The following is a 72,089-nucleotide window of genomic DNA, read 5'->3' as shown; positions in this document are numbered from 1 at the left end:
AGACTGGTGATGGAGATGGACGGGAGATGAAGCCCATGGTGAGTCTTTTTCTTCTCAACTACTAATGTATGGAAGCTTGAAAGCGAATACAAATAATCTTAAAAATGTGAAATGTTAAACTTCAGACTAAGTAAATAAAAAATGGTTGTTTGTGATTATAATGCTATGCCTGGTGTGGTTTCAAAAGTGAGTAAATGTATATATATATTTTTTTAATTTCTTGCAGACACGTGGAGGGACTTCTGCTTGACTGAGCGCCAGAAAGACGCCAAAACCACTAAAAATAAACTCTCAAAACTTTGTAGCATTTCACTCCAGGGACATGATAAAGTTAACTGCTCTTTCTACTGATGCGACAGAAAGCTTCAACAAGAGATGCATTGGGTTGTATTGTATTTTTTATTTTTGAGTAACAGTGATTGTAAATTTAAAGTTTGAGACTAATAACTAATATGGCAAATGCTTATTTGGGTGTGTGTTTTTTATAATAAGATTTTGCTATATTTTCTCTTTTATTCCAGTTTTAAGTAATATGAACAATTTGACATGGTTTAACATGTTTGGTTATCTTTGTTACATAATTAGTGTTGGCTGCAGTTTGAATGCTTTTGTGTACATTTTGAAATGAATGGCTAACTGTGTTTTGTCAAAGTTCTTTTAATATTTTTTTTTATATGCTCAAATAACTTAAAACCCAAAGTTGTGTGTTTGATCTTTTCTCCAAAGCTATAAAACCCTCCATAGGTCACATCATATCTCTTTCAGCCACCAGTCTGTTGTAAATTGTAACAGTTTTTTTTTCTTCAATTGTTAAACTAAAACTATGAAAATGAGGGCGCCCGTCAAAAACCTACACATAAAAAAACTAAATAAACATAAAAACTGTACAAAACCTTGAAACTATTTACATCACACCTTTACACAAACACCAAATACATAGTTCTCCCAATATGCCAACTGTACACTGATAAATATAAAATATGTATCTAGAATAATTTGTCGCATGCTGTAAATGCAGAATATGAACACAAGCAGTTACAATTTTATCGTTTTGCTTGGTGTATTTCTTATACTCTATGACCGAAGGAGTACACTTGGTGGATTTACTGGCAACGCCTTTCTCACGGAGGATGTTTCAGGAAAGGCTAGAAACTTCTAGCTTCAACCTGGTTTGCTTGTGTACTGATGACGCCGTAAAATTGTCATTGACACTATTTCTCCTATGCTCAAAGGTACCAAACATTACTTGAAAGACTGTTACACAATGGCGCTGTGGGGTCTGACATTGACCACCTGAGGGCAGCAAATCCTGTTAAATAACTCGCATCTCAATTGCAAATCCGTTTAAATGCCATGCCCTTCAAAAATAATGAGAACAAAATGACATTTCAGCCGTATATAAGAAATAACAAGTTTAGAATTTTCTGAATCCAGTTAAGGAGAATGAATTATGTTGCCATTTTGTTTTCATGTCCCTTTATGACGTTATTTGACAGATCATGACCTAATTTAGATTTGATCCAGAAAAGATGGAACCTAAATAAAGTAGTTGGTAACCTTTGGGACGCTGGATGAACATTTGTGAAACTGAGTTTATAAATGTAGATGAAATATAAGTATTATCTTTACAACCAAATTGCCTCCAAATATACTCTATATGTAACAGCTGTATTTTTGTAGGTATCTCAAACATATATTTTCCAACATATTTTTAATGTTAGCTCAATATGATTTTAGAGAATTAGAATTATTCTAATTATTAAATTGTAATTCTAGAATTAAAAAACAGTCATGTTTTTTTTTCCCACCTACTAAAAATATGATCTATTATCAAATGTGAGAATGTTTTTGTGCTCCTTCATATGTCAATCATTAAAGTTGAATAGCATGTGTATGATCACCATGGAGGGAGACAGACCAGGCACAACGTTGATTCCCCATGAGTGTATCTACAAGACGTAGAGATTACTGCCTCATCCCCTCCCGGTTCTTTCCAATCGAGCATTGACCAAGCAAGAATCAAGCCACTAAGCAGTTAGAGGTTATTGATGTGAAAGCTCGCCCTGCACACCGCTTTCGGCCTTCATAAAATGCAAGAATCTAGAGGAAAACAGCTCGATGGCTGGTAGTGAGTCACACCAAAGTGATTTCTGCAGTACTTACCGAACTAACCATTCCTGGAAGCCATTTGTCATTGGATAAAAAGACAGGAAAACACATAGTGCTGGAGGCCGCCTCAGATGGAAGCCTGCATGGGATTATTTTACTGTAATTGTGATTGCACCATGAACAAAGCAGGCAGCCTTGGACATGAGTGTGGGTTAAATGGCTGAAGTTTATCGACCCAACTCAACCCCTGTTCGCTTCTTCAAGCCACGTCCTCAAAAGCTTCTTTTTCATATATTTTGAAATATAACTACGTCAGTATCTTACAAGTATACTGAATTTTAGACTTCAAGGTTTTCAAAGTATATATTTTTATATGCGCTTCATTTTAAAATTGTTGCTTCTTAGAATACATATTAAATGAATCTCAAATACATGCTTTTTCTTAGCCCTTTTTAATATTTTAAACTCTATATTTCGGCACATTCTAGAGTATATGTGCATTTTATTTATTTACCTTGCATGACAGATACTGTATGTCATCTTATATGTTGTTAGCAAAGGCAGTGTATGAAATAATCATGTGATTCTTGAAAGCAGTATTGATGCTCAGATTCTGCTGTTAAATAGTTTACAACCATTAAACCCATTCTGCCTCATCCTGTATGGATGGATGTCTATTGTATGCTGACTCAGGCGTTGTAACACGAGCCTGCTAAGTGTCTGTGTGTGTCTGTGTCAGAGAGTGTATTGACCAAACAGTGACTTCACCATTAAGGTGAGCCACACTGCCTCTTCAGCTGCTCGGCTCAGGCCTTTTCAGTGGCGCTTTCATTTAGTACACAAACCAGACGTCCACCATGAAAAGAGCTCACAATGCTGCTGTAGACAGACAAACAGAGAGTAAACCTCTTGGATGACTCATCATAATAAGAGTAAAAAGAACAGGGATATAAACACACCATGTTTAATTCAGTTTTTCATTTATCAAGTTGGGACGTGTGATATGGTCGAAATAGGGAAACACTTGTATTTTGTATATTGAATACCATGATATGACAAATGCAAGCAAAAGCAATTATTTAAACTCAAACTAAGTTTCTGACATTATTCTTGAGCAAGAAACTCTGGGAGTGCTCAGACAATTTAAAAGCAGATTGTACTAATAAAGTTCATGTGTTCGATTAAAAAAAAGCTCAAAACTAGCCACTTTGTTGTTAGATTGTTTCACATGGAACTGACATGTTTCTACTGCCCATCAATATTATCATATCACTATATGACGACTAATAACACAAACATGGTGGGGGATCACACCTACAGCAACAATCCCTCATCAGCCAGCAGAGTGTGGAAGTGATAAAAGAACCTGCGTCACAGGTTATTGCTTATCCAAGAAACCTGACTTCCAAACATCATAAGTGCTTCCTGCAATTTGCTTTTCCCATCAGCGCTCAGTCATATGGTCTCCTCATACACTGGCAAATTACTTTTTATCATTGGACGGCCTCCAACAACAGGCTCCGCTGTGTGGAAATTAGCCACAGAGATGGTATCTCTCCACTTTTCTATGGTCAGCACATAAAGACAGAGGAAAAGTGTGTGAAATGAACACTGGATATTTACCCAGTGACTTCCTGTGTCCTGCTTGCACTGGGCTGTGTAAAAACAATGCCAATTCTTACAGCTAAAAAAGAAAAAAGGTAACAAACTTTACTAAGCCAATAAATGTGCCTTTTTCCTGTATTGATTCCCTGAGTGTTTGTGTTTTGCTCTACATGTGCCATATGTGTGTATATGTGCTCTGTGCATGCATACATGTATGCTGTGGGTGTGACAGGCGCTTATAAAATATTCACCTGTTCTTCACATACATAATGCAGTAATGTTCCTGCACACAGAACTCAAACAGAGTTAGTCACTCCTGACTGTCAGCTTTCTCTCTTTTAAATTTAGTAATGTAAAAATATATTTTCATCTTCCATTTATTGCAGGTGCTGTGTCATTTTATTACGCCTCTAGACAACAGCGCTGCACCATAAGTGGTGGGTTATCTTGTGATGTTTGTGTGTTTTCTCAGTTCCTCCATTTTCATATATATAAGCATACTCAACCTTTATACCACAAACCTCTGCATGTCTTTTCCTGAATATATGCAGATAAATGCAGAAATGAAACAATTCACATGAAACGGAAACTTCAGCAACTTCGGAAACAAGACTTTTTCTGTATGTATTCGTGTCTATCCTCCAAGTAGCAATCTGTCAAGCGAACATTGGTCAATATAGCTTTTATTTCAGCAAATTATACATACACTGTAAAAAAAAATGCATCTGTATCATAACCTTGAAACATATCAGAGCTGTGATGACTATGTGTGATTGGTTGAGAGTGGCTACAGTGTCTGAGGTCATTAAAATGATTTGCATGTCATCACACTCATGAAACAGCACACTTTAACGCTGAAACATTATCCAGTTCCTAAAGTGGATTGAAATTCCAAGTTAAAAGGAATGGAGGGAGCAAAAAACAAAACTATTGAACAATTAGATGGCACTTTTCAAATCTTAACATGGAATTTCAACAGATCATGCCCTAAGGCAGATTAATAATTGAAAATTAAAATGAGAGCTAATCCAATCCCAGGTCTGCATAAATAGAATACACACAGAATACACACATCTGGGATCAGTTTCAGTTCTCAACCCTGACAGATATTTACTATAAGAAGTTAGAACATATCAGGTACAAATCAAGCTTTTAAAACAAAGTGAAAGCAAAACACTGTTAGATAATCATCTGTCTTTCATATAAAGCTCTCTAAACCAAAGCTTTCTATGGCCAGTGTACTAATATATAAAACATTTTTAAATCCAGCAGAATCTAAGTGTTCCTTATGCCTTAACTGCTAAGTTCCTCTGTGCTTTTCTACATTCTAGCGATCCTATGGAACAAATCAAAAGATCTGAAATATGGCCTATGTTACAGCATTGTGAGAGAGACCCAACACACAAGCCATATCAAAACCCAAATAGTATCAGGCCTGAACAGTGAAGCCTAGCGAGCTGCTGTCAGTCCATTAAGCGTGCTTCTTACACTATCCCCACCATCTGTCCTTATCGGTGAAAGGCACACCTCACCCTTTATCCCCTGCCAGACATTTCCAACAGGTCTTCGTGGCTCTGTGGTTTTATTACCTTGCAAGAGAGTTATTCTGTTAAACAGTGGGCTCAAATAATATAAAATCAACTCTACTTCTGAGCTGTGGTGAGGTTTTGTTTCAGCTCACCGATGTATTAAAGGACAGTAAACATTTTTATTTATTTTTTTATCCCACAGACTTGTGTCTCAAGCAGTTTATAACTAAGTGCAGTTTCATCTGTACACGCGTGAGGGACCATTTTTCCCTCGAGCTCCATTATGTTTTGAGTTCCACAAAGGTTTAGCCTCCGGTTCTACAGTCTGAAACAACATCACGCAGTATTAGACATGCTACAAGAAATCTGTTTCATCATCTGTATTCATCCAACAATGGATTAGAAAAATTGATAACAATAACATTTCCCCTCTTACCACCACCGGCCAAGCAGTAATTTGTCTTTTCTTGTAGCTGGGTCTTTGAGATGATTTGACTTGATTTGTGTCTCCGTGAAAACAGATAGCATGACGGTTCTGATTGTTATCCAACTCACGCTGTGTTTTTTTTTGTTTTTTTTTTGCCTTAATTCTCCTAATGAAGCATGTCTAACTCTTATCTTGTTTTTCCACACAGTTACAGTCACGATTACAAATCAAGATCAAAAGAAACCTAAAGAGTGCGATATTCTCTTATCTACATCATCAACATCCCACCTATACACAGGAACATTTGATAAGGAGTAAAAGGGGAGGTAGGGTTGGGAGGAAGAGGATGGTGGAACAAAGAAGGGGAAATCTCTGTAACGTTGCGCCTCAGGCATCAACAGACTTAGGCATCAGAGTGCTGCACAAGGACAGGACACACTTTAAGACATGGACTGTCCAAAGAAGGGAGAGGTCTTTGCACATGTGACCAAATCCAGAACACTGGATTTTTTTGTGGATTAGTCCTGGTCAAGTTCTCATGTTGGCTGACACACAAGGGTCATTAACCAATCATATTTTATACTTAGAGGGGACGAGAAATCATAAACGTTTGCCAGGAATTGATTTTTTTTTTTTTTACTTATGAACAAACAATACACAGAGTAGTCCATAGGCTGTTAGTACGATTAAGTATCTGCCTGGGGAGTCACCTAGAAACGTGCAGTTTGACCAAACAAACAGTTTTCACTTTGTTCTTTTTTTCTTTTCTTTTTAGGAATTTACGACAGATACTCGTCGTCGTCGTCATCATCCTCATCTTCGTCGTCCTCGTCGTCCATCCCGGCCTGGTCGTTGAGAACAAAGGAATCTTCATCATCATCGGTGAACAGCGAGTCTCCGCTGCCGAGGTCTCCGGAAGACTCCAGAATCACGCCTGAAAATGTACCAAATCGTACAATTAAAGGAGCTTGTTCTTGGAGAAACAAGCAGTAGATAGTTATCGCAGAAGATCGACACCTCTTTCATGTCTGCACAGTCAATACTAGCTTAACATAAAGCAACCTATCCTGGCAATGTCATGGACAAGGACAACGCTGCAGGAAGTCACTCAGCCAAGAAGTGCATGAACCCAGTTAAACCACAACTTGTGAACATTTATTGTCAGACAAGACATTTGTCAGTTAGGTGTTAGTCAGTGGTTTTTGTTCCCTTCGCAAAGAGCCTTGCTTCCTGTTTCCAGTCATTTTGCTAAGTTAAACTAATTTGCTGCTGGCGGCAGCTTAAAATTGAATGGACAGATATGAAATTGGTAATCTGGTCATCTAACTTTTGAAAAAGCAAGCAAATATATATCTTACACCTGTCAATCAGTTTTATGTTACAAATACATTGTGGTTACTGACAAGTGTCATGCAATAAAAAAAAAAGGGAAATCAAGTGTCGACACACATCTCTATATTATTTCCTCCATGATGCCTCAACTGCATATAACACTGGATGTCTTTGTTTTCTTTCACTGAAACATGACACACTATTTGCCTACCGCAGTTTGCAGGGCCGTGGGTTCGAGAGCTGGCCACCTCGTTGCCATAGCGATCTGCACACCAGCACTGGCCGCTGCTGCTGTGACACTGGTGGGACCGGTAGTAACCTTCCTCATCACAGGACGGCAGGTATTGACCTACAAGCCAAAACACACAGACACACACAATGAATTAGGGTAACACACTGCCTGTGTGAGTGTGAGAGTGTGTGTGTGTGTGTGTATGTATGCGTGCGTGCGTGCGTGCGTGCGTGCGTGCGTGCGTGCGTGCGTGTGTGTGTGTGTGTGTGTGCGTGAGAGTGTGTGTGTGTGCGTGTTTGTGTGTGTGTGTGTGTTTGTCTCACCAAGCAGTTTCTTCCCCGCTTGCTTTTTGTTGATACTGGACAGCTCTGCTTTACAAGGGGAATCTGAAAGAGAGACACAGAAGGCTTGTAACAAACTGCAGAAGTCTGCTTTTCTCGGGTTGCATCTGTTTGAGTGAACTTTGCTTCCTTTGTGTACATTGTGTACCTTTGTCATGATGTTTTTTATCCTTGTCTTTGCTTTTACAACTGCAGCTTCGTTGACTCAACCATTCAGTTTCTTTATTGCCAAAACAGAAAATATATTCGTCCTTGGTCGAATCCAATAGCATTGTAATGCCGTGTTTTGTCCTTCTGTATATTGGGTTCAATGCATTATTGGTTAATGTATTTTGTAGATATTTTGAAGACTTTGCCAATCTGATTGAATGGAAGCTGTCTTTCTATTTTACCATAGTTAAGCTACTTAAGAAATGTGAGAAAACTTCCAGTTTATAACAACTTGGATCTTGATTTTTAAAGTTTTGAGCATAATTTCTATTAGTTAGCAGAACAATGTGCAATGAATCAAAGTCACTGTTGAGCTTGGGAAGGAACAATGAAGTATGAAGGGGCAATAGAACAGGCTGAAAACAAGACAAATTCTGAAACCACTATACTCAGAGATAAAAGTGAAAGTGCGTCTTGATATCAATCCCTTATTGCTGTGTATGAACAGCACTACACGAAGAGTAGTCAACGTGAAACCTGAAAGTAATTATTTTGTGATGGGTTTTTACAACAAACATTTAAATTGTAAATAGCAATGTAGTTGTTTGTAGGATGGTTGCATGTTTTTTATTACATAAGAAAACTATGAAAATAAAACCTAATTGCTGTATGGAATCAGTGCTTCACTTGTAATCTCTACCATCACAAGATGCAGAGATTGAAGAGGAATAACACATACACACATGAATACATTTTAGATGTCTTCGGTGTTGCATGTCAATGCATGGAGGACCGTACCTGTGTACCTCTGGAAGCATGTGCACCACTCAGAGCTGGTTAAAACTTTGTCGGCATGTGTATCGCAGGATTTGAAGAACGCGTCAGAGCACGGCTCGTTCCTGTCCAGATAGAGGCTCTTGATCTCCGATTGGTCCAGCTTGACATCAAAGTTTGTGTCCAGTCGGGAGAACATCCAGCCCAGAGGGTCCTTACAAATAGGTGATGCCCCAAACTCGAACTCTGCGAGGTAAAAGGTAAAAATTTTGAGAGAGATGCAGCCAGGTATCCAGTTTACCAAAGAAGCATTGTTTTGTATGTTTCTCTGCTTTGTTTATGCCACATCACTCACTGTTTTTCTCTGACTTCTGGATCTTGACTCTCTTGTTGTTGCCATTCTCATGCAGCACCCTGAACCAGTCTCTCAGACGATTCACCACCTCCTTCAGGTCCGACTCACTGCACACTGAGGAACGACAACACTAGTGATTAATGGTGATAAAGTGACACTTTATTGTCCACCTCGTGCCTTCTGGAAGTGAGAAGCTAGGATCAGCTACAGCACAGCTGCCCTGAAACTCGTTGGGATTCAGTATCACTTCATCAGGAATGAAGGGTTTAGCTTCTCAAGAAGGGGTTATAAAAGGGCTTGGTAGACTTTTTAATTCAGGATAATTTACTGTTTCTTTTGCAAAGTATCCCAGCTTACAGTGTGCAGTCATGTGTGCAGAACTGTGTACCTTTCTTCTCTGCAGAGCTCTGCTCAGGCTGGGAGGGGCAAGGACACATGCCAGAACACTTCACAGCAATCTTCTTTCCTGTGATGCATGCCTGGTAGTCTAACTTGCACTGAATGGGAGCGACGGAGACAGATTGGACGAGACAGAAGAGGAAGTGAGATCAGGATGTGTGTCTCATCGAGAGGAAATGAAAACAAAAAGTCCTCATATGTCTCTTATGGGAGAGAGGTTGTGTGTGCGTTTACCTTGGTGGAGTAGGAGTGGCCGTCAGTTCCACAAACAGGAGAGGGGTGGACCACAGGGCAGGGTTTGCACTTTGACCCTGGACTCTGGTACAAACTGGCATCTTTAAAACTAGAGAGGAGATACAAAATACTTACACATATAAGCACACGGAATCTGACCGTATGCATATGAACATAGAATTCAAGCAATGTATCATTGTGCAGTTTATATTTCCTGCTTCATCCAAAACTAATATTTTCTAAGCATTTCACATCCATGGTGTATGTTCTTGTTCTTACATCAATTTCAGAAATCAGACATGGATTTGGATTTAGATGTGATTATTTTCTCATTTGCTGACACTGTGTTGTGGTAATTGTGTTTCTGCTAAGAATGGGAAAATGAGGTCAGTGTGGCGTTACTGTCTCTGTCCAGTCTGCAGTGTCCCAGACACACACACACACACACACACACACACACACACACACACACACACGTTCAAAGCCCATTCATATCACTTGGCAGAACTTTGTGTTCGTTGTAAGGCAGTGCCATTGCTGGGGTAATTGGACTAAACAGTAATGTCGCACAATAGTCACAAGAGAGCCGGACAACTAGTGGACAAGCTAGAAAAATAGAAAGCCAGCACAGTCTTTGGTGTTGTTGTTTATCATGCTGTGTAAATAAGTGAGCATAAAAAAATAGATAAGAAGTAATAAGAAGATTTGAATTGCTCTTAATCCACAGTCATTCATGTTTCATCTCTGGCACATCTGAATGCAAATTTAAAGGACAGCTCTGAGACTTAGGCCTGTTTAAAAGAGCAAATGTGTGTGTGTGGGTGTGTGTGTGTGTGTGTGTGTGTGTGTGTGTGTGTGTGTGTGTGTGTGTGTGTGTGTGTGTGTGTGTGTGTGTTCTTACCTAACTCTCCTCTGGCTGACACAAGTGGCAGTCTTGTAATCCTCAGCCACACACACCTTGTGGCGACTGCACTTGATCTTAAGACAGGGGTCTTTGGCTGGATCAAGGCCTAGAAAGCACAAAACCAAGATATGGAATGAGAACTATTTTCATTGTGGGATGTGTCTGCAAACCAATGTAAAGCCTCTCTCTTGAAAGTAAGACTGAAGACTGAGCTCTTGAGCAGAGTTACATTTTCCTTTTGTTTTCTGAAATCCTAAATGAATGATTCCTAGTTGTCCCCTGCACTTCATTTTCACTTACAGATTCAAGGTGTGTGTGTGTGTGTGTGTGTGTGTGTGTGTGTGTGTGTGTGTGTGTGTGTGTGTGCGTGTGCGTGTGTGTGTGAGATAATTCTAGCTTCTTTACTTACTGGCAATGTCTCTCACGCTGAACTGAAAGCCATAATACCATTAAGTATCCTTACGACTAAAAACAGATGGAACTGGTAATAGGCTACTTCTGACCTCACAACAGCCTGCACCGAGCGTCATTCTTGTGTGCTCTTGCTGAGATCCTAAAACTGATCTGGTATCAGATCTCACAGCTGAGTGCCATATCTGGCTTTGAAAACTGATTTAAGATCTGAGTCTGTGGCTGAGAGTGCAATCTTACCTGGTAAAGAGTAAGACAAGCTTGCTGTTTCTGACCGCTTGTCAGCTTTCAGCGTGACAACTATGGCGCAGGATCTAAGGCCCACTGCTGATCTCAGAACAGTTTGAGAATGACCTCTGCTCTAAAGAACCTTACTGTAATCCCTGTGCAGCTTAACAGATTATCCTGCCTCCATCCTCCAATGCAGCTTTTAATGCTTTTGTTTCCTTGACATATCTGTGTGTTTGTATGTTTAGGGATACGGTGATAAGTGAAAGTGTTCATGTCATGCCTGGATGTATGAGCTTATGGCCCACATTAATTCAATGGGAAATTAGTTAATTATTATAACATAAATTCATCCTTTTTTTGCTGTAGCTACATAAATGTACAGGATAGCTTAGAAATAACACACACACACAGACACACACACACACACACACACACACATATATATATATATATACTAATTTACCTATTGTATATATATATATATATATATATATATATATATATATATATATATATATATATATATATACAATAGGTAAATTAGTATGAATGTAAAGCTTCACCGTCCGTTTTTACACACACAGAAAGAGTAATTGGTCGCAACATATTTCCAGCAAGAAAATGTATTTTATGGTCTAAATAAACAGAAACAGAAGCAATTTAAACTCAGAAACATGAAGGTTTAGGATCCCTCTAATGCATCTGAAATGCTGCATGCTGCGGTGAGGATAGTTACTTTCACCAAGGTTATGTTGTTGCTCTCAATTTGTTTGTCGGTCTGTTAGTTAGGAATATATTTCAAAGAACTGCCGAACACATACAAAATAAATTGGTTTTAAATTAGGCCATGTTCCAAGCAACAAGTGATTCGTGATTTGTTTTTGGAGGCAAGAACGTGACCATGTGGCCAATGACATTTTTGATAACTCAATAATAACTTTCACCATATCATTCTTTTTTTTAATTTAGTCTTCATGTTGCATAATTGGGTGACCTTGAATGAATGTCATTCATTAGAGTTTTGAGATGCCGTATTGTTTTCCTATAATTGGCTGCCAAATCATGGCAGCATGGCCTATGACCTTGATATAAACTGCCATGCCTCTTAAGTAGTTGTGCAATTGCAACCAAATGATGCCTTGCACATACTGACTTTGAGCAATCCTGTAGCATTTCATGGCAGTTTAGCAATTGGTGTCGTTACAGTAACATTAATCAAACCCAATTTAAAGATTGTTTTTGCTGTGGAAGAGGTATCAGTTGTTTGTGTCCTTTTTAATATTTTTTTGTTTGAGCACAAGCCAACAGCACAACCACTCGCTGCTTTCACACCCACCTTGGTCGAAGGGCTTGGATGGAGTCCATGTTCCAGGCTCCTGAAAAACAGTAAAAATATTGTTCAAGTGACATCCAAAATGAATTATTCATAATAAATACAATACTATTAAGCAGCCATACAAACCTCCACTTCCTTTAGGAGAAAGCATTGCAGAGAGAGAGAGAGAATAAGCAATTAATTTGGATTAAGTTTGTCCTATTGAGTAAAACACTTTGCATAATGAAATAAACGGATGAAAATCTATGAAAAAATACACCAACACACCACGATGTACACACATGGAGCATGCATTTATTTAGTTGATGTTATAAAATATTGATGTTCTGACGGTAGCTCGAAAAAGCAGCTTGAGAGTGTTTGTGCTTATAATGACCTTAACGTCGCCTCATGTTGTGTATATACCATATGTGGCATAACTATAGAGAGAGGATGTCACACCAAACAGGCTGCACAGTTTAAAGAGGTGAAAGGAACATAAACGTCTTTTTGTTTAGGTTGATTTTGGTTAAGGTCATGAAATTTGAAGTGGATTGCAATTGACTGACTATGACAGGCTTTTAATTTAAAATGAAGGTTAGGCATGAGGTTGTTAGTGAAGGGGGCCGTCGGAAATCATAAGCCAACAAAAATGGTTGCAGAGCAGAATATTTATTTTTATAATATGAATGTGATCAACATATAAAATTCCTGTTAAAATGTAAAGTTTTGTAATGTTCAATGAATCCATTGACTCTAAACTTTAACAAATTGCCATTACAAAATAGAGCTTAAATAGGAAGGACATTTAATTGAAAGCTGAATTGTGACCACTTGAACAATGCAGACTCTTAAACATAAAGTGCTTCACTCTTGGTTTGAAAATGAACTGTTTTTCAAAACCTTCCACGATATAATCAAATGGCTCCAACTGTTTCCTGTGGATGTGTTTCAGGAGTCTAAAGAAGGATTGCGTGGCGGTGACTGATTTGCCTGCTTTTTATAGAAGGACAAGTAGGAGACACACCCAGGGGTGCTGGCTCGTGATGCAAATGTAAAGGAGCTTAAGAAACAGTGAACTGTGTGCCGTTTTACTCAGTCCAAGTTCAGAGATCTCATTACTCTCAGCTCCTTCTCTGGGGCATTCTTTCAAACCCAACACTGCACTTCTCTCTCATCTGTCACAATGATCACCTGTTCTGCACACGTGTGTGTATGTGTGTGTGTGTGTGTGTGTGTGTGTGTGTGTGTGTGTGTGTGTGTGTGCGTGTGTGTGTGTGTTTGTGTGCGTGTATGTGTGTGATTCATGCCAAAACAAATAGCAACAGAGGGAAATAGGGGAAAAAAATCCCTCAGGGTGGCCGAGTGCAATAACGGCTTTGAACATTTGCACATTTCAATGTTGTGCAAATCTCCACCAATAGATTGTGTCAAATACAATTAGAGAGTGAAATTCAAATCTGTGACCTAAACAACAGTGAGTGAGATTTCTTTTTCCAAGCTCTTACTTATTCTGCCTTCCATTTTCCTTTTGTGCACAATTCTATGGACACAATTAGCTCTCATGTGGAGCACATTCATTGCACCATTGTTATTTTCTAGCTTGTAGCATTTACCAGGGAGACAAGTGATAAAGACACAAACCTACCTTTATAAGAGTGGGCCATTACCGAGGGAGGCCATAGAAACATTTATAAAGTGGTTATGACTTTTGATGCATTAAGGAACTAAAGAATAATTACACCAAATGCTGTAAAAAAGGGCCATTGTTTTCCATTTTGTAAATGTAAATCGAAATGAATTATATAGACACTATTGCAAGGTACATTCTCAGTGATAGCTGCAGTTGTGGTCCAGAAACAAGTTTGAGGTTTCAGTATTTTTAGGGCAATAAGCGATTTGAGGGAGTTTGTGCAGGTTAAAGGAGGAGTGTCTAGGAGAAGTTCTTGAGTTGTTCGGTATGTGTTATGAATGTGACGTACGACAGCTGGCTATGTGGTTCTGTGCTACTTCAGATTGTCTTTGGTATATTGTAGTTATATGTTAGTCTTTAAAGTGTTCCCTGGGGTTCCGCCTTGACAAGTTAGCAGTAATGTAAGAAAGGTTTTTTTTTTTTTTAACAGACTGAACATTTTGTTTCAGGAAGCTTAAGTAAGTTTACACCTTAGACTTTGTGAGATGCTGTTTCCGTGATGTTTCCTGTATTGTCCCCCAAGGTGGAAACTACAAAATGTTTTTCTTTCACAACTATTAACTGTTGTTCAACCCAAAGTGATGACTGAGATGTTCTCCCAAGGATTTCAGTGCAGTTGAATTGTTTGTGTCTGCGCATGCATGACGCTAACTCTTACACTCCGCCACCGTTTGCCACATGACCGTAGTTATTTTTCAAAAGGCAGGACATAACCCGTCGGAAAGTGTTGTTCAGTATCACTTCCCTGTGCTGCAGGTGAACAGGGTCAACTCTTGCTTTTTCTCAGGTCTTTTTAATTACTCCCGCTTGTCCTTCATTGCCGACCCTCTATCATCTCTGCATCTTCATCACAGACTCTTCATTACTCAATCACTTCTCCCTTTTACACTTCTAAAAAAGTTCATTAATGGCCACTTGCTCTGTCTGTTTCTTATATTTAGAATTACGCACAGTAGCCTACTTAGACATCAAAATATAAAGAAAACCCACACACTAAAAGGTTAACAGACATAAAGGCAAATAGAGAGGTACTTTTGATTCTGTTCTCCTCTAGCACTGCAGGCCATTGAGACTGAATAATGAGAACATTGCATTATGGGGGCCAAGCCCTCTAGACCAGTCAAGACAACAAAAGTGCTTGTGGTCTGATTCCTTAATGGAATCAACAGAAGCATGCAAAGACACACATGGAAATACACAAAACCCGCGCACAAATGCATGTCCACATGCACGCATAAAGCAATAAACTTATCACCACAACACTGACTGTAGTGCCAGAATCTGTCAGCACTGCAAAACATCAAATAACTGGAAGAATGCCCTTCACTGTGCAAGCAACCAACTACGCACTTTCCAAAAAACACAGAAAACCCAAAATTCAACAATAGAACTAATGGCCTCCTGAGTGTACGCTAAAAATAGCAACTTTTCAATTTATCGCTCCATCTCTTTCCACCTCTTTTCCTCTCTCTCCTTTGCAGTTCTAATAGTCTCTCTTTCCTCCAGTGCACACACACACACACACACACACACACACACACACACACACACACACACACACATAGACAATAATAGTGTTTACTGTGTAGGCTAACATCCTAATTAGTGTGTGTGTGCATTCTGATACTATTATAGAAACAAGTCTATAGATAACAATATGTTGCCTCTGATAACCCCTTTTCCACCCTTACTTTAGGTTTTCACACATCATTGCTACTAATTGTGTCCTAATGAGTTCCTTACTTTCCTTGTCTCGTTGCTGCCTACCACTAACATGTGCATGTTTTCACTGTACTGGCTCTGCTAGTCTTGCTCAAGCTTGTCGCATGCACGCACTAACACACACAGATACACACTGAGGTGCTTTGAAGTGGAAATGGCCTGAAGCTCTGTACCTTCCCGACATCATTCACCCAAACAACACAGGACATACACTCACAGTAAAAACCCACAGAGAGAGAAAGTAGGAGAAGCAAGGGGAGGGGGGAAAAGGTGTATTCTGCTCTAATGAGTCTGATCAAAACTATTTACTCCGACACTGCACAATGAGGCGTCATACTCTTCATCACACACCCTTCATTTTGTTTGTCCTTACATTGTTCAACCAATCTTTTCACTCTGTGACAGTGCTGTGAGTAAGGCAAGGCCCAGAAAGGGGAACAGAGTGTCTAAAGAGCTTGTGATGGCACCAGTGAAGCAAAGAGAGCCCCGGGCCTCTCCAGACATCTTAACAGGATGTACAGTGAATCAGTGGCCGAGATTCTATCTAGTGCAGGAGACCCACTTATGGCTCTTGCTGAAAGATGAAAGCAAAAGTATGAAGTGCATGCCTCACATGTAAAATGTAAATCATAGTCAAGCAAAGTTTGGCAGAGATTACCAGTACGTTAGATTTGCATTTCTGAGAGAAAGACAAAGTGTGTGACAATTGTGTGCATTTTATCGTAGGAATAAGATGGCACCAACAGCTTTGAGTGCAAGTGAAGAGTTTCAACCCAAACTACCGCCATGATAATTAATCACATTATAGATTAGTCTTGAGGTCAGTCAGCAATCGGATTTGATTAACCAGCTGTTTTTTAAAGTTATTTTTAAGTTCAATTTTGCTATCCTGCTAGTGATAAATTATGTTGCACACAATTGGAAGGAATACCTTAGCTAGAGGGACAACACAAATAACAAAAATATGCCGCTAAAACATCTGTAGCTCTGTCCAATCCAAAGCAATGTAAACAGGAAGTTTCTATAACTTCACAAGTTGTGACATAACTTCCAAAAAGAGTGTGCCAGGTTGGAATATTTTTTTGGAGGGACAATACCAGAAGTTAGTGTGGCACAGGTTCCCGCTACAAACATACCCAATGGGAATTTTCCATTGGATTTTGATTTAAAGCAGAAAATAAGCTAAGAGACACTTGTACTTTCTGTTCAGCAAGATAATCTTCATAGATGAATACCACTTTTAAGATTTTGATTGAAGTGTAAATGCATTGTAAGAAGTAAAAAGCCGTTGTTCAGCTATAAAGCACTCCACCACAGTCGCAGGCTATAAAGGCTGAGTAGTAGGCGTGATATCGTTTTGAAGTTTCATTCGCCACTTGTTAGCAGCCGCCTTATTTAAGACATTTATACATTTTACTATATCCAAGAGGGGTATCTACTGACGTATTTTGTTTCAGAACTGTGAAATCTCTTAAGCTAGTGTTAACCACAAACCCTATTTCAGACATATTACCAGAAACCTTCAAGAAGAGGGAATCAAAAGTGCAAATATGCCGACTCATTTACGTGTTCCGGGGCTCATTCCTGCATCACTCCATGTCCGAATGACTTTTTCATGCAAACATCAATAAATGTGTTTCAGGGTTAGTTATATTTATACAATTCACAGTGAGAATGAAATATTTGATAAAGCTAACCTAACTGTGCCGTTAAAACTTGGCTACATTTTGACGTATAAAGAGATGCTGCAACCCGCTCCTGTTATTAAAAAGTTTAAAAGAGTCTAATCAAGCAGGTTACTACATAAAAATACATTTATACATGGGCTATTTATCTCTGAAGTACAGTTAACATGATCTATATGTTCACTATATGTACCATCTCTAGAGCAAAAGAAAGTATAATCACAAAAGATACCTTTCCAGGGTTTATGACCGCTGTATACCACTGGAAACATATATATATATATATATATATATATATATATATATATATATATATATATATATATATATATAAATAAGATGAAGGTAAATAAGTATAGCTTAGGCAAGACTAACTGTCACTGCTTCTCAGTTATTTAGTTGAACACTAAACTACTTTTGTACCAGTATTGATAAAGTCCTGTGCAAAAGAATACAAAATCACAGAATTGCGCACATACAATCTGGGACATATCGCTAAACAGGAAATAACAGGCTTGCACATATATACAGAGCACATACAGCTTTGTGCACCACCCCTGTCTCTGCCTGAAGCCTCAAGGTTAGAACACAGTTGTGAATGCTCAGAGAGCCTTCAGTCCACCGCCATACACTTCACTCTTCCATCTTTCATCTTTCCTTTCCGCTCTTATTATCCCGTCCCTCCCTCTCAGGTATCTATCTTTTGGTCTTTTTCTTTCTGTTTGGAATAGGTAAGGTTAATTATCCTTCCAGTGGCATTGGGGGTATTTATAGACCTTTGTCTGAATTAACACAATCACCAAGCTCTCTCTCGCTCTCTCAACTCTGTCTCTCAGAGTTCCAATCATCTTACATAGCCAGCACATGGCCAATCACATTTTTTCTCTAGCATTCGGTCCCAACACTGTATTTGCATAATCCAAATCCTGCTCAATAGTTGGACCTGCGGTGGGTCACATGTGTCTACCTGAGCCGCTGGGTTCGCACACTTACAGTAAGTGTGGTAGGGAGGTCAAATGAAAGATAGAAAAAGCCTGTAACAAAGTGCACATAGAATAAGTCTAAAAGAGACAGCACCTGCCCTCAATCTTCAGAAATTAAAGAGAACGTTGCTCCTGCTCGGTTCTATCCACATGACAAGGATATCATGGGCTCTAATTCAAAAAAATGTAATGCATGCATGTGTGCAGCATGGTGAAGCTAATGTGCATGAAAAGTGTATTTTCTCTGGTGCATTATGTAAACCTTCTTGTTTTTGTACAGCTCCTGAGCAAAATAATGTTTTCTTATAACGCATGTGTGCATAGTATGTGCACAAATGTTTCATTGTGTGCGTGTTTGTGTGTGTGCTTGAGTGAGTGAGCGAGTGACTAAGTGCAAGAGCAAGCATGTAGAAATCACTGCTGTCCCATTTACTGTAATCTGTGGTTAGAGGCAAGACGTCCTTCTAATATAGACAATCCACTTGAAACCTGTGATACGTTGTAATACGGAAAGACTTAAACATTCTTTTTTACATTGAAGTCATTCATTTTAGTTCTGTAATTTGTTACATTAATTTCCATATAAAAGGTAGAGATTCCCACAGTCTTGTTTCTGTTTCTGTAATCTACAGCTAATTACAACGTTTATGAAGAGTACATGTTTCATCACTCTAAAAAAAAGCATTTGTCTTCACATACACTGTTATGGTGATGTCTGATAAATATAAGTATTATATGTGACAGTAAAGATAAAATATAGTAATTATTTGCAGCAAACTGGCCAAAATTATTTATCAGAGCATCTGGGGCTTCACTTTGAAATATTAGAATAAGTCAAAGGACCTGTCCTTCCTTATTAATCTTTTTATAAGATTAACCGCTCTTGTTTGACTACTTTCTGTAACACATGGGGCATGGACAAACTGGTGACAAACCACTGTGCATTTTAAACAATGTACAATAAACTAATTCTAACCTGTAATAAATGTTATTTCACTTTCGTCAAATAAATACAATCACACAATGATATTTAAAAAACCCCAAAAGGTCCACATTAGAATAAGTGAAATTAGCATCTGCCAGATTTCCTGGTAAAGAAGATGCTCCATCCAGGTATGAACAACAGCCACTGTGTATTTGAAATAAGCTCTCATAAATAATGAAATAAATAGCTGTATTAACAAACATGGTAATGTTATGGAGTAAGGCAAGGTGTCATTCGCAGCACACGTTGTTGTTTGGGATCCTTGTAAAGGGTCGAGTCTGGTGAGTTGCCACTACCTTGAGGCAGGTGTCTATTACTGAAAACAAAATGCACATCCAGGCCTTGCTGCTGCGGACTCCCCCCCTCCTTAAACCTGCCCGTAATTAGGCCCCTTTCTGGGACTCAGTAGCTCCCATTGGACAGCTCGGCTGTGCACATTTGTGTTTCGCAGAGGCCTTTGCTATTTCTGCTAAACGGGGACACACGCTCACAGGAGAGGACCATCCCAGAACAGCCAGTGTATTCCCTGTCTCAGTGGCGGACGTGGGCTCAGACACAACGAGAAAACGAGGAGCGCATGATCACAAACCAATGAGCTGAAGGGAGCTACGGGGGTGGGGGTGATGTAAACGAGACGATGAGAAGAAACGGCGTGAACAACATAAGCCCAGAAATATGACTTACATCTCTGAATCTATCCCATCTCCCAGCAAGCCACTTATCATCCAAAAAATTGCCGCTGTCGGAGCGAGCGGAGACGTGTCCGAGGGCGACGGCACACAGACACAGCACGGCGACGCTCAGCATCTGCGGACACACAACAACAGCACGAAGAGAGGACATGAGATCAATGTGGAGGACACCGCAATCGCGTTGAAAACCGAGGCAGCTCACTATGTATCACATCCACGGTGAATGATGATCGTGGCGCTTTTTCTCCTACCTTGTCGCATCAGCTGCTATCCAGACTGTATGTGCTTGCTGCCGTTTTCTGTCACTAGTAATAACAGCTCTCTCTCTCTCTCTCTCTCTCTCTCTCTCTCTCTCTCTCTCTCTCTCTCTCTCTCTCTCTCTCTCTCTCTCTCTCTCTCTCTCTCTCTCTCTCTCTCTCTCTCTCTCTCTCTCTCTCTCTCTCTCTCTCTCTCTCTCTCTCTCTCTCTCTCTCTCTCTCTCTCTCTCTCTCTCTCTCTCTCTCTCTCTCTCCGCACCGGCTGTCTGTGCGCAGCAGAAAACGGGAACGCGCAGGGCACCGTGCGCGCGGGCCCGGCGCTCTGTCCCTCTTTTCTATTTTCTCTGCCTCTCCTCAGTGCGGAGGAAACAGTCACGATGGCTCACGGTGGGCCGCTAGCAAAGTGTCTTCCACTGATTACCTCTTATGGAAAACACCTGGGGCAATGCTGTGATTAAGCAATTGGTTCATATCAGGGCAACACGTCTGCTTTACTGATAGCATTTAAAACAAAAACAACCATGATGTTAGACCCGTAACAATGCTGTTATTATTACGAATAAAATATATATTCCAAAATAAATACTTAATGTCTATCATATCTGTTTGTGTCTTTACTTGTCTCATGTTTCTGCTTTGTTACAGCCATCACATGCGAGGCGCTCAGGCTTGTTCATACACTAGTGACTCGTGAGTTCCACTCACATTCCTGGTAGAGGTTTTGCTCAGGACTGTAAATTGATGCTAGATAACACTGTCTCCATAATGAATACATGTAAATGGTCCACTCCGGTGATTCATGGAGGTGAGTGGAACCGCCCTCTGTCAATGCACTAGTCCTTTCTGGGACATTGCAAAGCCCCAAAACATTCTCCCCCAGTGTGTTATTGAAGGTGTTTCATGGGGAGGGACTCTTGTAGTAACTCACACCAAACACATTCTACAACAGGATACCACAGGGACAGCCGCAGCTTTGTAACAACGGCAAACAGATGGGTGATGAATTGAAGGGAAAAAAACAACTTAGTGAGGTGTTGAGCCACCAGAACACCTTCAATACGGCTTCTACAAGTGTCTGAACTCTACTGGAGGAATATTCTTCAGAAAGATAATTCCTTATCTGTTCAACTACACTGGTGACTGTAAAGGCCACAGCATGATTCACATTGACCAAGATAAAGAGGAGAACAGAGAAGAGACTGATGTGGGAATAAAAGAGTAAAAACCTTGCAAACATGGAGAGGGCGAGAAAGTTAGAGTATATTAACACTATTTCCATAGGCTCTTCACGGAGAAGCCTGATGGTCAGGTGGGTCAAGCCATTATTATGCATAGTTGCTGTAGAAACCAACCTTGACCTCGGCTTCACATCTTCATCTTCATGAGAGGCTGTGAAAAATGTGTGTGTGGGCATGTGGAAAAGATGACAGGGTGCAGCTATTTGAAAGTCAAATTAGAACTATGAAGCATGCATGACTGCATCAGAGAGACACACGTGAGTGTATCGCAGGGCGTGCGCCACTGAGATGCTAAATGGTCAACTGCACGAGAACACACATGAACAGACGGGTAGGAAAATGTTTTGATGTTTTTCTGTGTTCACTCCAACAGGAAGTGAGCAACATATAAACAGGAAACTGGTGGTGGAGAAGCTATTGTAGTTTGAGGCGCCTCGTCTTTCAAGTACACTTTGTTCTCTCTGATCAACACAAACAGGCGATCTAATCTTGGTTTTGACAAGTTAGTTGTGAAGATGGCGGTCTGCAGGATATGGTTGACACGGCCATTCTTTAGGACGTGCTGTTAGCTTGTGCTTTATGAAATTTGTGCGGATGTGGAAGCTGTAAAAGAGGTGTTTTGTGGATGTGTCTGTGTGCATCTGTGTGTGTCTGTGTGCGTGTGTGTCTTCCAGCCCAGGGGTTCATACATTATTCAGTCTCAGACATTAAAGATGTAGATGTGGTCAGAGACATATGCAGAAGAGACGCAAAGGACACTCACATTGACACACAGATACACACTGACACACACATGCACACACACACACACACACACACACACACACACACACACACACACACAACATCTACCTACACACATACACACACACACAGACACAGACACAGACACACACACACACACACACACACACACACACACACACACACACACACACCGACTTCTGTTTCTGCCTATTGAAACTCTTTATAGATTTTTCATTCCACTGTCATTTGATTTTTTTCTCTCTCCTGTGAGTAAATTTGCGATCACACATTGTTGACTCAATCTCTACACGAGTGGAGAGAACAGGTGAGAAAATAGAGGTAAAAAAAACAAAGAGTTAAAGAAAAATAGGGCAAAACGTGTGAGTGCCTATGTGTGTGTATTTGGACAGAATATAGGCATGGTACATGTCTCAAGGAGCAGAGATTTCACAGCCCAGTGATTCGGTTGCTGTGCACCTGATCACAGAGACGGTGGGAGGGGGACATGAGAGGAGAGAGGGAGGTGAGCTGAGGGTGTCGGGTAGAAGGACGTGGAAAATTATCGAGCGAGAATTAGGGTTTGCATTTTTTTTTTACAGGAAATCCCATCATCGCAATTTATGAAAGTGCCACTACTTTACAATAGAATATGATAATTGTTGTATGTGTGTGTGTATATATATATATATATATATATATATATATATATATATATATATGTATATATATATATATATATATATATATATATATATACATATATATATGTATATATATATATACATATATATATATATATATATATATATATATATAGATATATATATACATATATATATGTATATATATATATATATACATATATATATATATATATATATATATATATATATATATATATATATATATATATATATATATATATATATATATAGTTATGTGATAATAGCCCCCAACTCTTCTGGTGTTTTCCATGAGTTTTTAGATCCTGGCTGCTCCCAGTCATCCACAAGAGCATTAGTGAGGCTAGACATTGATGTTGGGCCATGAGGCCCATAGGGTCGATATTCCAGTTCATCCCAATAAGGTGGTTGTTGGGGTTGTGTTCAGGGCTCTGTAAAGCCCAGTCAAATGCTTTAATATAAGATTTTTTAATGATCATCACTTTGTGCAAAGGGGCATTGTTATGCTGGAACCGTAAAAGGCCCAAAATGTTATTACAATTGAAAAGTTGTCCAAAATATTGGCATTTTAACTTCCACATATAAGCCCAGGTTGAAAGACGAATACTGGCAGAAGGTTATGCACCTCCCGCCAGGACAAATTCTGTGTATGTAGAAACATACATGGCAATAAATGATTCTGATTATATTCCATTAAGTGTGAGCCCACATGATCAAAACCAAACACTTGAACTGGGCACCATCAATGTTATAATCAATTTTATAATTAATACGCATTTCTGTCACAGTATCTGCCTTGGAAAAAGGTCTACTGACGAATTCAATTAATTAATTGTATTAGTTAAGTGTGGCTTCAGCCGCATGGGGTCAGAGACCCCATGCTGGAAGCACACTTCATGTTCTCCTGCGGGCTTATTATTATTATTATTCTTCTTATAGTCAAACCACTACTCCTCCCAGAGCGTTGCCAGCACATGCGCAAAAATTACATCGAAACGTGCGGTTTGCGCGGGAATCGTGAGGTATGACTTTTCTAAGAGATTCGCCCGTACGTTTTCCCGAAAAATGCAAAAAACATAAAAAAAATTTCACGAAACGTTCGTAGAGGGTGGAGCACCAATTAACAGAGTGAGAAGAAGCGACAGAAACTGTTAAAAAAATAAAACGTATTTTGTCTTTACTCGCACAATGTTCACTCTTCATACACCATTGTTGGATAGAAACGTTGGAAATCTTGTCTTCTGTCATAAACTGCGGTCGATAGGAATCCAACAGACTCAGACGTCTTGAAATCGGACTGAATGTGAGAGCAAGTCCACCTCGCTCTGCCACCCGCCACCATGTTAAATCTCCCTCCAAAACCACGTCTCCCCTGAAGCTCGTACCTGATTTGTAAATCGCCCGTACAGACACATGTTTTATCGTACAGACTCGCCAGTCACAGTATCTGTTCATCAGGTCTTCCTAACGCTCAATATGCGATATCGAAGCAATAGTGGCTTTTAAAGTACCATTTTTTTAAAATAGTTTGAAAGGAGTTCCACAGTATTTAGGTCTATTAAGCTCAGCGTAAGGAAGTCCCTTTGAAGTCATCACCATGGCAACCTTTGATCTAACGACCCACAGGTGTTCTCGTTAGGGCAGTTTAACAGACACGCAGACACTTACACACGCACACACAACACAGATGACTTCTGTCTCTCTGTCTGTTTGTCTCACACACACAGACACAGAGACACACATACACACACACAAACAAACATATACACAAACACACACACACACAAACAGACACACAAACACACACACACAAACAGACACATACACACACACACACACACAGACACACACAAAGACGTTTACGTGTGTTTTATATTGTGTAGTTGTCAACACTGTGATCATTAATAAGGTCATATGATATTTCATATACGTTTGTGTGTGTTCAGGACGTTCAGTAGTTTATTTCCTTAAGTCCACAGTCCAGTCTGCCTCTAATCAGTCTGCTGGCGCTCACTTGGTCACCATGACGACGGCAGCACACAGGTGCTTCATATCAGCCAATCAGTTTAACACACAAACCAACTCAAGTGCTTTGGAGGAGAGACGGGCGTCATAAACAAAAGCTATATATTGCGAGGTCTTACGGCAGTAGTAGCCACACTTTCAAAATTTCTTGCGAAATTTTCTAGTTGTACATGTTCCTTCTCTTTGGTGACGCGTGAAAATCATCTGTGAACAATAGGCTCTATGTTGTTAGTAAAATTTTACTTCATTGGAGGGCTTGTTCACTCAGATTATGACTTCTCTCTTTCTCTATTTCTCTCTCTCTCTCTCTTCCTCTCTCTCTGTCTCTCTCTTAATGCAGCTACATTTTATATTTTTTAATGGCATGGGTGTCAATCAAACAGTATTGCAAGCGTTAAATTACAATGTTAGCAATAATGGAGTTTTATAATAATAATCTCCCTCTCTCCCGCCTCCTCAGTCTGCTTCCATCATGTTGTGGGAAGAAAGGTACCGAGAGAAACACTCAGGTGTGTCTAAATCTTTAATTGGATTTATTGTAATCTTCTGTTCCTCAGTGAAATGAAACATTTGGCTTGTGTGAAGAGCTTCTGTCTGACTTTTTTTTGACAACTTTGTATGTGTGGGTGTGCACACATGGATGTGTAAGTGTGTGTGAATGAATTTGTTTTTAACATAGCAGTTTATGTGTGTGTGTGTGTGTGTGTGTGTGTGTGTGTGTGTGTGTGTGTGTGTGTGTCTTTGAAAGAGAGAGAGAGAGAGCATGAGAAGACTGTGGAGGGTGAGTGTGTTATCTTGCAAAGCAGACGTTTTGGAGCATAGCTTTGACTATAAGGTCAGTGTGAGAGTCCTGTGTTTTAGCCCCAGGATGAAGAGCTAATAGCAGAATAATGACAGAGAGGGAAACTGCAAACAGGAGATAAGGCAGGCAGAAACAAAATGGCCATCGCTGAGAGGGCTGATTACAGAGAGCGAGCAGAGGAGAGGAAAAGAAGCTAAATAAAGAGAGAGAGAGAGAGAGAGAGAGAGAGAGAGAGAGAGAGAGAGAGAGAGAGAGAGAGAGAGAGAGAGAGAGAGAGATGGAGAGGGGGGTGGGAGACAAGGCAGGATGAGCAATATGTGGATGGATGGATGTTCTGACCCATGGACTTAAATAAATTGCAGTTGAATTACTCCTACTGAATTTTGAAAAGGTGACCCTGCCTTTTCTGTCACACCGAAAGCTAGTAAAAAGTATGACAGAAACATCCCAAAAGAAAGACAAAGCTGCCCTATTAAAGACTAAAGATTATTGTCATATGCACTGATAATAGAGTTGCTGTGTACAATGAAAAGCTTGTTTTGCTGGGTCCTCCTAACACACACAATTACAATAAACTTAAAGTGAACCCAATAAGGAACCACATATATTAAGAGTATTGTACAAAATAAGGCACAACAATATAACAGTAGTATTGCACAGTGTATAAAGTGCATTGCAGTATGGTCGTGACATGAAGTCACAGCAGCAGTCTTTCACAATAAGACATAATACCATGTATTACTATGTAATACCTATACGGTTGCTCTTTTGTGCTATCTAAATGCATCCAGCTGTACCTTTCCATTTCAGTGTGCATTCACATTGCACGCCCTGTTTTCCCACAACCAGAAATGTATCCACAGTTCCAAGTTTCAAGTCAGGGGACCGAACAGGATGTTTTTGATCTGTAGAGCCAGAGTCACATGCACCATGTTAAAGGCAGCACACATACTCTTTGTATTCATGTTCAGGGAATAAACATGCGTGCAATTAGGAAAAGACTGAATATTATGAATCAACTGATGGCTACATACTGTAGATCTTTTTGGTTCTGGTGTTTGTTCTCCCTCTGGTGGGGATTATCACACATTACACCAAACAGAAAAGGATTGTGACTGTTAAGTACAATTCTATTACATATCTATTTTTTTGCAATTACCAAGACAAAAATCAGTATGTGTGGCCCAATTACTAACATCTAACTCATGGAGCCTGTTTCTGTTGTGTCTATTGACTAGGTAGATGCACACTGCCTACACACCTTTGGCAAATAACATAATATAGTTGCCTATATTAGACATCCGAAACTAAAAGCCTGTGTGTGTGTGTGTGTGTGTGTGTGTGTGTGTGTGTGTGTGTGTGTGTGTGTGTGTGTGTGTGTGTGTGTGTGTGTGTGTGTGTGTTGTTTGCTCACAAATTGACAGTGAAATAACACCCTCAATTATCAATCACCTGCACCCAGTATGCACCTGTAAACACACCTGTAACCAATTAGATCACCCATAAATCAGAGCTTGAACACTAAAAAGGATTCAGGTTGGTTCCTGAGTGTGCACAACAATAGAGGCCGATGGAGAAAAGGGGAGAGGATTTTAACTACAATATCATGTATTTTGTTTACAGTACAATACAGTTACTCTGCATCTAATCACTATTAGTATATACTTTTATGAGTGGGTTAATAATGATAATAAACAAAGTGTATCCATTGCATTTATGTTCAGTCTATATTTACAGTACGCTGTGACGAGATTATTAAGTATTTTATTTGGTGTTTGTAAAGTTTTGATGCAACAATCTAATATAGTTATGCTTGAAGTGTTGTAAAATAGGTAGTATCTGTAGTTAGTGTGATGTAGATGTTTTTGGTTTTTGAATGTAAATATAAACTGTGGCTCTAAATCAAATGAATTAATATCACATTAAAACGCTAGATTTATTCAGATTTAGATTTGAATGTATTTCTCTTGCTTTCCCTCTCCAGGCAGGTCAGAGTGAAGGTTAAGCTGGAGTTCAGTTTCTGCAGAAGACTAGTGTCTCTGGCCATAATTATTTTCACTCTTAAAATATACATTCTGCATGAGTAATGTCACAAATTTGAAGAAAGATGTGTCATGAGGTGCTGCTGCTCCTGCTGCTAATACAACTGCAATACATAGATTATGAGATGTATAATGTTCAGTTTTTCTTTACACTGCATTATGTCGAGGTGTTTTTGTCAGCCAATACTTACACACACATGATAACATCACTAATTACAGCCTCAAACGTTTCCGGACACAGTGTCAGCAAAACTGACCATTTAATTGACAAAGGCTGGATTTATCACATGGCTGTTGTAATAGATTGCATTACGCCTCATTAACTGCTAACTCAGGGTACATTGATTGCTTCTGGATGGTTCTCACAACACTGACAGTGTTTAACACACAGTAGACATTCCAGACCTCTCGCATTCGTCACAGTTCTTCTCATTTGCGTGCACACGTTTGTTCATTCAAGAAATTATATTTCCAAAACAGTACACACACATACACACACACCCTAAATGCAGAACACTAGGCAGGCAGGTTGAAGGAAGAAAAGGTGATATCTAAAGAAAAAGACAGAGGCAGAATAATATATATATATATATATATATATATATATATATATATATATATATATATATATATATATATATATATATATATATATATACTGAGAATAAAGTGGTAGGGTACGAGGAACCTGGGCAGACAAACTGACAAAGGATACAAGCAACCAAAGAATACAGTCGGACAAATGAAAGCACACAGAATACACAAGGGACTTTTTCACTAATGGAACACAGGTCAGGTGGGACACAGGAGGGAAAAGACAAAGGCCGGAAGTAAAACACAACGGGCTGTGACAAACTACATGGGACATTGACAGCTTTATACTGCATTCTTTCTTCACTGAACAAGCGATGAAAGATTTCACCCGGACACAGAAATACTCAGAACACAGCGGTGGCATCTTTCTAGACCGGGTGAGGTCTGACTACTGAAGAGTTGTGCCGGGGAGTTTCACACAGATGCATAAGAAGATAGTTGTAATTATGCGAGTAATTGCAATCAGCTGTGAATGGATGTTTGCCTTTTGTCTGACACAGTTTATCTCATAAAGTTTTGGGTCTTTCTTCAGGATCTGTGTTAACTGTTTTGAAAAGGGGTCTGAACAATGTGTGAAATCATAAAGAGTTAACTCGCTTGCAAGACACATATTCTGCTGTGCTGAGGAGGTAATGATGAAGATAAAGTGAAGTTTCATTTGGCAAGTCTTATCAATCAAGAAAAACTGTTAATTCATGAAATCTCTCTGCATAATTGCAGGGAAATAGCTTCAGATAGCTCCAACAATTGGCTTTCATGCTAACTCAGAATAGCCATTCTGCTTTCAGGCTCAATGCACAGAGTCCTCTGAAGCAAGTACCCTCATCTCTACAGTACTCATGAAGTAAAAGGTCACTTTATATGATTATTCTCTGTCTTATAGTGATTTTAACATATTCACAAATGCCCCAATTGTTGTTGTGTTGAGGACATTTTTATTGATGAATGTCAAACCTTTGTAACTTTTCAAAACTAACAAATTTACTATTGATTTCCTCACGGATAGGCCAGTTGCACCATGGGCAACATCAATAGCTTCTGAACGTGTGTTCTTCAGGTGTGCAAACTTGTAAAACTCAACACATCACTGATTACATGTAATCCTAAATAAACTCAAATATGTTCAGAACTCTAACGCTCGAGTGCTAAGCTCCAACTGCCACTATGAACATATGACCCCGGTCCTACGCAACCTCCACTGGCTCCCGGTTAAGTACAGAATAGACTTTAAAATATTACTTATCACTTACAGAGCCCTAAACAACCTGACCCCTGCCGACCTTTCAGACCTCCTCTCCCTTCCCGCCACAACCCGTTGCCTCAGGTCCGCTGATGCAAACACTCTGAAGACCATCAGGACCAACGCCGGACGTTTTTTTTAAGGGCTTCTTTTTTTAAACAACCACAACATCATACTTTTTTTCACAGTTGTGTATCTTATAACTTCTGCTACAGCTTAACATGTACCTCGAGGGAACACCCTGTGTCCTCTCACCCTCTTTCAGAAGAAATTCCCTCCGAATATCCTGATTAGCAGCGCTGCAGAGAAGAGGTGCACAGTGAAGGATATATTTTGTGTAAACGTTGCCATGCCACAGGTTACAATATTGGTTTGTGAACTGTGATTTAGGTCATCTCCTCTAAAAATGTCAACAAAACAATCTTACAAATATATCTAAGTAAATGTTACGAGAGCTGACTTTTGCTTACTTATCTTGTATTACTAATGTTTGTCCACTAGAGGGAAGAGCAGAACCTTACAGAAGCAGAGCCCTCTAAAACTTACTTCTCAAAATGCAAAAAAATGATTCAAAGTTATTGAGTCCCGCTGTTCTACTAGTATTGCTAATTTATTTTATTGCTGTTGTGTTGCTCCCAGTACATAATATTCCAAGTTGTATAAGTTGTTTTCCTTATAGACAAACACAAACTATGTACATTTATTCAGTAGTTTTATGATGAAGAAGCTGTTCCCTCAAATTAAGACCTCAAAACATTTGCTTTGTGTGTTAGTTTTATTGCCTATTTTATTTATATGCACAATCCAAAAGTCCTCTGATTTATCATCTTTGCCCATTTCTTCTTTGTTTGCGGCCCCCTAGGCCATTCTCCCAAATATGCAATTCTAAGCACCCCCACTCTCCTGTCTCTTTTGTCACACACACACACACACACACACACACACACACACACACACACACACACACACACACACACACACACCGTGACCACCACACCTCTCCATGGGAGACTACTGTCATGCTCTGTAGATTGGGTGTCCCAGGGTGATTAACTATTGATAGTGAGCTCAGGTAACACACCTGATATCTGGGGACAAGGGGAAAGGAAGGGAGGGGGCAGGGCATAAGAGAATATAAGAAGAAGGGGTAGGGGGCAAAAAAGAGAGAGTGAAACAAAGATAAATAGTGCAATTGGGCAAAGTAGGAAAGAGACATATGATGAGAAAGAGTAGAGGCCCAAGCCAGTGAACAGACAAATGGCAAGTTGCAGGCCCTTTTTGGATTGGAGGGCTGGGCGGATACTGAGGCCCAGTAGCCAATAGCAGAGTGGCATATTGTGATGAGTCAGAGCATAGCTGAGGAAATAAGATGCCTCAAGCCATGAATACCAGTTTGTGTGCGTGTGTGTGCGTGCGTGTGTGTGCGCGCGTGTATGACTGACGAATAAACAAATGGACCACTGTTAGACAACAAACATCCATTTGTCCTAAACTACACACTTCTTCGTTCTATTCTCCAACCCCGATCCCCAAAGTTATCCGAATGTGCATTCCGTTTTGAAGATTTGTTTGAACGTGTGGATGTTTACCGTGTAAACAAACCTACCTTTGTGTGACAGTTAAGTCCTCTCGTCAGCACATATACAATGGACTCAACTCTTAAATCCGTCTCCGCCTTTTTTTTGTGCCTGATATGCATCTGTCCTTTCTTGACTGTTTTTCGGTTCGGAGCTAACCCGAGCCCATTTCCCAAGCCTCTTTTCCAGAACTTTTCTCTCCTACAGCACAGGGTGTGTATATGTCTATTGTGCTATACTAAATGAAAATAAATGTGTTGGTGGCTGAATCTATCGACAACACAACAATTATCAGCTTGTTTAAAGAACTAATGGCATTTTTGTCGCACTACAAAATACAAAACACACACCTACACACACATGCGTAAGCATACACACTTGTACAGATGGGGGACTAGTGCAGATGGTCTAATAATGTGTCTCAGCACAACAGTTTGCTGTGGATAGCTAATTATCTGGATGATTATAAAGATGTATTGCAAAGGATTTTTGGCAATATGGTTTTAGTAGAACAGAGGGCTGAATTTCAGCACCATCAGGAACTTTATCTTCCAGCCCTCTGGCATCAATCTTTTACATGCACAAACGCACACACAGACGGATAGATAGACAGTGTTAGTCTAGTAAAAACATAATATTTGACATGCCTTAAGGACATGAAACCATTTATGCATATTATGAAGTTCATCAATGTCTTCTAATTTCTTATTGCCATCAACCTTAACTCATATGGAAACAATTATGTATTTCTTACAGTTTCTATTGAATGTGTGTCTACTCCTCTACTTTAAGGGTAGAGGTAATATAGGTGGCCAACTTTCCAATTAGGAACCATTTCTAAAGATATTATGTGTATCTAGAGGCTTTGTTCATTTCGGGTTGCCGGGTTGTGAAACATTTTTGAGTGGTTGGACAGCTTGACCAATTTCTTGCTAAATCTATTCATTGACACAATGTATAACCTCAGACTTGATGGATTCAAAACCAAATTACGTTTTAATAATATTTACAGCTGTATACTAAATGTTTTATCAGAATCAACAGCCGAGGTAGTAGTTTATAACTGATCGATAAAGCATTCGTATAAAAGTTATGAACCATTTATACAACAATTGGTTACAATTGGGGTATTGAGATCTGAATCATTCAAGCAAGCCATTAGTGATTGGCATAATTCATATTTAAATTGATAAATAATTGTATCAATCAATTACAAATGGAAGACATTCCCTGGTTCCTGCCTCTCAAATCTGGAGGTTTGCTGCTTTTCTCTGTTTTATATAATATTAAACTGACTATCTTTGCGTTTTAAAACTGAAATAAAACAAAACAAATAAAAGGTGTCTTATTATTAAGACAGTAGAATATCAATATTTAGTCTACTGCAACAACAGTACAACTCAGTAATAGATCTTTTTTTTTCAGATAAGCAATTTTTTTTCAGGTACTCAGCAATATCTTCCTCAATCAGTACATGAACTTCTTTAATCCAACGGACATGACGTCAGTCAGTGAAAGACGGTCAGGTGTTGGCCTCCTTCATCAATCCAAACTAACCTTTGGCCTCAAGACGACATCATCCCAACTATTGGCAGTAACCACACAGACTCTGTCACCTGCGAGACGCCGATACTCCCCAATCCACCTTTATTGTGCCTTACTCAACCAACCACCGTGTTCTGCCCTCAGCCGCTCCCTTCGTCTCCATCTCACTGCACCTCTAGCCCCGCCTCCAACCTCCCCTATGAGTGGCACTGGGAGCTTAATGGTGTTCCTGCTTCCCGTCTTTGATAACCGGGTATCCTTTTTACTTTACTGACACTTTTTCCTTTTTTTTTGTGGTGTTCTACTTCTCCGACAATTTGAATTGAGTTCAAGAACATTTGCAAACCTGCAGCGTCACTCCCGGCCAATCTCTCTCCCGAGTAACATTCAAGCCTCAAGGTAAGGTCAACGCCGGCGAGGGAAACAGGTGCAGCGTCTCCTTAACTCAACTTTGGGCCACTTCGTTCTTCTCTTTCACGTTTAAAGTTACGACGAGAATATTTCGTACTTGTACAAGTTGACAGCTGTTCAACTTTACGGTGTTGTTTTTACCAAAAGATAAAGGTGCGACACAAGGGTCGAAACCTCCTGAGATGCAGGTGTAGTTGCTGCGTTCAGGTCCTCCGCGAATTACCCGTCACGTAAGTGTCACCGGGGCCGAGTAACGTTACTTCATTATCATGGTGCATTTGAGATTTTACTAGTGATCTGGTAGTATGTACGTCTTCAGTAAAACTTAACAATTAGATTGTTATTTTTGGTTTTATTTTTATATTTATTTTTGACATAGCATAATATAAAGGAATAAAAAAGAGAATTTCTAAATGATCAGGCTTTCTCTTTCTTTGTGAGACCCCGGTGATCTTTTTCACCTATGGCACATGCACTAATATATATTTTTGTAGCTGTATAAACCCTAGAAAAGCAAACAATGTCAAGAAACAGACACCGTGCTGACATGGCAAGTTATCATAAGAGTTGTATGTGTAATGTAACATTGTGTACCCTTTATGATTCAGTTACAACGGTTTGAAGTGTACAGCTCAATGGTAAATCCCTAATGTGCAGCAGGTTACCCCATTTGACCTGCAAACTAGTGACGTGCTACACTCAAAAGCCATATGTGGCCAGAATGCAGTGCTTATCTTTTGTTTGTTTGTTCTGCCTGTAGCACCCAAAACAATCACCTGGTGTTTAATCAGACAAAAAGAAACTGCAAACATGCCAACACTAACATGACTTAGATGTTTATGAATTAATTCATTTGTCCATTCTTCGTCCATTCCCAGTGGTATTGCTTGAACACTGTGTGTGTGTCATGAGGTGTGTCTCGAGGGAAACCTTATTATGACATAAAAGGAGAAACTTATCTAGATTGAGATAGGCTGTGACAATTAAGTATAGCCGTTGTCAATCATAATTTCATAATACATTTCATTCCCCTCTGGGTGGAGTAAATTGTGCCTATGTTAATGAAGTACTGTTGATGGGTACATACAACCTTGCTGCTGGGTCTCAACCCCCTGCATCATGTCTGTTAGCTTTAATAAATGTTGATTCTTGGTAAGGCAGAGCCTGTCAGACCTGTTCTTTTGTGTCAATGGCTCTTGTCGGATGTAATGTGAGATTATTAAAGAGAGAGGAACGAGTACAGAGAGTCAGCCGCAGTGGCAAGTAAAGGAGAAATATATATATATATATATATATATATATATATATATATATATATATATATATATATATATATATATATATATAGGAAATAGGGTTGACTAGTTTGGTGAGTTACATTAAAAACTGTATTGACTGACTAAGCTAATTTGGGTATTTGATTTGTTAATGCTGAAAGCCCAGTAGGCCACTTTGTCATATTTGCATAGTTTAAAAGTATAAGGAGTCATCCTCTCAGATAATATTTATATATCTAATGCACACTGTCTATCAAATGCTGATAAAGCTTAAAGATATAAGGGCTTGCAGAAAGACTATGTTGCCATGATAAACAGCTCCTCATGTGCCTTGGCATGGGAAAGTCAAGTGTTTATTCTTCCCACTTTAACTTAGTTGTCACCAAAATGAAAGATCTAAAGGCTTTTGACCTTAGCTTAACTTATCTTCTAAGTGTTCTGGGCTCTACCGTTCAAGTTAGACATTTAAGGACTGAGTTGTTCTTTTACATATTACAATATTATCCTTAAACTTAAACTTTGAGCTAATGTGCCCTTTCACACATGCATGCACTGGGATGTGTATGTGTGGAAATAAAGCCACCAGGTTTTGCAAATTATAAATCTGTCTCAAATCTGACCTCAAGTGAACCGTATGTCTGAACCCATTTGGTCAGTGTTGTTCTTTCATTGTTTTTGTAATAATCAAAGCCTTGGTAACATGCTCTTGGTAATCATGGCCTTCAAGGGACCCCAATTGGATTGTTTTGCTCTGTTAGTTACGCTGCATTGGAAAGATATAAGGCAAAACCCGCTTGGACTGACTTTTGTCTGACTTAATATCAGTTCTTAGAAGACACATCTCCCCTCTCAACAGGGTGCATTGAGCTAATGAACCCCCACTGTGGAAGCAGCAAGGCGGCTCGCCCCGCTGTGCTGAATCAAGAATATGTTATTCTAAATTATGTTATTAGAGAGTGATAATCACTGTATAATTACCTTATTGTGCCACTCTTAATAGATGAAATGAGCTTCATGCTGTAATTGGTGTGTTTAATAACACAGAACTGAAAGCTGAAATACAAGGCAATTCATTTGAGTTGTTATCAGAGATATGGTCAAATTTTCAATTATTTCCAATTTCTTTTTATTATTAAGGCCTAAGTGGTATTTTGTTTTGTACACTAAACTCATCTGTGAGGTAGTTTGAAGTGTCGTTATAAAGCAGACCCGTATGGTAAAAGAAACAGACCTATATCACAATAGGGCACATGTTTGGATAATCATATAAAATAATCAAATTGATGTTCAATGCAATACCATTGCAATACCAATACCATATTATCTTGTTTCTGTTCAGTAACAATCATGGTGATACTCAAAGTCAAAATTGAAAATTATGATCATATAATAACAAAATAACTCACTCAATGTCAATGTTAATTATTAATAAAATATCTCTTTGTGGTGGTACATGTAATAAGGAGAAGGGGAACAAACTGTTAAAATATAGTGGATGCATAGTATTGGGTAACACTTTAAAGTATGAATATATTTGGTCACTTTTGCTTATTATTTACTTGTTTAAACTTTTGTGTTGTATTCATCTCCACTTTGCCTTTCCCTGATGATTTGGTGTCTTTGAATTCTTTTAATTCAGATAACTTCCTCAGCACTTCTGTGTGCATAGTAACCCGACTCCATCGTGAATTGTAATTTAAGTAATGACGCATCACAGTCCGCGGTAGACAGCGGCTGGTTTCTATAGTTACCCTCAACAGTCTGGGCTGAGAAGTGTTTGTAACAATATCCTCAGGACAATGCTCAGGAGAAGGGTGGCCACCTTGAGTCCTCGTCCTAGCAGGCCCCAGCTGTTTGGGGAGATAAACTCTTATATATACTTGGGGACAGACAGGTGGCTGATGCACTCTATAATCCTGTTAAGATGCTATCAGGAGGTGGAGGAAACAATGTGGGTTGTGCCATTTGATATAGACTTTGACATATCATAAAAAGATATTCGTCATCTGACGATAAAGGTTGATGTGAGAGGTATCTTTATGGGGCTGACAGGAGAAAATGCTCACAGTTCAGGATGGACGGGGGCTGCAGGCACTCACAGAACACACCGGACAAGAGGCAGAGTCCGCGCCGTCCAGGTTTCTAGTCGGAAACATAGAGACGTAGAAACACATCCATACCTACAGGCAGTTTAAAAAGTCCTATTTCCTTAATTTTCTGTCTTTAGACTGTCAAAATAAATCCATGCAAAAGCAAGCACCTACAAACTCCACATAAGAAACACAGTTACAATCACACTTTTCCTCATGGAGTTTCTATCGAGATATTTCTCCCCCTCGTCCCCCTAATGGCCGACACATTTCTTCAGGTGTAGCACCCAGTGAGAGGGGCACATGTCATTGTAGATTGAGAAATCCTAGATAATTCATGACTCTCCATTATAAGTGGTTCTCCAGTGTTGACGATTAATCAAAGGGAGAGGGAAAGTGTAGGCATATAGGATACAGGCGATAGTGCCCTATGGCCATAGGGCACATGGGGGCACGATAATGGTTCTTTGTGTTGAAGAGTGTCCAGAGGTTTAGAATGACGTTGGTGCTACCCACACTGTAGAGTGAGCACGGATGGAGGGGGGGATCCTACAGAGAAAGAGAGACAAAGGTTGATTAGGAAAGTAAACTATTGAGAATTGAACAAATGTAACCCCACAGATACCGAGAAGTTGTAATCCCTCAATATTACTGAACTGAACCCCAATTGAGGATGAGGACAATATTTCGTTAATATCCAGGAATTAAGTTTAATGCTCATGTTGTATGATTTTCCCTTACGTTGGTAACTGATAAATAGTGAGCCAAAATTTGGTGTAAAATGGCAAACTACTCACTAAAAAGCTGTTCTTGCTCAGTCCTGTTTTGGCACCGTTCTGATCTGTGATTATGTATTAAAGATGTAAGCATTTGGCCACATTTTCCAAAATAATTGCTCAACAATAATCATGATGTTTCTACCGGGTGAACAGCATTGAATAATATTTGTATTAAGTTATCAAAATTTGAAATTGTTAAATTTTTCTCTCTATAATTTCAGCCATGCTACTACCCTCGTCACTACTACTTCTCCTTGGCCTCCTCCCTTGGAGTCCCAGTGCATCATGGGCCGCTAAAGTGATCGTGGTCCCACCCATCATGTTTGAATCTCACCTTTACATCTTCAAGACGCTGGCCACGGCTCTGCAACAGGAGGGCCATGAGACCCATTTTCTAATTTCAGAGGGCCGCGGGGTGCCCCCCTCCCCTAACTACCACTTGCAGCGCTACCCAGGGATCTTTAACAGCACCACGGCTGACAATTTCCTCCAGTCCAAAGTCAGCAACATCTTCTCAGGCCGCCTGACGTTTCTGGAACTGTTTGACATTCTTGACCACTACTCCCAGAACTGTGATGCCGTTGTCGGCAGTGTTGAGGTGATGACCCGCCTCAAGGAGGCCAAGTTTGACCTGCTGCTGGTGGACCCTAATGAGATGTGTGGTTTTGTAATCGCTCATATCCTGGGTGTGAAATACGCTGTGTTTAGCACAGGCCTGTGGTACCCTGCGGAGGCGGGCGCCCCGGCCCCGCTTTCATACGTACCTGAATTCAACTCATTGCTCACAGACCACATGTCTCTGGTCCAGAGGATCGCCAACACAGCTGTTTACCTTGTTCAGCGCTTCGGAGTCCGCTATATTGCATTGCCCAAGTATGACCGGATTATGAAGAAACATGGAGTGAAGCCTCAAGTGGCCATGGCGGACTTGGTGCAGGGCAGCCAGCTGTGGATGCTATGCACTGACATGGCTCTGGAGTTCCCAAGGCCCACCCTGCCACATGTGGTGTACATAGGAGGCATCCTCACCAAGCCCCCTAACCCACTGCCACAGGTCAGTACTGTGAGACACACAGGCAGCTGACAAGCACATGGTGAGATTGGCAAAAACAGACAACACGGTTTTGTGTGGTGGTTTTGTTTTCTCATGAACAAGAGGGCATATTTCACTTTGAGTTCATGTTATATCACATCATCAATGCCAAATAAAGTAAGACACTTTCATATGATAAAAAAATGAGACAGAATGTCTGTTTTTGGCAAATCAGGCAACATGAAGGTACTTTATCACACTGATTCAAACATCATATACAATCTAATGTGGTCATAAATCAGTCTAACCTTTCCAAAATGGCCTAATATACCCAGAGAAAAGGTGAACGATGGTTATCCCGGCATTAACCAATAGATGGCAAATTCTGATAGACAAATTTATATCTCACCTTATTAAGCAAACTGTATACTGTCATATCGCCAAGCACTACTATTTGGTCAGTCTCGTTAGTAATTGTAGAGATCACTATGGCTGCTGGAACATGAAATGAGAGTTATGTGGCATTCAGGACAAAAGTACTGCAATACAATGCCTAACTAATGGCAAATGTTTGACTATAATATTATGCAAAATACACTTTTCATACAGGATGAGCAGCCATATTGTTATGCTTTAGCATTTACAATATTTTTCAGTGTGTGTGTGTGTGTGCGGCGCCCAAAATCATTTCAAGGAATTTACTAAAAGCCACAGGAGGATCTTTTTCTTTACCTTGTTTTTCTTATTGCGCATACATCTATCATTTTTTTAATCAGCAGTTATTGATAAATGTGACAAAAAGAGCTATTGGGGAGAAAAGTAGTGGTAGATCTTATCTCTTACATCCCATTAAAAAGGGAATTTAAGTTTATGGTTTGAATGAAGTCCCCACTTTTCTAATTAATGAAGCCTTGTATGACAAAGCTCATTGTCAGTTTACAAACAGAACATACACATACAGTCTTGGTATTATCTCCCTTCTCCTGTCTTAACAATCTGACTGAGATATCCTTGCGTGCCCCCATTGTCTCGCCTTGCCATTGGTAACTGCAATTATCAATCCAGCTACAAAGCGATGCTTTATAGACGACACTGGGGTGAGAATGGGTTTGGGTTGAATGGAAGCGGTGGTTTTTGAGCAGGGAGGGAGGGGAGTCATAGAGAGCAGAGGTGGGCGGTGACGGAGGGTTAGTCCAGCATTCGGTGGCCGAGAGCGCGCGGGCCATCGGTATCCACTGCCGGGGGTTTTTGGAATGCCACTCCGGCCAATTGGGAAATAGGAAGCATTGTGCTGTGTTGTGTGGAGGGAGTTATAATGGAAGCGGAGGGAGAACGAGGACATTGTTTCTGGTAGTGCTCTGGGGACACTAAGACTCTTTTATGGGGTCACTGAGGCTGCGTTGTAGGGACACAGAGCCCAGTGTGTCCCTGATGTTGCCCCGTGCCAGGGCCAGCTTTAGCTGCCGCAGCTGGACCGTGAGCCTCCCTCCCTCTCCTTGTCCTACAGTTTGATCCCTCCAACATGGCTGCTCCCTGATCACCCACTGTCAGACTATACGTCTTCTCTTCCCAGAAGCTGGTTTATTCAGTATCTGGATAGCTCCTTTTGACGAAGACCTAGAACAGGAATAGGGCTCAAGGAAGAGGAGGAGGAGGATTATTGATATGGTGTGATGAAATAAGGCTATGTAGATAAAAAATTATTAAGAAAGGACCTTCAACGTTAGTTAATGTTTTAATATGAGATGATGATATATAATAAAACACATTGCACCAATGCACCAAATTGCAAAAAGAAAGGTCATCATATCCTGAGTTGCAGTTCTGAGGCAAAATAAATATATTAAACAGCCTCATGCATTGTCTTGTTTGATCAACTTCTACTGTGGACATTTCTTTAAAGAATCCTGTAAAAGAAATCCAGAATTTCAGATTTTTTATATATATAACTGTATATATACAATTATGTTATGCCATCTCATATTTATCTGTTAACCTATAAATAATTACGAACACGTGTGAAATAAACTAAACTATAATCTACAAAAACAATATTTAAAGTTTATCTTTTATTAATGTGAGATATTTATCTTTAATGCATTACATCACAATTCTCACATTGTATCTCCAGTTTTGGCCATTTAAATTCTTGCAAAATACACATGAATGAATCAATTACAAAAGGAGAGACTGCTGGTATAAACAGGAAGAAAAAACTCTTGGCATAGTAGTGTTAGCATTGTGTTATGATGAACCTTTTTCATGGACGCAGAAATTCATTGTCTTTCTCATCATATCCCCACAGGAATTTGAGGCGTGGGTGAATGACACAGCGGAGCATGGCTTTGTAGTTGTGTCGTTTGGCGCAGGGGTTAAGTACCTTTCCCATGACATTGCTCACAAACTAGCAGGAGCCCTCGCCAGGCTGCCCCAGCGTGTCATCTGGAGGTAAAGTATCTGTTTGGTCACTCATACTGGACACAGCTGTCGACCAAAGTCCATATTCCTACCTCACATTTGCTTCACAGTGTTATCCGAGACAAAACTGTTCAGGATGAAATAATAGAAGGAGGTCTTTCACAGAATTATCTAAGGCAGTAGTGATTGCCCAGTGAGAGAGACAAATGCAATTCAAATCTCTAGGTTTTGTAATAATTTACACTGAATAATCGACTAACATGAGCAGGAAAACACACACTATTAGAGGAGGATCGAGGAGGGGTAAATACAAGGATGGCAAGGAGTTTAAAATTCCATCCATGAACCTGTTAATCTTTAACTCTTATCTTGAAATATTTTGGAGTTTGTGATTCATTGACTACATTCACATTGTTTCTGTGCAATGGCATTTTTTTATATAGGTCAATCTATTCTGCAATGTCCAACTATAGTGCTTTACAATGATAGACCACAGGAACAAAGCCTTGATCCTTATACATGCCCACGGCTCCCACACCGGACCCCTCTATAGGTGTATGGTGTAGCTGGGCTAATGTTTGACCATGCACCCGTGTGCAGACATTGGTGAAAGTCTTCACTTGTACAAACACGCTGCACAATTTACAATGATGCCATAACTGACAGCATGGTCAATAATAAAAATAATTAGGTAAGCCTGGTCCGTATAAAACTGTTTAAAGATTGTTTTAACATGTCTGTAGTTTTATTAAAATAATAGAAATTTGATTCTGGTTAGTTTTTAATATTTATTTTCTTTTTGATTTCAGCTGTAGTTTTTAGTATTATCCTGAGTAATGCCGCTGTATGTTTGAAGTGTAGGATTTTATTGGCTTAATGCAGATGGTTCACTGCCGTTGTAACCATTAATTTCTTTTTAAAGATAATATGCACATAAATGCAGTAGTTTACTAAATTTATATTTCTACAACCCACACATGACATGTAATTAACTGCAAAAAGTTGCATGTTCAAAGTATGCATGCAAACCATTATTTGACACCTCAAAGAGGCCAGTCAGACAAGTGTCAGACTATCAGATGAGAATGCTAAGAAGTTTTTAATCTGTTAGATCTTAGGATAACTTGGTAGCCACGTTTCCTTCCGCAGCATACAATAAATATCAACATTTGTTTTTATAAACCAAGAATAATGAAAGAAATAAAAAGGCTGAATTGTAATGACATACATGTTTTAATATTACCATTCATGGACTACTGTTGCTTTTTTTTATCCGTTTAAATTCTCACTCAGTCAAAAGTGCTATTTAACCGAATTAGGAGATCCTGTCGTACCACTCCACGTTTATCATCACTGCGCTGTTCGCCCATTATGTTTAAAATACATTTCAACATTTTATTATTTACCTACAACGCCATCCATGGTCTGACATCAGATGATTTTGAAGTTGATTTGAATCATGAAGCAGATAAAGCAATTACGTCTGCATTGTAAAGGATACAGAGATGACACAGATTTACTTTAGAAATAGTGAGTCTGTTGACGTATAGTAACTAGACTACCCATCAATCTCTGTACAGATAAGAGCCAGAAAAGTCAAGTTCAGGTTGAGTGTGACCCCTTTTAGATAACCAAAGCTAAATAGACACTAGCTTGAGCGGAATCCCTGGTTTGAGCTCAGAGGATCAGATTGCGGTGGCAGTGTCTGGAATCGGGTGCTTGTCAAAAATCTTGCCAGATAAGCTACTTTGGTTTGTAATGAGGAAGACTAAATTAAAGGAATAATGTGTGATAATTTGCCATTTTAGTCTATAAAATGACAAAGCATTAACAATGAGACAGTGATATAATAAGCAGGAGCCTTAATACTTTGTATGTGACATTGAATGGTAGTTTGGCTTCTTAGTGGCCCTTCCAAATGGGAAAAGGAAGAGGGCTGATGAGAGGGACAGGGACCACGCCAAATGAATCGTGTCATTGATAATTGGCTGTATGAATGTAGGCTTTGATTGGCAGGACAGTGAATTGGGTCTTTGTTGAAGAGGGACAGAGAGAGAGAGATGAAAGACGTTGGGTGAGGAAGAGAAGGAGACAGAGATGGATGGATGGGGGTCATAATGTAGCATGCATATGTATTGTGTGCTGCATTTGTTAAAAATTGCTTCCACACACAATCACACACACCAACAGACATACACACAATGCTGTACACATTAACCACCACCCGAAGAAGACAAAGGGTCCAAAACTAAACCTCTTGTTGAACAAGCGATCCCCTTCTGCGTTTTGCTTTTTGTTTCGGGAAAAAGAGATCGACATTGAATTCCTCTTTGTTCACTTTCTGCATAATGTAAATGTCAGACTCACATAATTCATTTAGCCTTCTGTATATACATTATCTCTAGTATTCTCTATTCATGCTATACATCCTCTGAGGGAGGGCACTATGCAGTCCCTCGTGACCAAAGAAGAAGTATCAAAAATGAAAGAGGAACATAAAGTACCTCTGAAGTAAAACATAGTATGTATCGAGAAGAAATATGAATCCAAATCAGAACCATTTATTGCTATGTATACAAGTTATTTGTCCTGGCGGAAGGTGCATACATTTAACATTTAGACAATACACATTTAACAGTAATCAGAGTGCAATAATGAGGAGTATGAATATTTACCATTAAATCTACAGTAGAATATAAAATAAATAGTGTTGGTCCACAAAACAAAAATGTGAGTAGTAAAATACACAGGTAGGGAAATACACAAGTTGGCCAACATTATTGAGAGTTTACTGGTGTCCATGAGGCTGTCAGGCGACCAGCGGAGACTCCCAAAGCCCGACCCTCTTTTTAGGCTTCTGCTTGAAAATGACCAAACTAAAATGTATGTAACCACGAGAGCTATTTGAATAATCTTGGTGTTAATAAACAAGTATATTGTTAAATTTTGCTTAGATGTGAATATCAGTCTATGTGTTACTGGTTAAGAGTAAATGAAGATGACACACAGTGTGTAATGTACATTTTTCAGGTCCGCCTAAAAAAAAAGCACTTTGAGCATGATTATTGCCTTGAAATGATGCATTCGTAAGGTCTAAACGTCTCCCAAATCCTACCACAACATTTTAACATAATATTTGACTGTTTTACTTTGATAAAGTGAAGCAGAACAAAGTTAGAGAGGATTTAGTAAAGAAAAAAATCAGGCGAGTGCTCACATTTAGGCACATTTGGTCACATTTGGGCACATTTGGGGCATATGTGCCATTTGAATTGTATCACGTACCAAACTATATATTTCACTTTTATATTACTTATGGTGATCAATACATCCAAATACATCAGTTTTTTAATGAATTTGGATTTTTTGTTAATGAATTATGAAAATAAAATACAATAATTCTGATTTTATTTTGTATTTCATTTTTTTAAATTCATAAAACAACCTACATTTTCCCTTTAAAATAAAACAAGCACACAAATTAACACTTCGCAAACTGTAAAAACAAAGGTAAGCAGTATTTGCTGATAAAGCGATTCATGTTGCTGTGCTCTTTGGCTCATATCTCCGTGGTTCTTTGGTGTCGAAGGATTTGGAAGGCATGTGTGGAATCTGTGTGGAATTGTGATGCTTTTGGACATCAGGCTTTTTCTGATAGCACCAAGCTAAGGGTTGCTGGTTCTGGAAACATGCTGATTTTGGGCTTTTTTTGTTTTATACTTTATGATTATCTTTCTTTCTGTTTGAGTTTTTTTTTTTAAATGGCTGACTGATTCTTGTAGCAAAGGCTTTGGTGTTTAATTTGATGTATAACATCAATATATTTTCTTGTGATTTATATTTTGTATTTGCAAAAAAATACAAAAGGATCCATATTAGGATCCTGTGGTTTCAGAGTGCAATAACGGGGCGTATGGATATTTACCATTAAATCTACAGTAGAACATAAAATAAATAAAGTAATACAGTCCACAAAACACAAAAGTCAGTAGTAAAATACACAGGTAGTGACATTATTGAGAGTTTACTGGTGTCCATGAGGCTGTCAGGCGACCAACGGAGACTCCTAAAAGTTAATGAATAAATAGTCTGGTCCTGTAAAACTGTGACATGTCACTGTTACACTTCTGCTTTTGTGCAGTTTAAACAAATGAGATATAGCGTGTTGTGCAGTGTGTAGATGTGTTGCCTTTGGACAGATCCAGGCTCGCTGTTTCCCACTGCGCCCAGTCTGTGTGCTCGGCAAACTGCTTCATATTTACATGACTTGAGATTCATGTTGACTTAAGAGTAGTATCATTCTTCTCGTTTCACTCTTGGCAAGAGAGCAAATAAGTGTATTATCTAGAACTTCAGAGTGTTATTTTAGCAAAACACTCATATACTAAGTGTGACGGCCCCTGATCGCTGCAGGTGTGCTTAAGTTGCGGGGTGTAGCTGGGTTACGTCACTTAGATATCCTCCTCCAACAAAGGTATTTTAAGAGTAGATATAACATTTGCACATAACTGACAAATAGGAACTGAATATGAAATACTGAGAGGTTTCCTCTGTGTTCATATATTATGCATAATAAGAATAAGAATAATCTAAAATGTGAGCTAAACTATCGTATCATTATTTGCTTTTACCTTCCTTAGATTCTCTGGAGTTCCACCCAGTAACCTTGGCAACAACACCAAGCTTGTTGATTGGATGCCGCAGAATGACCTGTTAGGTGAGTACAGTTGACACCACATACATCTTTTATTTTATGTTTTATTTATTTTGCAGAATTCAGGCGATAACATTTGAAAATAAACAAACATAACAGAGATAAATGAATATCACAGTGCAGGAAGAGGAAAAACCCAACTAGGCTTATTTGAAGCTTCCACCTATATAATATTTACAATTTCACAAAATTACAAACATAAAATTAAATATGCATAAGACAGACCACAAAACAAAAGAAAGAAAGAATTTCAATTATGTAAAATACACCATTTAAATTATGTATTTGTCTGGTTTAAGGCACATTTTAACACAGCTTATTACTGTTATTTTTTACACAAGAAGGGTCCAATTATTGGTATGGTGGACTTTCCTTCGTGTGGGTGGGTTCCTCACGTACCTACTAGTGTGAAAGCCACATTTACCATGTTTGAACATGTCAGGATTTAGCAAGACAACAACATTCAGCTAGCATTGTATTGTATTGTGTGGTATTGTATACAGTGGTGTTATAGCACCATAGTCAGCCAACCCTGAACAGACGTTATGCCTGTCTGGCTTTCTGGTTGCTCAGTAAAAGGGATTTTAGAGGAAGAGTTCACCACAAAACCATGAAAAGTATGTGTATTCCCTATTAATCTTTTGCAACAAAGTGTATTTATGTTGATGGCCAAATGACACATTTAACTTGTATTTTATTAAATGCGTATAACATCACCATCTCCTTCCAAATATATTAACATATGTGGGCTCGTCTTCGCTGAAGCATGGCCTTCAACTGTCAATAGAAAATAAACTGATTTGAAGTCAGTGATTATCTTTTCATTGGTTGCTGTTATCTTTGCTGTATTAAGTGCTTTAATAAACTTCAGTAAATCATACTGTGCAGCTGAAAATATAGGCCACTGATTGAGAGGGGAATTCTTTTTAGACATGTTTCAGGTACAAACAAAGTAAAGCATTTACATAGAAATGTCTCCCCTCATGAACACTAATGACTTTTAAAGTGCTATACACCCCCCCCCCCCCTCACACACACACCCCTTCACACACACGCACACACACACACACACCGTCTGTTTCCCTCAAACTGTAAATGTCCCACATTCACAAAGTGGGGAGCAACAGTGAAATACTGCTGTGTGAAGCAGTTATGGGAGATACTGTATACACTCTAAATAATATAGAAAAATAAGCACCCTGTCAAAAAATGACAAATGAACACAACACCTAACATGCAAAGTAACAACCCATCCTTCCTGTCATGTAGGCCATACGCACACAAGGGCCTTCCTGAGCCACGGTGGCCTGAACAGCATCTACGAGGCCATGTATCATGGGGTGCCCGTGGTAGGTGTGCCCCTGTTTGGAGACCACTATGACACCATGACTCGTGTGGCAGCCAAAGGTATGGGTATCATGCTGCACTGGAAGTACATGACCGAAGAAGACCTCTACACAGCCCTGACCAGCATCATCAATGACACCAGGTTAGATGTCTAAACTGTCACACATGAAAGCGTTGTACATTAGTGTAATTGTTCATCAGTGCCATCTGGTGACCATATCTGGAATCACCACTCTGTGACTTTATGGCACACGTGCAATGTTCACTATCTTAATCTTCCTTTCATATGCTTGTGCTCTCATGAGTATGTGTTCAAAGACTTGTGTCTATGTCTCTTCATATCTTTTTTTTTTTTACATTCTTGTTTTCCAACCTCTCTCTCTCCCTATCAAGGTACCGGCAGCAAGCGCTTACTCTCTCCAACATTCACAAAGACCAGCCTGGCCATCCGGTGACCAGGGCCGTGTACTGGATCAGTTACGTTCTACGTCACAACGGTGCCAGTCACCTGCGCTCTGCTGTATATGAGGTGTCCCCCTACCAGTACTTCCTGCTGGATGTGATTTTTACTGTAGGGGCAGCCTTGGCTCTGACCGTCTTTGCCCTGCGACGGTTGGTACGATTGTTGAGGGGGAAGGCCGGGGATCAGAGCAGGAGAGTCGACGGCACCAGGGATGATGGGAACACGGCCAATGGACATTGCCACAGCGAGAGCATGGCCAATGGGAAACACAAACGCAATGGCTCTTTGAAAAACGAAAAGAAGATAAATTAATGTTTTGGATGGCCAAGAGGGACGAGGAAGAAGTTGCCCCAAGGACTCGGCTTTAGGTTTGGTTTAGTCATTTCATAAAAAGCTCTGAGAGAAAGCTGTTCTTAGGTCTGTGTCGGGAGGCAACTGCTACTCTAAGCAAGAAAGAGGCTGTAGGAGGATACACCATGCATCGTGTGGGGACAGAGCAAGGCATCGGGTGCTCAAAATCTATGTGTGTGTGTTTGTGGGTGTATGTGTGCACTGAGGCGAATTTAATGAAAACTCTAACAAAAGCAGCTACTGCAATACAACACCAAATTGAAAAGTCACTGAGGATGAAACACAGGGAAGACACATTGGAAGTACATTGTTTCTTCATCTGCGTCATCTTTCCTGCATGTTCTCTGCTGCCTTTCTTACCAGTTAAAGGATGCTGAAGAGGGGAAATCCTGAGCGCCAACCCCTCATCCTTAGAACAAAACAAGTTTAAATAGTTAGGATTTAATGTTTTTAACTGTACATTATGCTTCAACAAATGTCTGGTAAATGGTAAACAGAGGACCAATCTATTTATTACTGTACGCATTTTAATGATGAACCTTTTCTAACCTATCTATTTATAATTTATTATATGTATCAATGGTGTGATGAATTGTGGTCGATGAACACTCCTTCCTCAAAGTTAACATTTGCAAAAGATTGTGTGCTTCATTTTGGTGAAACAAACAAAACAAAGACTGACAGCTACAGTCATTACAATTATGTAGAGCAGCTGCATTATCCACAGTATTCATGATGGTCTTACTTTCAAAATATTCTATGTTGAACATATTTGGGATTTTCCTCTTTTCACATGGTAGTGGCATGTGACAGCAGCTTGTAAGGGTGGATAAATACTCAACTGAATTATGTTTGGCTTATTAGTGTGAAAAGGTTGATCATTTTACTGTCAAAAGATATATGAATGACTTCTGAGAATACTGTGGAAGGCAGAGCCAGATCAGAAATGTGCTCTCGCTCCACCAGTCTGGTGATCAGGGACGAGTCAGAGAATTATTGATTAATGATTACTTGCTTTGTCAGTCCCATTTCTGTTGTCTATTTATTAATTGGGAAGGATTCATCACTTGATTGCCATCTTTTGTGCTCCACATGACGTGCATTTCTCTATGATTCATTTGATGGATAGTTTCTGACATACTGTATGTTGCAAATCCTAGTTTGAAATTACACAGATCAGGAAGAAAAACATGTAGCCCTCTCAAGGTTGAGTCTGTCAGACTTTGCTATAGAAGTTTATAGACAAACTAGGTCAACCTTATGTAATTACATTAACTTTGAGTGTGAATGATTGATCTGTATGGGGCCTTTTATAATGCAAATATTTGTTTATGCAGTATGCTTGAATACAGAGTGTATGGATGAAACAAGGTAAATGAGGTTTGTTTTAGCCCACTGAGAGTCATGTTTCTCGACCATATGTGTCTGTTAATTCTTAATGCAGATGGAAGAAGGGTGTAAGAAGGGTGAGAGAGTGACTTAGCTCCAACAATTGAGGTGAACCTCACTACTTCTACAATGAGTGACACTGATCCTCGCAGCGCAATTCTCTTTTCTTGAACCCCCGTCGAGGAGATCAAAGTACAGGGCGAGCTGGAAGAGTATCTTCGGAGTTTGTAGGGATTCGGTATCTTGCTAATGGACGTTTCAGAGGGCTGGGGCTCATGGACACAGGACAGAAAAATCTCATGAATATGAGACTCCCTGTTCCTGAATTCATCAAACCACCAGGCCATACTTACTGCATTTTCCACCATTATTCCAGCAGCACAGTCCAAACATCGACCGTTTTCAAGTTTCAGATTGAAACCGCAATTGGCATTCCAGCAAACACGCTGTTTACCAATTACTAATGTGGACAATTAACCAATGTATCTGAACAAAACAGAGTAAATTATATCACTTGACCATGTCAAAAGTTGTTGAAGACCTAACATCCATGTATGATTACCAATCCTGTATGATAATTAAGAAATACTTCATGATCTTCCTGACTCTGTGAGCTACAATTACACGTGCACAGCCCAACGCAGCCCTGCTGAGAACAGACGGGTCTATTTGAAACATCCTCATTGTCATCATCCTCTTTAACAAGTTCAGCTTTGGGAATGCCAGGTGGGCCTGCAGGTGCTACACAAGCCATGAACAGGGTCTGGAGAGGAAAAATAAATTGTGAAGATACATATTTTTTCATTCTTATTTTCATTATTTATTTGTAGCCCACATAGTTAGATCTCAACCAACGCCTGTCCTCAACTACTCTCTCGTGTCTGCTCTGATTCTGCAGCCTGATGTGTCTCTCTTCTTGTGACGTTTGCATTCCATCAGCTTGAAGTTTTCTTTGTTCTGTCTTCAATAGTGCACTCGCTTGTTCCATTTGTCCATCCTCTTTATCTTACTCTTGACTTCCTGGTGTATTCTGCTGTCATTGTATTCCTTGTAGTCTTTTTCTTCCTCCTCCTTAAATATTACATGTCTCCACTTACTCACTTTTATTCTTTCAAGCCTTCATTTTATGTTGATTTAAAAATGACATAAAGTCCTCAATTTTCCCGTCAAGTGTGTCCATGTTGTAAATAGAACAATGTAAACAAAAAACTAATGCTGAATAAAAATTACATATTTTGTTTGCAGATATGATTGAACTTTTTTTCTCATAAAGTATTCATGTTACATTTGATTGCCTTAATCTTTTAGATATACATTTAAGATAGATGAAAAAGCTGAGAAAAAGGTGTATCGTAAAGTACTGTACTTAAGTATGTCTAATTACCTTCCTTCTAGTTCAAAACTGGTTGTTCCATGTTATCAGCGCCACTGCACAGCGATATTGAACAGACGAGTGCATCGGTCTCTGTCTCTGAGACCTGACAAGACATATGTGGATTACAGCAGGTGATTCTGTCAGTCTCAGTTTGATAGGGGATGTATAGGCTTTCTGTCGGGAATTGTTACCGGGCAGCAAAGAGGTTTTGTAGGTATCAAATGTTAGAATCATCTAAAGTTGCCAACTGCACAGACACATGCACGCAAGCTGGGCGGATAGATAGGGTTATCTAATGATGTATGCTTGTGCTGAGTGAGGCCAGGGTAACAAAACACCCAGGCTGGTACCCTGCCTCGCTCACTGGCCCTGTCAATTATTCACAGCGGCTGCAAGGGGCCGCAGACCTAACTCACACACACGTGCACATGCATGCATGCACACGCACACACACACACACACACACACACACACACACAGTCAAAAGCATCTACAGGTATGTTTCATTTACGTTGTTAAAGTTGCTTTATTTTGTTGTCGATGGTGGCCAAATCAGGCACTGCTCTGTTAACTGAGACAGGAAGAAGTGGAGGACGGGCCTCTGCTGATGAGGAATCTGATATCTCAGAAAGCACCGTGGGCATCATTCATGACATCCTCCATTCATTCTCAGCCAGCCCTCCCTCCTCAGACCTTGTAAGTGCCTATTATCTACCTTTCCTCTCCACCTCAACGGACAATCATCAGGAGCAATTAACCCCTTTGTGAGGGACTAAGTGGGCTTACTGTATGGAGTAAGAGTCATTCCACTTTGTACAAGATCTAAATGATGGATTTGCCAATTGTTTGACAACAGGGTGTGCTCTAACCTGCACACATACATCCACAGTCTTCATGTGAGAGTAAGGCTCAAGGTATTTCGTCGGGATTGCACTTTGCACCGCGCACGTTGGGTCAAGCTTGTGTGTGTTAGCGTGACACCATAGGTGTGTGCCAGTTTTTAAATTGTTCTTTTATCTTGTATTTGCTTAAATGAGCCATGGCCTTACCTCAGTGTTTATTCATCTCTTTCACATCACATATACACCAAGAGCCATAATATTCCCAAAGCATATCATATTTCTCTGTAACTTGTTTGAGAGGACTGGAAGACTTCCCCACCACTTCATCAACCCAGAGCTAAACTGATCTTGGCTGTATATGTAATGGAAAAAAAGAAGAAAAAGTAAATGTAATGGATCTTCTGTTAAAGTGGTGCGATCACTGCACAGAGGAAAATAATTGTAATTTCCTCTCAAGTGAGATTGACCTGATGCATCTCTTTGAATGTCCTTACATTTTTTATATTGTCACATTTAAATTGTGTTGCTGTGAAACCAAGTGAGAAACAGCCTTGTTCTCTTGGAACAAAAATAGCCCAAATCCTAAAATGTATTTTGGGATTTAGCTGGTTTTATTACATCAGAGTGAGGTGCAGCAGTATGTGCAGTACGTACTTTGCTCTTAAAGCTAAAAATATTTGCTTTTCATTCCGAAAGCACTGAGCTGCGTGTTGCCTTGTCAACCTCAAGATAAGGACCCAAGGAACAAGTAAACAGTCTCTGTGCACGTAACGAGAGGACCTGTCGTCATCAGTCTGTGAAAGGCTCCTCTTTAGTCCTCTTTAACTCTTTTTTTTTATTGACTTTCTTTGCTCTTTTCGAAGTCCAGTGAGAGGTAGAAATAGAGGAATGATCGGTGAAGTGTTTCATGTTCTGAAGGGTTGGAATCAATACAACCACGAGCAGCTTCTGCTTGATGGTCAGTGTAACTAGTACCATGAGATGGGAGTGAGTGAGTAAGTGCAAAGAAGGAAAAGAAAGTGAGCAGGAAAATATTCTGCATGTTCCCCATGTGTCCAGTAGAGGGTGGTGGTAATCCATAATCAACTTGTCCAGTCACCTCATGCTTCTCTCTTTTCTCTCTGTGGTTCTAATGGAACTGTTGACTAAAGTTTCAACTTTAAGAAGCTCTGAGTTCTGTTGCAAACATCTTGCTATACCGTGTGTGTGTGTGTGTGTGTGTGTGTGTGTGTGTGTGTGTGTGTGTGTGTGTGCATGGAAGACATTCTGGTCCAGTATATAGATATTCAGCTGTAACTCTGATTAAATCCCCCTTAACATCTCTTGTCCCAGCATGACAGATGTGCCCTGGTGGAAGCGTTGATGGAATTCAGCTCAAACATCAGAGGCCTTAACATGCTGTGTGTGTGTGTGTGTGTGTGTGTGTGTGTGTGTGTGTGTGTGTGTGTGTGTGTGTGTGTGTGTGTGTGTGTGTGTGTGTGTGTGTGTGTGTGTGTGTGAGTGAGTGAGTGAGTGAGTGAGTGAGTGAGTGAGGAAGATTTCAAATGAAAGTTAAATGATCCGTGTGGAAAAACAGTGCCCCTTCGGCAGCTACAAAGACAAGACGAAGCCAAAAAGAGACACGTGGAGGTAATAAATAATTGCAACAAGCAAATATAATTGCCATGTGCAGGTCTTCTGTGTGTGCATGTGTATGCCTGTGTGTTACGGGCATACACATATGTGTGTCTGCAAGCATTTGTACTATATCTGTGTGTGAGTGTGTGAGTGTTTGTGTGCGTGTGTGTGTGCGTCAGGGCGTTTGGGATAGATGGAACCCTGTCACTGCGTCACCACAGAGATAAGAGAAGCCTGACAGCAAGGGAGAGAGAATGACAGCTTTTATATCAATCATACTGACTTATAACTGTGTGTGTGTAAGTTAAGGGGTTAGGAATGGGAATTAAGCTAGAATCAAAAAATAAATCAATGTCATATGGTTTGTATGTCAACAGCTGTTGACAGTTTGGCCTCACTTCTCAAGGTAATCTCTAAACTCCAGTGACCACACATACACACGCGCAAACACACACACACACATACACACACACACGCACACACACACACACACATACACACACACACACACACACACACAGAAACACACACACACACACACACACACACACACACACACACACACACACACACACACACACACACACACACACACACACATGATTCACTGACACAAGGAGACAGATGCCAGTGTGTGTCACCCATCTCTAAGTGTCTGGACAACAGCCAGAAAGAGAGAGTTGGCCAAATGTTGTCCTGGCACACAAATCTACATCTTTCAGCTTCTCTCTGATCCAATTCTCTCTGTCTAATTTACTTTATGCTCCAGCCTGAATTCCCATCCCTCCTCTCAACTTCCCTTCCCCCACCATGCTCCTGCAATTCCTTTCCCACTTCCTTTTCCATCCTCTCTTCTCTCTTCTAATATGCACTTTCGTTCCTTCCCTCCAAAAAGGCGTCCAACCCAGGGCCTCAGTGAGTCTGTAAGCTGATGCAGCGTATCTGTGAGGAATTGGGAATTCAATTGGAGAAAATCAGGCTTTTGAGTTTTCAGCCAGATATTTAATTATGGGAGTGAATTATAGCTGTGTCGCTGCAGGGACACAGCAGAGAGGTAATGTGACTAAGTAAACAATAAATAAGCACTAAATAAACATAAAGTCAATGCCATGCTTCATTAGAAACACAACACCCAATGTTGCCCTTGCTAAACCTCCAATGCCTACTTACTTTAGCCAACACAATCCAAATAGTCCCCTCTCTATGTATGTGTGTGTGTGTGTGTGTGTGTGTGTGTGTGTGTGTGTGTGTGTGTGTGTGTGTGTGTGTGTGTGTGTGTGTGTGTGTGTGTAAATACATATAAACATATCACTAATATTATCTGAGCCCTTTGCCCTGCAGCAGATCTCAGACAGTAGCAGAGAGAGAGGCCTGTCGTGAGATGGAACGATAGGGAAGGAGGGGGTTTGGATGATAGCATGATATGAATCTAACCTCCACTGTGGTTATGTACTGACCTCATAGGCCTGCTGTCTGCGCTGATAAAGAAACAGGAAGAACCCCCCCCCCCCTCCCTCCACACACACACACACACACACACACACACACACACACACACACACACACACACACACACACCCTTCCTATCCCTTATTTTGAAGTCAGTGAATTATTTGATCCTTATCAGATGTTCATTCATTTCATTTCTCTCTTGTCTCTTTCACTCTGGGTTTTCTCTCTTTTCATATTCTCTCTGTTCTCCCAAAAGCTAAGGAAAGAGTTTATCTTGTCATCAACTGTTCTGAGAATCTATTGTTCACGCAGTCTTCTTTCATTTTCTTCACTCCACAAAAAAATGTTTTCTTCAGTTAAAAACTAAGTTCAAACAAGGTAAACTCAATTTACCAACAGACATTTTTTGCCCGGTTAAAAAACAAATTTAAACGAAAAAAGCTTGCTAATGTAATTTTGCTGATTCACCCACTTTAAAAAAATCGATGTTAGGTGGCATCCTAATAACACGCCATCAACGGACATCTATCTGTATTAAGTGATGGCTGATAACTTCCAGTCATTGATAACACAGTGATACTGACACAACAGTTCATGAGCCATGCTCTTTGCCGCTTCCGTGTTCCTGAAGGCCCCATCTGATGTCAAGTAAGTAACCGTTACCAGACTTGTCAGATATCACATATCCGTACACGCAAACATAACTCATTTTAAAGTCTGGGTTTAAGCAGGGGATAACATGGTTATCTCGTCTTTCGCTGTATATCTGTTGCCGCTACGTATACATAAATGCACAAGCATGTGCAGACAGACACTCACACACACCTCCACTGAGTCAGTCAGCGAGCTCTCCATCATTGCCAGCAGTAGCCCAGTGCTCTTTGGTTGGTTGCAGGTTGATGGATGAGTCTCCCTTGAGCAGCTCTGTTAAAGCGCCTCTCCATCAGGCCGCAGCCGCATGGGCCCTCACATTTGATTAGATCCCAATGGAAGCCAGTTGCTCCCTGTCATCACTCATACAGCGTAGGCCTGAGATGCAACAGAGACAGCCAATGGAGCACGGAGTTTGACACGCTGAGGAAGCCATTCCGGTGCAAAGAGAGGATATTATGTGACTCATGTACAACTCTGTCTCACATGGGTGGCGCTGCACTTGGCTGGAGAGGAGAGATAGTGTGAGGGAGAGGGGTACTCATAAAGAGCAGAGTGTTATTTCCATTCTTCACGGTTTATATTCAGAACCGAAAGTCTCATCCAAGATTCTATCAATCAAATTGCCCACCTATTCATTTAAATTACACCTGAATGAGAATGAGGACCATTACAGCACTTCAAAACTCAACAGCCTGCTGTCACTTTGACTCTGTCCCTCTCCCGACTCCTCTCCTTCATCTCTCTCCCTCTGTCGCCTCTCATCTCCCTCCATTGGTATTTACATGTTAATGACTTATGTGTTAGTGCCTTTCTCTTTTTTCTTGTCTTCTATTTACATGTCAGTGGCTTTCGCTGCGTGATGGTGCTGCAATAAAATGAAAGTAATTTGCTCGGTGACAGTCAGACCATTTTACCAGCTATTACTCTCATCCATTCTGGTCAGTGAATACTGATGACAATGAAACCAGGGAGCTGTGAAGATATTTTGCAAGCTCTCGTGTTAGTGACGGTACTATAGTTTACATGTGTTGGCAGTACTGCCCCATTCACCTCTAAAAGAGTTATTTTAAATCATATGCAGCATCTTTGTTCTTTTTGTTGTTGTTTGTTAAACCATGCAGTCATTTGAAATCTTTATGCCCATTATTTGCTTTATTGTAAAGTGTCTGCTGAGATATAAGGAGAACAATTCTCTCTGACTTCTCATCTTGGTTCAGTTAGAATAGTGTTGTTTATTGCTCCAGCTCCCTGGTCACTGCAGCCTTAAGTCAAGCCTGACATTCTTTATGAACTACACAACAATGTGAAAGCCATTACACTTCCAGTAAATTGCTTTGAAAACTTGATAGCTGCACAAAAAAAGCAATTTCGGCATGAAATCATGGTACTTCCCAGTGAGGCCTGAAGATAAGTCTGAACTGATGATGCGGTTTAAAAATAAAGACTAATTTCCTTTTAATCAGCAGCATAGACTGTGCCGCCCAGAGTGTTAACTCACTGTTGCAGAAGTGATGGGATGGTGCATGATATATAGTGATGAGAGTCTTGTGACATGCTCAGGGTCAGCAGCTCACATGTGTGGACAGACACACACACACACACACAAATACACACACACACACACACACACACACACACACACACACCAGTTCTCTGCTGTGTTGTTTTTAAGAGTTCCGTTGGCCATTAATGATTTAGTCTTACAGGCAGGACAGAAATACGACTGCTTATGACTGAAATATTGATGGACTTGTATGAATTATTAATAGGGCTGATTTCTGGAATAAAGATGCAGTTGACCTAGTGTAGTAAGAGGTGAGGTTTGGTGGTCCCACTGTTTTGTTCGATGGATAGTGCCGGCGTCTTTAGTTTCACAGGGATGCATTTTTTTGTGAGCATTTCTTGCCCCGGCGGCTTTGCGAGTATGCGACAAATACTCATCTGTTCCTTCAGATATGCATGTATACTGAGGCCGTGATGTGTTTATTCTTTCAACAACTACATTACACAGAGTCTTCAATTGTCAGCTGACAAAATAGCAGCCTGGCTACTAGGCACAGCGCTCTTTTGCCAAGACAACCTGCACGCTTTTAAATCTGTTTGTGTTTGTGTTGCCGCCGATGGATTTAATTTGGCAATGAAATGCGGGTAGTTAGTGCAAATCTGAGTATGTTCTTGGATATATCAAACAGAGCATTGGAACGGACACATTTTGGCACGTGAATGTGGGCATGTAAAGGATTGATTCATCTTAGTTTACATTGGATATATGTATCTGTTCTCTCCATATGTTCAGTTAAATCTCTCTTCTAATCTCCTTGTCTCCTTCCCTTGTGCCCTTAAAGATTCATACGCTTTGATGTTGTCTTTCATCAGTTCGAATAATCACAGTCTCCTCTCGTCTCCTCGGTTTGGGGCAGTTAGTAAACCATCACATTGGGTTTCACTGCTGGCTGAGTTCTCAGGCTCGTCCTCTCTCAACTCCTCACTTTAGACTTATTCAGCTTTCAAATTAGTGGGGCATTGGATTGATTTTTCACCCTTTCGTTTTATCTTAACGCGAGCCTCTGCAGAGTGTTTGACGATGCAGTTTTTTTACATTTTTTTTATGGAGCTGTGATGGATAGATATGAAGTTCCGGGGATGAGTTTGACTTGAAGCTGGAGGCAAAGGAGACAGTAATACATGCTAATGACTCGCAAAAATGAGGCCCTAGAGGTGCACAAAGAGTTTGGGCGACAGGAAAAATTGTCCAGTGCAGGTATGTTTCAAGGAAGGACAAAGAACAAAAGGAGATTATTGTTAAGCGTTTAGGCCCTTGCTAAGTTTGCTGGCTTGGCCTGCTTTGTCCTTCACGTGGGTCAAAAGGACAGAGGTGCAGGGGGAGGGGTGAACAGATAGTATCTATCTCCTCCAGGGATGGAGGGAGGCTGAGGGGATAGAGAGGTAAGCATGGGGAAATAGAAAAGATGAAGGGATGGAGATAGGAGTGAGAGGTGGAGAGAGACCACAGAGTGGGGGGTGGAGAGAGAGAATGAAGGAAAAGAATGGGGAAGAGGCGATTTGTCCTCTGATAGGAAAGGGGACAATATTTCTGATGAGATAGTGAAGAAGACTTGTTTTCTTCCAGCAGTTCTGATTAGCTTTGTTTAAACTCAAATTGTCCCCCAAATAGAAGGAGCACATAATACAAAAAGGTGGATAAATATGCCACCGATCACAACAATATTTTCAGTTTCAGTTGCAATGTGGGCCACAGGGTGAATACCTGGGCTTGGGCCAGGTGTAGATGAAACAGATTTAAGGCTGTAAATAGATTAGCAGTAATGTATCACTGAAAGCAAAGGGCTTTGAGTAACATCATGCACAAGCATATTGGAAGTCTGTAGAATTTGGACGGAGAATGGTTGGAAAGTGTGCAAGCGTGTCTTTTAATGATGAAGTTAAGTCCCCAAGCCACCAGCTAATGGTTTCCATAGATTTATCGGCAGCACCGGGGTACTTTGTTTTATACTCACCAGACAAGTCGCAATATGTCACCTACTCAACCAGCCTACAGATATCAAGCACCAGATTGGTTTGAATGGCTGTCAGGATGAACGAACAAGGGAATGTGTTCAGTAGAGAAAAGCAATGAGAACGAGAGGGCAGGAGAAAACCAAGAAGTGTTAGCTAATATGAGGAGCAGAAAGGCACGACTGGTTCAGTAAAACAACAACTGGTGTTGTGTGGTCGATTCCACCCGTGGATATTGGATATGCCTTGCTATGACCACCTGTGAAATCACAGCACAGAGCATTTGAAGCCTTTAGGCAAAGTACTTGTCTCTCCAACAATAGTGTTTTCATAACCAGCCAACTGGGAGGAGATCTAAAGAGAGAGGCAGGAGCACTAATCAATAGGAGAGGGCGGACCGGTGTCAAACGGCAAATAAACAAACAAGCCATTATCCTGACACACACACACACACACACACACACACACACACACACACACACACACAGACACACCCACACACACGGACACACACACACACACACACACACACACACACACACACACAGACACGGACACACACAGACACACACACACATACACAGGGTATAAATGCAATGATAGACACACACAGGTTAACTCTTAGTAAATATAGAATAAAAACAGAGCATGATTGTATGCAACTAGTCCACTGTTTGTATGTGTGTGTGTGTGTGTGTGTGTGTGTGTGTGTGTGTGTACGTGTGTGTGTGCATGCGTGCTTGTGAACCATTCACATGCAAAAAACGTCTAAATACACATGTATGAGAGCTTTGCACATTTATGATAAATGTGGGTGTAAGTATTTTTTTTGCTGAGCAGGAATGAGAAGGAGAAAAGAAAAGTGGGAGCAGAGAAGAGACTGTCTCTGGTGTAAACACTGATATTACTGTATTGATCAAACCCTCATATCTGGTGGCAGTTAGATTGCCTACGAGCATGACTCGTGGGCACGTGTGCAAGCGTGTTAAAGTGATCTGTGCATCATCTGCTGTGTATGCATGTGTTTGTCTATTTATGTGCATGCGTTATCCCACTCTGTCAACAATGTGTGTGTGTGTGTGTGTGTGTGTGTGTGTGTGTTGAAGGTTGTTTTGGGCACTGGTGACAGAGCAAGGGAGGAGTGCTATCGATTTTTAGCCCAGCCATGCTAGAGAAAGTTCTGTTTGGGTGGAACTGTGATTACCGCCCTTTCTCACCTCCCTCTCTTCCCCCTTACCCTTTCACTTAGCATACATGCAGTATCTATCAATCCGTCTAAAATCTCACCCGTCTCAATCGTTAGGCCTAAACAAAGCGTGTGATGTGCTCTCGCTGTCAACTGTTTCTGGATGCCAACACGCCTGGGAGAGAATATGTTTCAAATGTGTGGCAGCTTAGAAATGTTGTGTTTATATTCTAAGTATACCACACTTACCACATTGCGATTCTGTGTCATTGTGTGCATTCACATGTGTGTTTTTGTCTCTGTGTGTGCCCTTTCTAAAACAATGACAATAGTATCTGAGGTTTTAAAAGATTTAGGAGGGAGGCAGTTGTCTGGTTACAGGGCTCTGTTTGTTTGGTTGCTGTTTGCGTGCAGACACTTGTGGACACACCCATATGACCACACCCATACACATGTATGGATACACTACTGAACATGCACATGGCAAACATTTTCAGAAGACATGGACGAAATGTAAAACATGCCCCATTTACTTTGCCAAACTTAATCCTGATTGCTAAGTACGAACGGGCTGAGTGGCACTTTCTGACCCCAGATCAGTGTGCATCTGTCGGTCTGCACATGTGTCTGTCTCTCTGCTCACCAGCTTGTCAGTCCTCCTCTCAGCCTGCTAGAATGTAACAGACTGCAACACAAAGCCAATCTGTGTTTCTCAGTGTGCGTAGTGAGATAAACAGATAAATGATTAGTTGCAATAGAGCAGAGGGAGTCTTAGTTTCATCATTATGAGGGAGAGAGGGATCAGGATTAAAAGAGCCGTATTGTGTCGAACAGATTATTCAGTCTGTGTATGTGTATGTGCGTATGTGTGTGCATGTGTCTGTGCCTGCATGTGTGGTTGGCTGGTTTTCTCATTACAGGATTAAAGAGCATCTGGTTCAATGTTCCTACTCAAACCTGCCATTCAAAGTCATGAGGGAAATAATACACTGTTGTCTCATGCAAGTGAACTGCTTCTAAATGTGTGTCCATGCTTGTGTGTGTGTGTGTGTGTGTGTGTGTGTGTGTGTGTGTGCACATGCCACATACATGAGTGTGCATGCATGTCAACTGGGAGAACAGATATGGATTGAATGAAACTGGACACAAGCAGAAATGAAATTGCTGTCTAGAGCCCGTGTCACAGAGAGTGGAAAAGCTTGTATTGTGGGCTCTCTGTGTGAAAAACTCTCGACTCAAATCTATTTCTGGTTATATAATGAAAGGTGGACCACGAAGGGCTTAGCTGGATCTGTTGGTGAGTACAAAGCCAAGGAAGTGATGTGAAAAAGAGGTGGAGGGAGACAGATAGGCGGATATACGGATAGATAGACAAGTAGATAGCTAGCAGGACACTTCTTGCTCTTTGATTTTCCCATCTGTGTGATTGTCTGCCCTGATTGCTTTCACCTGTCCCTCATTAGTCCTGCTGTCACCTGTCCTTCATTGTCACTCTCCTTCATTGCATATTTAGTCTGAGTGCTTTGTAACCTTCCTGCAAAGTAAATACTTCTTCATTCTACCTGCTCTGTTTTTTTTATTTTGAAGTTTCGCTTTTGAAGCCATTTCCTGTTCATACATGTTTATTATATTGATCGATAGACAGATACATAGATCGACTAAAGCTTGTCCAGTATGGACAATGGAAGCACTAATGTTGTTATAGATTTTCTGTCTAATTAGGCCATTGTGGGATGTGGCTACACAGTGCATTATATTAAGTGTTTGACACAGTAAGTTCATTTATCTGATATCAATAACAATCTGTATGTTCGTTTTGCTCTTGGTCCTGTCTGTCTATGACACGGATATCTGACATTTGCTTTCACCAAAAGCTTTGTAAAACTGGACTCCCATGTCCAAAGAAGTGTTCAGACTGAATATTTTTGAAAAGCTACTTGACATCAACCTGGATCCATTTCATATGTGTTTCATTACCTTTAATGTTTGCTATTTATATTCATCAATCCAAAAATATTTACACACAGCATCTATCAAGAAGTTCTCATGAAGTGTTTTGAGCTATACCTGCAAATGTGTAGATCAATTTGTGTGTAATCCAAGTAGTCACGAACCAGTTAGTATAAAGATTGCAAAATGCCACTCAGGGCAGGTGGAAGTGAAGTGAATTTTTATTTTATTTTAAGTTATTTCTTATGCAAAACCACAGTTTAAGGAAGAAGGGTGTAGTGTGCTGCACAAGTTGTAAAACCCCATAAGGCCAATTTTTGATATTGGGCAAAACATTGATTGGTGATTGACAGTTGGGAGTGGTCATTCGGCAACAAACATAGCAATGAGCCAACAACGGCAAGGCAGAAGACCACAGTAAAGCAAACATGCCATCAATGTAGGGATATTAGGATTTTAAAAATATATGGTTTGTAAATATTACATGGAAAAGATAATGCACTCAGAACGTTTAATATATTGTACATTTGTTTACAAGAAAACTTTATATGGCATCTTCATTGATTATGCATGCATACCAAGATAACAAGAAAAGGAGACAGATGGAATTTAATTTTTATGTCAATTAGCGACTAACTTGTAACACAAACACAGCACTTGCACACTCCCCTCACAGTCGGAGCATTGCTAGCTTCAGTGGACATCTGGATTGTTGGAAAAATGGCTGTTTGGGGAAAATTAAAAACTGCAAAAAACAATCCAGTAGACAAATTTGCACCAGTAATACGCTTGAAAAATGTACTTTGTGTTCAGTTTAAACACATTGAAATGAATGTTAAGTACAAGTGTTGAGGTCAATAACATAACGTGAGTTACGACTTTGATTGGCTGACAACATTTCTGGTCCTGGATCTTTGATACTACAAGACCAGTGTCTAAAATCACTTGTTAAATTACAAAAGTGTAAACTATATAGCAGGTCAAGCCTTTCAAAAGCCCAATAAAGAATATAAAAATATATAGATCCCATGTAATGTATATGTTGCTAACTCCCAAAGTTCAATGCTTTTCTTTTGATAGATGTGTTCATGAGAATTATATGGCAACACTTGTCATTATTTGTCTGAAATCTGATGTTACTGATAACTGCTTGTTCATTTTGGAATAGGAACTGAGTGACACACAGCCCACATTTCAGAGTATATCAGATATTTAGATTCTAATCTAAAATAGTTCAATTTGTGCTATTTCATCACACAAACAGGTATAGCACAATACAACTTTTGTTTGATGTATTTGAATCTGTGAAATATAATTTTGGAGAAACATAACTCCTACTATGAAGCATTCATTACTGGTGTATTGTGAATAATTAATAACACATGAGCAAAGCTGCAATTATATATACAATTTGTTATCAAATATGGATGTGTTTTGTAAAAGTTAGGATTGTTGACAAATATATTTATTAGAAAACAGTAAAAATGTATGTAACAAATTAAATGCGGAATAATTATATACATTTTATTTCACAAAACAGATTGACATTATTAAAGAAATGATTGAATGAAATATTGGATAAACATCTGGGATGCAATCAACAGTTTTCCAATTTATTAACTTTGCTTTTAACTCAACCGAAACATTAAACAGTCAAAACATTGAATAAGTGCATACCCTAATTGTATAGATTGTATTTTCATTATGACGACACAACAATAATATATCATTGTGATTGCCTTGTTGATTGTGGTGCTGGGCTAATAAGTGTTTGTCAGTATTTTTGCGCGGTTGTGTATGTGTGTGTTTATTGCCTGGACCCCTATTAATCAGAACCTATCACTTGTGCCTAATGGAGATAGATTATCAAGCTGAGAGACGTGACAGTCCCTAGAGAATGCCTTGTGTGTTTGTGTGCATTTGTGTGTGTGTCTATTACAGTAAATATCCCAATAACTGCACGATTTTCTGCTTGACTACTAAAGCTACCATCGTACGTGTCACCTGCCCCGATAAAGAGGGTGAGGGTGTGTTTCTGGATGAAAAGAGGTTAAGTACACTCATTTATCTCTCTCTCTCTCTGCATGTGTGTGTGTGTGTGTGTGTGTGTGTGTGTGTGTGTGTGTGTGTGTGTGTGTGTGTGTGTGTGTGTGTGTGTACATTGTTTGAGTATAATTAGCTGAGACTATGCTTGCTGGCGTACTCCAAATTTATTTCCCAAACAAACAAGACTTTAACAGCACCTGTACAGGCTTTTCATACACAGCCGGAGGTAGAAAGGAGTTTCCTACCAGCTGCAGCAGAAGGCTTTAATCCCTCAGAGATATCTATATTATCCTCGCCACTCAGAGTAAAATATCAGCTACATACTAATGTTTCTCCCCTGCTTTTTTAAAACATGGCCTTGCCTTGCTCCCCAGGAAACCTACTGGCCTCTTTGTATCTTGGAAACATATTTTAGGCGTATTCAGCCGAGCAAAATTATCACATCAAAGGCTAAAAACTGTAATTTGGAAGGAAACATATTTATGAATGGTTAAGTGACAATACTAGACTCAAACTTTGCCATGCATAATCCCATACTGACATGCTCTCACAAGGACACCCACACATGTGTAAACTCATTTAACGTTCCTAAAGTATCACTCAAACTGGATGAAAGCTCTCATTTCATGGAGTATTGGCAAAGATAATGTATGAATGTCTCTTTAACATGAAGAAACACACATACATCAACCCTCATATAAATATTCCTCATTCTGCCAGAGGTGTTAGGAGAGACATTATTGGGGCTAAAGAGTGATTTAAAACACTTCTATTGCACACTTTTTAAGAAGATCTGCATGAGCTATGATAAAAAATATTACATCAGAGAAAAGAAAGAGTCAAATGTCAAATGCAATTAAACCCTTATTTTTCATTAATAGTGATCATAATACACTTGTTCGTAAAAATGTAAAGAACTTTTTTAAAAAAGGGATGAAATGCTTTCCAAATCAGAATAGGTTTGGTGCAGTCAAGACATGGAAACATATCTCAAGGACAATGATTCAAAATTATAAATAAGTATAAATAAATGGATAAAAGTATAGAAAAAAAATGTTTTGAAAAGAGGTTACTGGGATAATTTGGTTGATTATCAATAAAAGGCTATTATGTAACTGTGGATATGAGTAGGGGTGTATACCGGTGAGACAGTCAATAATGATCTTTGCATGAATAATAATTGATTTGCCATTGTTCACGTTGTATAATAAACAATTTCAGATTAGAGGTATTGCTTATAATTTCATTGGTGTACTTAGTAATACTAATAATATAACTGTTTCACAACTGATCCTGAATAAATTTGTCAATGGCCGAACAATGGAATTAGCTGCATGTAATGTTTCATACAGTTATAAATTCATGTATTTAAATAAATCCCTCTTTGGGTGAATGTTGCAGGCTATAGTTTTGAGACCTAATGAGTCATTCTCAACATTCACCCACATAGTTGAAGAAGCCTTTATTAAATGAATAAATTGATTATTAATTATTAAATTAATTACATACAAATGCTTTCCAGTACCCCATATCTCACATGTTCATGATACAAAATGGACAATGGCAAATGCATCATAAGTTGGAAGGGGCAAGGTGCTCAGTGATGAAAAAAAAGAGAAGATAATAACATTTTTTAAATCAATTTTGAACTTGACCGGTAATCATTACAATGAGCTGAGAATATGGAAGATTTCAATTCAATTTCAATTGGGCACAAATGATTGACTCAAATGTTGCAGTCCTTCAAAGAACCTGCAGTATTTAGTAAATTGGAGATGGTTGATGGATATCTGGGGCAGTCAGGCATACAAAGAGTTACGGTAATTTTGTTGAAGCGAGAAGGAGACGTTGCTCATTGCTGAAGGAACGAAATCATCTAATCTTGGCAATACCCCTGATTTGAATGATCGCTGTTTTGGTGATATTGCAAAAAACGCTGAGAAAAGTTCAGGTCCCAATCAAAGAGAACTTTTGTATTGTAGAGCATCATAGTAGTAAACAACTGGTACAGAGGGAACCAGAAGGAGGAGATGTATTAGTGTGTCCGTGGCTGTTATAATGAAGTAACTAAATTAGTCAAACTGATCTGCTAGGGATTCGGACATGTCACCTGAAGAAACGAAGGGCTCTTAGGGGACTAGTTAGGGAGTGGTGGAGCATAGGAGTTCTGAAAAACAACTAACTATTGGTAAAACAAACATTGTTATCGCTGCAAGCCAATGATAGGTGTGTAGTAGTTGGGATGTAAGATTGTGTGGGAGGCGCCCGCAGGAGTGTGATGCAGCACAGAATGCGAAGCAGTGACCAACACCCGAGAGCTCCTTCGCTGGAGCTGGAGAGACTGCCGGAGAGAGCGCAGGCTTCCTTAGAATAGCACTATCGGGGCAAACGCTAACTGGAGATTTCGCTGAAATATCTGATGAAGGGTGAATATTCTTTGTTACGGTTCAGAGATTTTTGTCTCTGGAGCGTTAAGTTATAGCGTGCCGGCCTACCTAAATAGTAAAATGATGGGGAAGCACGTGGCCTGTATGTTCAGTCTAATTTTGACAACACTTTGATTGCTGCATGGAGAAGAGAGAAATGTACTGGAATTGTCAATGTTATTTGGACCACAGTTGCCATTTGAAGGTCAGGTGAAACAACAGCCAAGTTTTTTTCGTCTCTAAGGGAACAAAATACTTGAAGCACCCAAATAACAGCCTTCTTGCTTATTGTTCCATCTTTTTCTTTCATCTATTGATTGTCAGCTGTCTAGTCAGACTTGCTGATGACCTTTAAATCCTGTGTGTGTGTGTGTGCGTGTGTGTGTGTCAGTCTCTTTGTCCAGCCACAGCATGTGCACTCTTTGTGTTCTGTCATGTTATCATATTTTCTCCTGTTCTTCTCATCGATTAACTGTCATCAGGCTGAAAAGTGGACTTTTGTTTCACCAAGTTAGCAAATAGTGTGTTCTCCCCTCTCTTTTTCTGTCTCTATTTTGCTTGTCTCTTTTATTTCTAAAATACAAGATTCCTCTGTCATGCCAATCTTTACCTGCTTATCTGTTTCACACTTTTTGTGTGTGAAATATTACGTGACTGTGGTTCATCTTTACTTCTTTTCATCCGCGAGATTGTTAGACAAGATTTTGTAACTTATTAAAGACATCTGTATATCTGTTTCTTTTCCAGTGCCGTGAAGTGCCTCATGTCCTGGAAAGTGCAATCAAAACCGACCTGTCAAAACACATCTGTTATGCATGGCTTCATTTGTTTGTGTCCTTGCATGTCTGTTTGTGCATGCAGGTGTGTGTATATGTGTGCACCTTAAGTGTGTGTTTGTAATGTTGGTGGTACGCATGGCTGACTGCGTGCTGGTTCTCTTGCTGGGATGCTAAACGGCAGAGGAAGAGAAGGTTAAGAAGGAAGGTCAACAGAGTAGAGAGGGGAAGATATCCATCACAGAAACCAATACATGTCCGTGGACACCGTGGCTATTTATTTCTATTTCTATGAAAAAGAAGACACTTTCTGCAGGTAAGCTGGCAGCCTGCCTGGGGCCAACTTGACACATCCTGTGCAGACATTTGGAGGAGAACAGAGAGCCCCGGAGTAAACAAACTGACTGGGCAAATCAGCTTGAAAAGTTGTTTGCTTGGTTCTGGAGGCAAGTTTATTTATTCCTTCAAACAAGAGGTCATTCTGTCAAAGCCATATATGGGTAAACACATTTACTTTGTTTCAAGAAAACCATTGGAAAGACCTTTTCTTAACCTTTAAGGATAAAACATTAGCATATTGGTAAGAGTGTCAGTAGGTTTTGGTCCATTTTGTTTTTCCTCCCACTGTTGAAACCAGTCATACAATGTGACAACGAGTGTCTCGGTTGCTGGACAATGACCTACGAGCGTGAACTCCTCAGAACAACAATGGCAGCATGTGCATCAAAGAGAAACTGTATCAAGAAAAATATTTGATATTTCCTCTCACGTTTGTCAAACGTGCCATAATCAACAGATCTAATTGGAGGGAGCTGAGAGATAACCAGAAAATAGGCCGGCCTGATCACAGCGCCCAACAGGTGTGGTTCACTAGTTTGCTTGAAGGGTCGATGATTCCGAGAGTGAGATGAGCTGCTTGCACACTTCTTAATTAGAGCAGCAGCAGAATTAAAAAATGCATCGAGTCTTCAGCCTTAGCTTGTCAGTTGTGTTGTTGTCTGTAGGATGTCAGATGAGGGTGGAAACCAATCACAGTTTTACAATATAACATGTACAAATGGCTTATTTTATCCAACCAACCATTTAAAACACACAAATTTATTCACTCTTACAGATTAATTGATAATCAAAATTGTAGCCAATTATCTCTATTAAATCGACCAATGTCCATTGTTCTGCTTATTAAATCCCCTTTTCTCAACATGCAACCTTTTCTAAATCCAGGCAAATTAACACATTGTTCTCTCTCCTGCAGTCAAGACACTTTTCTGGACATCATCTCTCTCCACCTCACTCCCACATGCTCTGTCACTGCTATTCTTCTGTGTTTTTTTATACCTTTCTCTCTGCTTCTGCTCTCTTTTTTTTCCTCCTGTCTCCTCCACCTCTAACACCTCTTGTCATTATGGCTAACTCCTGCTATGACAAGCCATGACTTGATCTATTTCTATCTCTTCTTTGACAAGTGTTACATGTACACCAACTGTTCATGAGCGTGTGTGTGTGTGTGTGTGTGTGTGTGTGTGTGTGTGTGTACACAATAGAGGTGAAGGATCACACTTTATGATCAGATTCACCTTCAACAATGTACTGTATGCGTGACACGTGTGATACGTGTGATATGGTGCATATATGCACAACATATGTTTCATTTTAATTTGGCAATCAGTGGTACAATTCATATCACCAGCATGCAAAGTACTTTGCGTTTCCAAAAGCACAATGGTGCTTGAGGTGGAGATGACAATGGTGAGCTAGCAACAGGCTAACAAATGCATATTAAAATCGGTATGAAGACAAATTACAACACAAGTACCTCATTTAAAATGAAACTGTACTTATTACTGTACTCAACTCATTTTGTTTGGTCGAGTTGTTGAGCAGGCGGAGCCAGTGCAGTGCTCACATTTAAAGGATTTATTGCTTTAATTCATTCTAATTTGACGCTCACTCTTTGTACCCCTCAAGTGTCAGTTTTGGACTTATCAGAGACAGCAAGTCACCTTTTTTGCACACGTTGTATCTTTGCAAAACAATAGTACTTGTTTACGAGAAATGTACAGTTTCCACTCGTTACATGCATACAATCTTTTTCCATAATACATATCAAACGCAGGTTTACTTCTAACAAAACTGCTTGGTTAAGCTTGACCTGTGTTCCCATAGTCTTAGAAACCCCAAATGAGTTCTAATAGAAATTCACCCACACTACTCCGGTCCTCCTCCGCGCACTTTACTGGTTACCGGTGGCCGCCTGCATCCGCTTCAAAACATTGGTACTGGCGTACCGTGCTACGAACAGATCGGGTCCGATCTACATCCAGGACATAGTAAAAGTGTACACACCAGCTCGGACACCCCAGCTCGTTCACTCCGCTGGGCTTCTGCAAATCAGCTTGTGGCTCAGTCACTCGGAGCTAAACGCTCAACAAAGTCACGACTGTTCGCTGTCTTTGCTCCTCAATGGTGGAATGAGCTCCACATTGACATCAGGACGGCAGAAAATGTCTACATGTTCCGTTGCAAACTAAAAACACATCTTTTTCGACTACACCTTGAATAGGGAAGGTAGCAATGGCACAACTGATAGCACTTTTTAGTTTGACTTTATTGAATAAATTGTACTTTCCTGATTCTTGTTGTTCTGAGTTTGTACCCACGATTGAATGCACCTAGTGTAAGTAACTTTGGATAAATGTGTTAGCTAAATGTAATGTAATGTCATGTTTTTTTCAGATTTTTCTTGTGAATCTAATGTATATTTTCCAAAAAATCACTTTAATACCATATTTTGATCATCATCACTATGCACATCCTGCATTATATGAGCAAGATTCAGCAAAATCACAATACAACAAAGCATTGGCATATTAGGAAGGAATTTCAGTCCAAAAAAACGTGTCGTTCAGTTTAAAAATGGAAAAATTACTTATTTTATGCCAAAACAATGTCCGATTCAGGCATTCTGGGACTTGAAATGTTCATGAACTTCCGTATATGCTGTATGATGTGGTTTTCGAAATGTGGGCGGACCAGGGAGGACTCAGGTCTTAGAAACATGCGGCGGAAAAAGAAGAAAAAAACTTCCAGCCGTTTTGTGACTTTACAGGTACTAATTGGGGTTAGACTGCGGTTATGGGGGTGTGTGTTTTATTGAAATCCGACTTTCTAAGTGGTACTTATGTGGGATTTAATGAAACGTTATGCTTTTCTAAAGCTGCTGTAATCAATAATTGTTTATTAACATTGTATCAGGTATTTAATGTGTTCTATGTGAAAGGTGATGCCTGTAGTGGAGTTGGTAGACCAAAACAGAGATAAAAGTAGATTTAGAAGTTAACCGGAAAATAGAGAATTGAAGATAATGAAAGGTTTTAATATATCAGTGACAAAGTTTAGTGAAATATTTGTTAACTGGGTTCTGGCTGTGAATGAATTTACTCTATTGTTCTATTCTTGGAGCCTTTATTTCTTTGAATATATAGGTTTCACCCAACTGAGGATCTTTTTTCATCTCTCTCGCATTTCCTTTATCGAATAAATCCATTTAAAAATAGTTCAACACAAAAGCTCATAAATCACAAAAGTAATCCGCTATCCTTTTTTTTTTTTTTTTTTAAAAAGGTTTTTTTTACAAAGTTTAAAACCTCTTCAAACTATTTTGATGCTGCAGATTATTACAAAACACTAAAAAGTAAAAATCCGGAAAGCAGCAAAACAAAAAGGAAACCATAAAAACTTGAATAAAGCCCATATCCACCATATCTTCAGTGCCACAACACAACACAGTGCTGATTGATCCTCATAAATCCTGGATGGCTGTTCTTTCTGACAGCTTGTTGAGGTTAACAAGTTTTTCTATGTGTTTGCTTTTCTCTCCATGGGGTCATCAAACACTTCACTGTATTCCCTGGAGGCCTTGATGTGTGTGTGTGTGTGTGTGTGCGTGTGTGTGTGTGTGTGTGTGTGTGTGTAATAGTTAATGCAGACCCCTGTCTGTGCTTGCCAAAAGATAGCGTGGTTTTCTTTTTGACCTCCCCTGTACCCTTCCCTCAGGGGCAAACGATCCAATCAGAGGATAAGCCTATTTCCAGACCCTCCCCCTGGGAGTGAGAAAGATCCAATCGGATAAAGGTTCATCTCAGATCAAAATCAACCGGGAAGGTGGATAAGGGACCACACAAACACACAACCAGCAAAAGAATGACAGAAAAGAAATTGACAAACACACAAACACAAAAATATCTGCACGAAAAGATAAATATATATCCTACACAGTTGTTGCTTCTCATATAATGAGTGGATAAACCGCTATGTACTCAAACACACTCAACATGTGGGAATTTCCCTTGTTTATGATCAGATAAGAACAGTCTGGACTCCTGTTTCCCTGTGACTGCCACAAAACCCCTTTTGCTTCAGCAATTGGGATAAAAAGCACACCAAAAATACAAAAACCTTGCCCTGATTAAAACAAACAAAAAATGTAAGCACCGGTCTTGGCTTGAATGTGTGTGATGATGGTAAATAGTGTGAGACTGCTCAAATATTGTGTTTTCTCATGTTGTCTGTGCCATTGGAAAAATATGTATCTGCCGTTTTTGCCACCGAACCTCCAGTGCCTGATTTTTGAGAAAACTATTCTCTTTTTTAAAAACATAAACTTAATTGTTCCCGCAACCAGAACATTTATTGACTTCATTTAAAGTGCTGTAATACTGTAACCCTTGTGAGAATATACATATGGGTAAAAAAAGTTTTAAAGTAACTTTTAAATTTAAGTACTTACGTAACTCCATGAACTTGCTGCAGCGATGTAACGTTTCACTAAACTCGTGATGAGTACCCCTGAGCAAAGTCAGATTTCAATTACAAACACATCCATGTAACCATAAGGCTTGTGGGAATCCAACAAAGTAATTCATGTTCTTATGAACTTCATATTTCTACCTGTAAAGTCACAAAAACAGCTGCAGCTTCTTCTTTTCCATCGGCGGACTATTTTGAAGGCAGAGGCTTTCCTGAAGGGCGGATGTTTCTGCGTCCTGGTCATAGAGCACCAGCACAAGCTCCTGAAGATTTAAAGCCGTAGCACGCAAAAATCCAACAATGTTTTCCC

At 39.8% G+C, this 72,089-nt stretch overlaps 3 protein-coding genes across 4 annotated transcripts in view; 2 read left to right on the top strand and 1 right to left on the bottom strand.

Moving 5' to 3' along the window:
* Positions 1–641, top strand: part of slc44a1a (solute carrier family 44 member 1a) — a 28,310-nt gene extending 27,669 nt beyond the window's left edge. For both annotated transcript variants that reach the window (XM_068588920.1, XM_068588919.1), the window contains exons 15-16: positions 1–38; positions 227–641. The exon at positions 1–38 is cut by the window's left edge and continues 37 nt beyond it. In XM_068588920.1, coding sequence (XP_068445021.1) covers positions 1–38; positions 227–250 — 62 coding nt within the window. In that variant the 3' untranslated portion in view covers positions 251–641. The remainder of the gene's footprint in view (positions 39–226) is intronic.
* A 3,739-nt stretch (positions 642–4,380) lies between these two features.
* On the bottom strand, positions 4,381–20,459 carry spock3 (SPARC (osteonectin), cwcv and kazal like domains proteoglycan 3). The gene is made up of 11 exons (XM_068588921.1): positions 20,360–20,459; positions 20,101–20,223; positions 12,370–12,409; positions 10,389–10,497; positions 9,488–9,596; positions 9,243–9,351; positions 8,855–8,968; positions 8,524–8,745; positions 7,558–7,620; positions 7,214–7,351; positions 4,381–6,604 (listed from the first exon to the last, which is right to left on the bottom strand). The coding sequence occupies exons 2-11, from the start codon at positions 20,221–20,223 to the stop codon at positions 6,450–6,452; spliced, it is 1,182 nt and encodes a 393-aa protein (XP_068445022.1). The 5' UTR covers positions 20,360–20,459; the 3' UTR covers positions 4,381–6,449.
* Positions 20,460–33,069: 12,610 nt separating this feature from the next.
* On the top strand, positions 33,070–50,345 carry ugt8 (UDP glycosyltransferase 8). The gene is made up of 6 exons (XM_068589362.1): positions 33,070–33,257; positions 37,637–38,469; positions 40,754–40,896; positions 45,507–45,583; positions 46,850–47,069; positions 47,321–50,345. The coding sequence occupies exons 2-6, from the start codon at positions 37,639–37,641 to the stop codon at positions 47,700–47,702; spliced, it is 1,653 nt and encodes a 550-aa protein (XP_068445463.1). The 5' UTR covers positions 33,070–33,257; positions 37,637–37,638; the 3' UTR covers positions 47,703–50,345.
* The last annotated feature ends 21,744 nt before the right edge of the window (positions 50,346–72,089 follow it).

This window comes from Clinocottus analis, unplaced genomic scaffold (assembly GCF_023055335.1).
Source record: "Clinocottus analis isolate CAN_PGR_092001 unplaced genomic scaffold, fCliAna1.0.p SCAF_22, whole genome shotgun sequence".
NCBI classification, from domain to species: domain Eukaryota; kingdom Metazoa; phylum Chordata; class Actinopteri; order Perciformes; family Cottidae; genus Clinocottus; species Clinocottus analis.
This window is presented reverse-complemented; position numbering and strand designations above follow the sequence as displayed.

Bases quoted from the DNA above. Each gene is read 5' to 3' on its own strand.
- spock3 (XM_068588921.1), bottom strand. From the start codon at position 20,223: ATGCTGAGCGTCGCCGTGCTGTGTCTGTGTGCCGTCGCCCTCGGACAC. The intron at 8,969-9,242 runs GTACACAGTTCT...GTCGTTCCTCAG, and splicing joins GAGCTCTGCAGAGAAGAAAG to TGTGCAGTGAGTCGGACCTG. The intron at 6,605-7,213 runs GTAGGCAAATAG...GTACATTTTCAG, and splicing joins CCACGGCCCTGCAAACTGCG to GCGTGATTCTGGAGTCTTCC.
- ugt8 (XM_068589362.1), top strand. From the start codon at position 37,639: ATGCTACTACCCTCGTCACTACTACTTCTCCTTGGCCTCCTCCCTTGG. The intron at 40,897-45,506 runs GTAAAGTATCTG...TACCTTCCTTAG, and splicing joins CCCCAGCGTGTCATCTGGAG to ATTCTCTGGAGTTCCACCCA. The intron at 47,070-47,320 runs GTTAGATGTCTA...CTCCCTATCAAG, and splicing joins AGCATCATCAATGACACCAG to GTACCGGCAGCAAGCGCTTA.